Raw genomic sequence first — 72,089 nt, 5'->3', positions numbered from 1 at the left:
TTAGTTTGTTACCACGATTTTGTTGTTTGTCCATGGATTTACGAGTTTTGAACAGCGGTATACTACTGTTGCCTTTATTTGATATCACAATTTGAACCAAATATTAAACGAACTTTCAATTGTTTACAGTGACTAGGTCATTGTCTCTGAAACATTTATCTGTCTTAAAGCATGAACAAATAAATATTATTTATGTTTACAATGTAGTTTGAGAGCAACACCGTTTGTTTTAACTGAAATATTTTTCCAGTGAAGTACATAACTTAAGGTGGTCTATTACGGCACAGTTGTTATGTATTCCCGATTCCAGAACATGTAATGCATATGCATAATTATAACATAAACTTTTATACCTGAACAATTCTTACTGTACATGGAATAAATTGGGTTCAGCATATCGATATAGCCATCAATACTTTGATATAATTTGCATCTTCCTCCAGTTCTATATTCAGTGTAGGAACACGTTGATCTAACCAAGCAGTTATACAGGCATGTGTCTTTGTCAATATTGTTATATTCGATTATTTTAACTCCATCTCCCGCTTGATATGTCTCACCGAACAGCTGCATGGTACAGCCTAAAAAAGTAAGGGTTTGTAGTAAATACTGATTTACAGGCAAGATATGATGGTAACATTGAATGTGTAATTTGTTGTCTAATTGCTGTCCAAATATGCCATATAAATCATGAGTGCTCAACATTTGTTAAGTTTCGGTAAGAACAAATACGTACAGTTTATTTTATGTCAAATCGGTTTTTTTATTGAATGACTTTTCCAGTGAAAACAGCATGATTTGCTAGTTGGATCTTTCAAAAGATCTATATTTTTTGGCATCATTTTCATAACGAAACAACAATTAGCATGATCAGGTTATTTATATTTTTTTATTTTGATTTATTTGGTTGCCTTTTAAATAAATGGTCAGGATTCAAAACTTTATATTTGCAAATACTTCTTTTATCCGATTTATTTATCATATATATTACTACACAAAACGTCCCAATTAGCTTGAATTCAATCGTCATTTTCCGTGATAATATTTAGTTTAAGACGACGATTTCTTACGTCACTATCGAATTTTACAATTGCTGGGCGTGAAATCTGCGTACATTAAAAAAAATGAGTATTTGTTGAGTTTAGTATTTTGTACCGTATGGTACAGAATTCATATAGAATGCTACTTATAATATAATTAAATATAAAAACAAACACATTTTATTAATAAAATTAATTAAAATACTAGTAATAATAAGAAATAAATCATAAAGTATGATTTACAATATTGAGTAGTAAAATAAAAAAAAACATATGTAAACTATATATAAAAAGATGTCAGTACTCACTTGTACAAAAAGATATTTTAGATCCCAGCAGGAACAAAAAGTGATAGCAATATAGTTGCATGGTGACAAAAATCAGTATGCCTGTATTTTACACAAATACAATGTAATTCAAATAATAATTACGTTTCGTGACTTAATTGTTCGATAAAATTTAAAATAAATGAACTTTAATTAGATCATAAATTTTAAAATGCAAATGACAAGCAATGTTGCATTATAGTGAATATTAAAGTGGTTCTAACTAAACATGCGTAAAAGTACTTTCCTTGCATTTTAAACAATTGTCAGTTGGAGGATATGCATTAAAAAAAATCAATTGTCTTTGTTTTCTTGGTGATGTAAACTTATACAAAATGCAATTTAAAAAAATAATTATGAATTATGAATTGGAATCAATTGTCTGTATCAACAATGGTCTTCTTTGTTAAATCTTAATTTACCGCGAATCTTTCCTATTTTAACATATATGTCATGGAGCTGTTATAAGGCACTGGCATTAAAGACTCATGTTCAGATATACATATTTATTATAAACAGATCAAAAAATATAAACTTCAAATAATTTACATTGTTTGATATATAGACACATCCATTCACACTGTGTATCATCGCCACCGGAAATTGGGTACTAACGAAGCGGAGAAAAATAGAAAAAAAAGTAAACAAGTTAAGAATTCATTCAATTTAAAGCTTTTCCACTCATTTGATGAGGGTGCCGCTTAAGAATTGATTTTCTGATATATAATTCTTTAGATTATTAGGCCGATAAGTACAAAATTAATACAAGATTTTGTGTTATACTCCAAAACTTGCCACTTAGTACCGGAAAATTTTGAGGTCGATCGTCCTCTGTCGCCCCATTCTCACGATATTGAACTGTTTTTCATTATTTTTCCAGACACGTTTTTAGATTATTATAGTGTGGCATCATATTTACTGAAATTTGTTGTCAAAAAGATGTTTTTTAAAGAATACGGACAAAAACATTGTTTGTTTATTGTACGGCGAATTGCAAGCCGTTGTACGGCGAATTGCAAAATAACAACTTTTGGCTGTACGGCGTCTTGCAATATATTATAATTTTAAGAGGAAATTAATCACTGTTTAGATAATATCAAGTGACGATATTTTGTTGATATCAAAGCTGTACAGGCTTACAAATATACAAAATGACTTACTTATTGTAAACATTATTAAATATATGCCGTTAATTCCGTTCATAAGTCGTCGTTGCGTCCCGCTATTCGACTTTGTACAAAAAGGTGGTTTTTTTTCAACCATATTATCCTAAATGCATTCATATATCGTTATACTACTAACGACTGTTGTCTTATTTGTTGTTAGGGTGAAATTTTGTAAGTTCAATAAAATAAACCGCCCATTCATCTTTTGTTGGTGCTAGTTTTTTTGTTGTTTTTTTTTTAGATAAAACCAGGCAGTGGAGATGTGGTATTATAGCAAATAAGATAACTATCCATCAGGATCAAATAAAGTGTATGTAAGCAATTATATGCTATCGTACGGCCTTCAACAACGAAAACTCGTACCTTATAGTCGGCTTTAAAAAGCACCGACCGAAAAATTTGGAAGGATTCAACAAGAAAACTAACGGCCTAACTCATAACAAAACAATTTATGAAAAACAACAAATATGATAAAGATGAACCAACGACAACGTGCACCGAACCACAGGATCGAGAATTTGGACAGACACATAAAGTATGTGCTGGGTTAAATACACTGTTTGATTATTTAATTTCTGAAATGATTCATTTGTAAAAGTAAGGAGAAATAAATCGTGAATTGCATTTCGAATTAATTTTCTTGTCAGTTTCTTTTTGAAAATATATAATGTGTATACATCTTAAATGCTGTCAAGCGAATGGTATTTCTATCCAATGCATTTTATCTAATACATAATTATAAGGGGGGGGGCGCAATAGGGGGTCAGTTAACATGTTAACAACACCTCGATTTTGGCAAATACAGTTAACAACAAATTTTAAATACTGATAACAGTTAACAGCAACTTTAATTTACCCTTTTTTCCAAACGAACCTAAAAGCAATGAAAAGGGGAAGTGCACTGGCGGATCCAGAAATTGAGGGCCCACTGACTGCCTAAGAGGGTACCCGCTCCAGTCACGCTTCAGTGATTCCCTATATAAGCAACCAATTTTTTTTCCAAAAAAGGGGGCCCCCCTGCCCCCCCCCCCCCCCCTAAATCCGCCTCTGCATATCTTCAATGTATTCAAAAGTTTGAAAACCACTGTACAAAGTGAAAAGCTTTATAAGGAATCTTTTATAAAGCTGACTAATTTTCAGAATACACACTCAAGTACCATATTTTTTTTTTTGACACATGGGCAGACAATTGAACGGATGGAAAAGCAGACGGGGGTGATTGACTCCAAGAAAAATGACTTTATCATGAATAATCGAAAATGCTTCAAACAGCAAAAGGGAGGCTTCTTCTGGTTATGTATATTGTTGAGTAAATGTTTTATGTCAGTCAGTCGTAGCAAACTTGGTTTATCGTCATGGCGTAGGAAAGTGTAACAAACAGATAGAATGAGTGAATACTATAGGGCGCGAACATTATTTTTTTTATGGCGGGGGCTCTCATAAATTATGGTAACATCTCAGGGTATTCATACGACTCTTTGCTTACATGATTTTATTAAAAGGAATTACGAAGGTTTACTGATTTTTATTTTAAATCATCAAAACCAGTGTATAAATCAGAAAGTAACATGTAAGTCGTCACAAGTTGAAGCACTCTTTCATCTCAAAGTCCCAATTATGAACTCTGAGGTGATATAAAAAAAGCCTTGGTCCATCTTACATTTCCAAAGTCTTCGACTAGCAAATTTGACATCAATTTGAGAACCAAGTCCTCATTTTTCGGCCTCTTCTACCAGGCCACACTGTTCAGTTATTTTACGGATTGCAAATTGAAAAGGTACTTCATTTTTCACCATTCCATTCAGGTACTCTGGGTCAATGTAACTTATCAAACATTCCATATACATCTGAATTATTTTCATCATAGGACTGACCAGGGTTTTAGCTGGGTAAGAAGTGGCCCTTCCTTTTAAAGTTTTGGATACATTACAAATAGAAGCCCGAAATAACTACATTGGTTAGATGTATAAGGGGGTCTTGAGATATCCCAAAACATGTTTAACACTGCCGCATTTGTTGCACCTGTCCCAACTTGAGTCCGTAACCTCTGCTATATAGTCTTGTTTTTATTTAATTTTTAAATTTTTGTTCATTTATATGTTTCAGGAAACAAACATTAAACTTCTACCCCCTTTTTGTAGTTAAATGAATCATTGCTCACTTAGGAGACAGCTTCATGTATACCAAGTATAATATAGCCTTCCTAGTGGGTTTATATGAACATTTAGTTTGTTATAGCATGTTTTATAAGCCATTTTCAGTTTGACTGTCCATATTTTCCTATCCGTACCGCCATAGATTTAGAAATTTTGTATTGTTTTTACCTCTTGATAAATATGTCTATGGTTTCAGGAAAGGTATCATTCTAATTGATTGAAATTTTCCTTTGGACCAAATTTTTTAGACCTTTGTGTGACATTTTCAACCCCCTATTTTGCAATATTTGGTATTAAATAAATGCTGATTGTTGCCATGGTTACACAAAAAAGAGAGATTATATTTCACCATTATAACTATTGGAAATCAAATCTATGGACGATTCTCTTTCCATAAATATACACATGCATAACTCAAATATTAAGCATTATTTGTTAGGAAGGAAGGGAAAGAGGGTGTTTAAAAATTATGAGTGTCAATTTTAAATGTTTTTCCTATCTGTGTATTGCCACCCCACCCTAGTGCACAATTTTCTCTCTGGGTTGGGTTGTTTTCTTCTATTTGGTCGGGCTTCTGATTCTTTAACATTTTCCTCATTTCCACTCTCAATTTTATCAAGGATTTTCTATACTCAAAGACTTTTAAAGACAGTTACATATATGCTGTTTATCTTCTTATTCTTCCTTGCTTAGGACTGGATTCTTAAAAGAATGTTATAAGTCCACTATGTCTTTCCTTAGCGGAAGCAACGTAAAGAAAGAGATGGACAGCAAATTTTAATGTGATTCTTGTACATAACAGTTAAGATCAGTTTACAGAGAAAATGATGTCAAAAACAGTGAACACTTTAGGTATTAAGTAACAGATAACAGGAATCCCAATTTCAAATAAACAGTTAACAACATTGCAAATTTTAACAGAACAGATTACAGACAGTGGGTCGAAAACAGTTAACAGTTTAAATTTATCTCAAATAACAGTTTTAAACAAAACCTTGAAAAGGACATAAACAGTTTAACATAAAAAGGTACATCCCCCACCTTAGATATTTGAACTTAATACTTTATTTTCTTTGAAAGGACGGTAAATGAATATTCTAAAATTAGCAAGTTGCCATACAGTTGAAAACAAGTTGCCATACAGTAAATTTGTCAACACAAGCAAGTTGCCGTACCCTAGTCTTTATTTTTTATGGTCTATATTCTTTAAAATACATCTTTTTGACAACAAATTTCAGTAAATATGATGCCGCACTATAATAATCTAAAAACGTGTCTAGAAAAATAATGAAAAACAATTCAATATCTTGAGAATGGGGCGATAGAGGACGATCGACCTCGAAATTTTCCGGTACTAAGTGGCAAGTTTTGGAGTATTACACAAAATCTTGTATTAATTTTGTACTTATCGGCCTAATAATTTAAAGAATTATATATTCGAAAACCATTTCTTAAGCGGCACCCTCATCAAATGAGTGGAAATGCTTTAAATTGAATGAATTCTTAACTTGTTTACTTTTTTTTCTATTTCTCTCCGCTTCGTTAGTACCCAATTTCCGGTGGCGATGATACACAGTGATTCACTCTCCTCAACTATCCTCAACTCTCCTGCATCTCAACATTTACCAACTTTTTCGTGAAGGCCTTCACTACTTTCATCACTTTCTCACACATAAAATCGTCATTCATCCCCAGACCACACTATAGGAACAGAATATAAACAAACAGAGACATAAATTATACGGCTTCTAATTATAAATGATTACAGTTAAAACACAGCTGCATCATACATTAAATTTAACGGTCAATCAGACAGTCTGCTAAAGTTCACTAAAGCAATAAATTTACAAATACTTAACACTCTTTACTATAGAAAATTAATGTGGGCAATTAAATACTGATCTTAGATCAAATATAAATGTGCAAAGTTTCACCCTATGACATATAAATGAATATGAAGATAGATTATCGCCTGTAAGCGTGTTCTTGAAATTTCCCCACTAATTTTTATTGGACTTTTAAACTTCTGCGTTTAACGTGTTTTCTGTCATAGTCGAACACCAAGAGATGAGTTCCACCTCGCCTATCACCTGGTAGCACCCTCGTCAATAGTGTGGACGGTCGTTGTAAAGCCAAGATATAATTTTTAACATTTTCATATTTTTGAAAAACAAAAGACTTTATATATCTGATAGAGTGTCATATCCAATTAATAACTGTTTTTGTTTGTATCTATGTTAAGTACTGCGTCAACAGGGTAAATAATGGAAAATGAAAAAAAATAAACAACAACAGAAAATGTGTTATGATTTCTTCGCAGTGTTATTCGTATAATTCTTTTTTATATATATATTTAACCTTAAGCTTTAATAAATGTTTGTTAACTTTTAAAATTTCAGTTTTGTTCGGTCTACTAATTTCTTAGATGTATCTCATTAAAATAATAACCTGTTGAAAAATAAAAGTTTACAAATATGACAATTCAAAAAAAGAAATAATAAAATTGAGAATGGAAATGGAGAATGTGTCAAAGAGACAACCACCCGACCATATAACAGATAACAGCAGAAGGTCACCAATAGGTTTCTAATGCATCAAGAAATTCCTGCACCCGGAGACGTCCTTCAGATGGTTTTCAAATAGATATATATACTAGCTCAGTGATAATGAACGCCATACTAAACTCAAAATTATACACAAGAAACTAAAGTTAAAAATGATACAAGACTAACAGAGCCTCCTGACTTGGGACAGGCGCAAAAATGCGGCTGGGTTAAACATGTTTATGAGAACTCAACCCTCCCCCTATATAGATATAGGACGATGTGGTGTGAGTGCCAATATCCAATGTAGAAAAGTAAACGCATACCAACAGCACATTAAAATTCAGTTCAAGATAAGTCCGAGTCTGGTGTCAGAAGATGTAACAAAAGAAACTAAACAAAATGACAATAATTACTACAAGCAGTTAACTGACATGCCAGCTCCAGACTTCAAGTACACTGATTGAAAGATTATGTCTTCATCCTATAAATATCAGGCACAATCCCTCCCGTTTGGGGTTTAGTATCATACCATCATATCATATATGAGACACATATTCAAAATACTTCTTGGGTTTCTATAACTTTAACTGAAGAGAGACATGGTAAGCTAATAATTACAACAACAATATCTGTATACGAGGTCATAGACAGAACAGTTTCTTCTTCCTGGTACGGGAAAGACTTCGGCGCCGGAGTGTTGAATATCCCGGAATTTTGGCGATATGTACCTACAAATAGAGGTCGAAAAATTGTGTTTTAGCAAAACAAAATATTTGCCAAAGTTCAATTACAATTTAAAATATCACTAGTTGTAGCTTAATGTTAAATATATCCACAGTATGTACAATGGCTTGAATACAATAATTAACTAGCCAGACAGGATCCTCCAAATGTTAAGACGGAGATACCACCTTTGAAGGATTCTAAGGAAGGTGACATGCAAATTGCTTCTGGGAGATTGTTAAAGGCAGCAACGGTGCTTAGGAAAAAAGGTGACTTGAAAAGTCTTTACTTGTATAAATATGCCTAAATTTTATGATGTCCTCTAGTACGCCTTTCAGGACGTCATTTATTTTAGTGACTTCGACTAAATCCCGCTAATCTTATAAATCAAAACAAGTTTAGCTTTTGTTCTACGGGATTGCAAGCTTTCCCATTTAAGTTTGTTTACATTACCAGTGACAGCTCCTGATGATTTATCATCATAGTCATTAAACACATATATTGCTGCCTTGCGTTGTATCTGCTCAATTTGGTTGATTTGGTTTTGTTTGAATTGATCCCGAACGGGTGAGGAGTATTAGACGGTCAGACGCACAAGTGATGTGTATGTAAGGTTTTTAACCTTACGTGTACAGTTTTTCATGTTTTTACGTTGAAAGTCTAGTGTTTTATTAGCTTTTGAAGTTATATCATTAATACGGGGTCCCCAGTCAAGATCATTGCTTATTGTAACTCCTAGATACTTACTGTCTTTGACAGAATCAAGTACATGATTATGTAATTCATATTGAAAAAAATTAAATGTGGATGTAACAACAACACACTCAAACGGTACATACATCTAAATAGTAACTAAGATACCAAGTTTATAATTTGGTACGCCAGACTCACGTTTCATTTACATTATCACTGATTATGCTATTAAATCGGTTATGTTCAAATCAGTTGAGAAAGTCCAAATAAAATGCGAAAAAAGAAGTGTTATATACATATATACAATTGTACTTGTACATGTATTTGAAAAACTTGAGTAGCAAATTTTTTTCTTTTCATAACAGTGCTGTTTTATTTACTTTGGTTTGAACAATTTTTTGTAATAATTAATATCCATTTACATCAATCGATCATCATTGTTTTCTTGATATTGAAACATAAAAATGCAATTACTAATTGGCAATTACAAAAAATTATTTGTATTCTGCAATTAGATATCATCGTTTTTTATACAGTTAATATTTGCATCACGCCTTTGATGACGTAAAAGTAGAGAACAAACAAGGTGAAATCGGAAGTACACTTAAAGTGGTCCTTTTTTTAGTCGTCATAATTTTTTTACAAATAAATGTACAATGTTTTTGCCTTTTGCTATCTTTCGAAACAGCTGTGTATTATTTTCAAATACTTTTCGTATGGTGTATGTATGTTCATCGTTGAAAACCACGAGGTGAGTTTAGCTGCAAGTGTATTTTGACTTACAATTAGAAATAAACAATTGTAAACCAAAACTTTACGACATAAGATGACTTCAGCTTCCCAAGTGTGAATTTTCCATTTCTATGTAGCAGCATTCCAGCAGTGCCTGCATACGGAATATGCATCTCCCGATTGATACGATATTCCCGGGCTTATATTTCCTATCATGATTTCCTTGATAGAGGTTAGCTGATTGATCGCCAGGACGCCATTAAACTGAGAGTTTCAAATAGTGATTTTGAAATCATCCCTTCGTAAATTTAACAGACGCCATTACGAGTTGGTTGACTATTACGGTATATCTGTTTTACAGATGATATATTATAAGTCACTTTCCCGTTCGACGAATGTTACCTAACGAATAATACTATTTACCAGGTTTGTAATAACATGATCAACATGACGGATACCACATGCAGAGTAGTATCTGCTTACCCTTCTGTAGCTCTTTTTTGCCCAAGCTCCAAGTATATTGTTTTTTATATGGCGTTGTCAGTTTATTTTTTTTTTATCTATGAGTTTAAATGTTCCTCTGGTATCTTTTGATCCTCTTTTATCACCTTGATGATAATATCGTGGAATGGATTCTGTTCTCGAGTGTCGATGGTCATTGTAAAACAACACAGTTTACATAGCATATAATGTATCCAGGTGCTGAAAATGTCCAATAGCACATTGTTCGAACTTGACCCGGGCTAAAAGTCATAGTCGGAAACCGAAGGCACGCAGCCTTCGGTTCCCGACTATGACTTTTAGTCCCCTTTAGATTTACAGGTCTAACAAGCAACGTCCTAATCCGCTACCAAGCGATGTAACCGGTCCTGTTGATCGATTTGATATGCCAAACCAATTACAAGATGACGGCATTAAACATTACCTAGAAGATGTGTATTTACTTGCATAAAACTTTCAGACACTATATTTAATACACATCATCAAAAGCTTAATTCGTCTATACATGTTTGTCTCTTTCTTTATTTGAGATAATATTTCATGCAACGTTTATTTTACACGAAATGTGTACTTTATTATACATGTTATACTGTTGCACAATGATCATTGAGAAAACAATACACTGGATAATAAAATAAGTGTCCAGATTAAAAGTTAGCCATCCCTCTCACATGGCTGATTTGCAAAGGTATCAATTAAGGATTCATTTAAACCTTCTAATTAGCATTTACTAATCATGTCTGAAATTCATACATATTACAATTTAATTTTGTGCATATTTTTTTAATTTACATTGATTTGTTCATCAATTCAACATTAATGATGATGTGGATCTTAGATATTTTTAAACTAATGCTGTGAGGTTAAACTTCACTTATTGTAGAGCAGAAATGTCGTTTTTTCTTATTATTAAGATTATTTAGATCAAGTCATCACCAGGCAATTGTATTATTTATCAAATCTCCCCACCAAGAATCAAATAATCGTTTGTTTAATATTGATGAAACAATATATAAATTTATTTTATTAAAACGTATACGAAAAACTGTTCTGTCAATGTTGTCCTACGTGCATTATGACGATAAAATGTGGAGACTAGTCTTTGCATATATCAAGATGATTTCATTTTGCAATATATTTCTAACATTTAGAGGCCTTGTTTTCCAACAAACGGTTTTTCTATTAAAACAAAATGTTATCTTCTTCATGTTCTTCTTATCGACTTGTTCCTTGAGACGAACGTAACACAGGATTTCTTCAGAAGAAAGAAATGAAGCTATGTTGAGCAGTATACATTAACTGTATGTTTTACTCTTTAGATGATGTCTTGTAACTATGTTGACCGCATCTTTCTGATCGGATTAGAAATCAAAGATACCACAGATCCAATGAAGTATATCAATATATACATGTACCTTATATGTTAGCTAACGTCTAAATCCAATTTCAAGGGCTAAAGTTGAAGACGTATGGTCGAAAGTGTTATGTGAACCATCCACAAGTTGATTGACCGTAGGGGAATAGCAGTGCAACCGATCAACGCGAATAGCTTCCAATTATTGCAACTAAAATGTCACATCTCTGGCTTTCAAATATTTGGCTTTGGACGTTCCGAATGAAGGTGCATCCAGAAAAGCAATTCAGACGCATGGAATTTAGAATGTGTTGTTTTAATTTTTTATATATCACCGGATCTGTACTTGAAGGGGCAACACCAGGAACCACATGGGCAGCGATAATTTTAATTATTCTGCTGTACCTAAGTTCACACTGGGTTTTTTGTGCGGACTACTCGTTCATGGTTTATGCCTCGACATTAGCAGCTTTACTTCTACTTCAGATAAAATACCCTCTTGGTATATTCCAGCTCCTTTTTGAACAAAGGTAAAATATAATTGGCATATATGTTTAACTGTGAAACGTAGAAAAGGAATATCATTAATCATCGTGTAAAGCATTACTTCATTTTTAAAATCAAATCAGTTTTAGCAATTTGGTGGGTTTTTTTTTTTGTGAGTTTGAACTGTGAACTTTCTTATTTACTTTGTTAGATTGTTAGTATTTCGTGATCAAATTGTGTATGATTTATAATGTATGGGACTTCTGCTTACATAGCAAGTATTCTAAAAATGCCATGTGCAAATAAATTCATCATAGATACCAGGATTGAAATTTTATATTTACGCCAGTCTACAAAAAAACTCATCAGTGACGCTCAAAAAAAATGTTAAAAAGGCCAAATAAAGTATGAAATTGAAGAGCTATGAGGACCATAAATTTCCTAAAAGTTTTGCCAAATACACCTAAAGTAATCAGTTCCTGAGGTAGAAAAGCCCTAGAATTTCAAAAAATCTTAAGTTTTGTTAACAGTAGATTTATAATTATGAACCTATCAATGATAACTTAAGTCAACACAGAAATAATGACTACTTGGCGTGCGTTACCCTCAGGGAATTAAAAATCCGCCAGCAGTGGTTGTAAATAAATTCATCATAGATACCCGGATTGCAATTTTATATTTACACCAGACTTTGCATTTCGTCAAATGATGCTTTAATAATGAACCTCTGATATCTGTAGCCCATGTCATAAACACTATATAGCATAACTGTGCTGATTGCAGTGAACTTTATATCCGAGCTTTAACCTGTTAATTGTATGCACTGATAAGGTAACTTTCTTAAAAATTTTGATAGAGATGTTCATATATTACAGACTCTTTTATTTTGATAGGGATGTTCATATATTACGGACTCTTTTATTTTGATAGAGATGTTCATATATTACGGACTCTTTTATTTTGATAGAGATGTTCATGTACAGACTCTTTTATTTTGATAGAGATGTTCATATATTACGGACTCTTTTATTTTGATATAGATGTTCATATACTACGGACTCTTTTATTTTGATAGAGATGTTCATATATTACGGACTCTTTTATTTTGATAGAGATGTTCATATATTACGGACTCTTTTATTTTGATAGAGATGTTCATATATTACAGACTCTTTTATTTTGATAGAGATGTTCATATATTACAGACTCTTTTATTTTGATAGAGATGTTCATATATTACGGACTCTTTTATTTTGATATAGATGTTCATATATTACTGACTCTTTTATTTTGATAGAGATGTTCATATATTACGGACTCTTTTATTTTGATAGAGAGGTTCATATATTACGGACTCTTTTATTAGCTTTATGTTGATGGCAGATCTTCTTTATCCTTGCAGAAACTCAAAACAATATATATTTTGACATCTTGTAAAGTTCTCTGTCTAATACATAGAAAACTAAAAAGGAATCACCAAATATATTGAGCAGCACAACCAACCATGTTTATAACCAACATAATATTTAATTAAACTTTGCAAAGAATTCAGCTTTAATTGGGTGCTAGGGGAATCTTAATCTTGCCGTGATTTTTTGTCATGGATAGATACCCAGTATCCTTTTCTTTTCTTTTATACGACTCTTCCAAATAAATTTACAGTCTATTGAACTCTATATATTATTTTGCATGCATTTAACATTGTGATTGTTCAACAATGAGCAATAGTTAAAGATAAAATCTTTGAGATTTCCAGAAATGATGCAATTGAAATTCAAATATGAGTTGTAGTTTTTATGAAACGTATCTATGGCAATTTTTTCTAATAATTTAAATATTCGAAAAGTCTCAGTTATTCTGAGATTTACCTGGAGAAAAACTAAGGGATAATGGTAGCTGGGTTCATACTTGTGAATAAATGTCTGCATTTATCTTTATCAGTTGATTACAAAAACATCAGATATGTTCCTTACGTCGTAACTACAATCCCCTTCCCTTTCATGAATGTGACCTACCGAATAAGACTATTTACCGAATTTGTTATCACATAAGCAACACGGCGGGTGCCATATGTGGAGCAGGATCTGCTTACCCTTCCGGAGGACCTGAGATCACCACTAATTTTTTGGTGGGGTTCGCGTTGTTTGTTCTTTGGTTTTTAATGTTGTGTCATGTGTGTTGTTGTTTGTTTGTCTTTTTCATTTTTAGCCATGGCGTTGTCGGTTTGTTTAAGATTTATGAGTTTGACTGTCCCTTTGGTATCTTTCGTCCCTCTTCTATACAAATCCAGCTAGTGTTTACATTCCACTAACAGGAAACAAATTTCAAGTAGACAAATACACATTAAAATTTATTTCATCATATATTTTGTACAGTTTCTATTTGCAGTCAATGGATGTAATACAAATTACTTGTTGCAAAGGCCTTATGTTAATTTTCATAATGATAAATTTAAAACAATCCTGAATGAATATTTCTCAATGTGATATATTTACATTTCAAATATGCTCTGAATTATATGAAAAAAAATAAAATTGATTTATGAACATCACTAAAAACTGCCCATACACATAGGGCCATTTACATGTTGATAAATTAGCAATAAGTCAGATGGATCTTCAACAGAACTGTCTTGTATTCAATAGTCTCACAAATCTTTATAGATCACTTAGTCAGTTGAGTTGGTGGTGAGAACAGACCTCCGCCTTGCTTGCTAGCTGCACGAGAGGGTGATAAACCAAGAATTTTCTGTATATTCTAAAACAAATAATAAAAAAACAATAAACATTATCTGAATTAAAAAGATACTGTGGATTCATTATTATTCCATGGATACCAATTTTTATTGATTTCATGGGTACAGGTGAACCAAGAAATTAAATTTTCGATGGATGACAAATTTACTATAGGCATGTGTGTAGACCTAAGCAAAACAACGATTGGATATTAAACATTTTTAATACGATTCCTTGTTTGTTAATAGTCAATCATAAATAATCAACTAAAAACTTCACAGAATTAGATGTGAATTACCAAATGAATAAGATTAAACGTATTATTGACTTTTGAATAGTTTCAATGAGGTTCAATGAGTGCATTATTTTTTTATTTTTTTTTTTTTTTTTAACAAAAGCGAAAACATGATGCTATACATGTTCCTAGCTCCTTATTTTACTATTCAAATAATATTCATTATATTGCATTGTTTTGGCACTTTTTTTTTATTTTATAAAATGTTCATTAACATTGAAAACCACTATTCAAATGACACCTAGCTTTGATTTATTCAAATATACTGATATCCCCTAGTATATTTATTGTTGATTGTAATCACCATGAATGTCATTTTTCTTAGAAAAGCCCTAAAGAGATGTTATGTTTTGGATATTCATGTTTGGACCCATTTTCTTTCAAAGTTTGGTACCCTTATAGACTCTTTGAGTGAAAGCTGAATACATGTTGCATAATGGCTAATGCTTCAATTAAGAGATAACTGTATTGTATTTGAAGCTTTGCAGACATCCATTGGTAGTTTTACTGTCGCAAATTAAGTTAACCTGGCAACACCTAGCAGAGACAGGTAAACGGGTATTTGTGACAGTAAAACTACCAAAGGACGTCCGCTTCAAATACAATACAGTTATCTCTATTCTAATGTAAAACAATAATAATTTAATTTCAATAATTATTTCAGTGTAAAATTTTCATTAAAGAAAATTCTGCCAAAAGATATCTTTTTTGGTCCCTACACTAGGTGATGTCATAGGTATCCTTCTGGCACCAAACTTAAACACCGGCCTTTTCTGGCTTCTTGGCCACTTAATTATGTAATAAAATTTGATAACAAGGAGATTTTTAGGTGCAACATGTGAGTTTTTTGCTTATTATTGTAAAAGTTACATGTCAATACATTCCACAATTCAAAATGTCAGCTTTCTTGATTACAGACAAGGAGATAGAGAATGCTCACTGTCATCCAATCAGAACCATTGATACAAAATAAATGTATTAGAATCTAAAATGATTCATGTCTTGATTGCTAACCATAAATAGCTTACCTGTCTTATGGACATTGTACACAGTATATAGAGGAAAATAAATGAGCAATGTGTGTAATCATCTCCTCCCAAGTTCCGATGAGAAATACCCTGCAGTAATGAAATTGGTGTAAATGGCAGCTTGGCTACAACTCTTCCATCAAATCTGAAACAAGGATGACCACAGATTATTATTTATAATCAACTACATCGAAATATAATGTATAAATAATAGGATAAGTGGAATGTACATCAGTTAGAGAAAAATCAGCCATCAAACAACTGATTCAATATGCTTGTGAGCACTGCAGGGTAAAGATTGCTTTCATTTTGCAATTTGAACTTAAAATTAAACACTGAATTGTAATAAAATTTAATACAACACTGATTTACAAAAATTTGAAATCAACTTATCTTTCTTTAAGTTAGTTCAAAATAGTACTTAAACTTGAACCTCTTTTGTAAAAAAGATGTGCATACCCAATGCAAAACTTGTCCAACTTTTAATAAAAATGATTTTTCTTGACAAAACACTGTTATCTGATCTTTGGTCTGGCTGCTGTTTCTTTGACATATTCCACATTTCCATTCTCAATGTTATCATACACATCATTTTATAGCTTGAACATTTGAGTATATAGTATTAATCAATTGCTGAATTGAGTTAAGGATATTACCAGAATAATATTTACCTCACTGCACTATTTTAAAGCTTAAAAAAGTAAGAAATAGGCTTAGATGATATTAAGCTATCAAGCCAGTGACATAACCTTAAGGGCAAGATTGGCAAAAGCGGTATTGATTGACCATGCCAGCAGTACCGGGAAATACTGGCAAATATTGGCAAATACTGGTCGATTGAAATTGTGGGTGGACTATAAAAAATACTATCTACCTGGTCAATTACTGTTAGTCATAAAATAATAAAAGTGTTAAAGTAATTTTAAACATTCTCACTTCTATTTTTATTGTAACTTCTTGATAAACAGTGATTTATTAAGACTTAATAGTATAAAAGATAAAAACTGTTTCATCCCTGCTAAAGGAATATATCAGGTGACTTTTGCACTGACTGCAGCATTTTGCACTGGTTTTGGTATTGTTTTCTTATATTGTATAAAAGTTCCAAATATATAGGGTCTTTATGTTTCAGTTTGGAGTTTAAAGTCAAGGTGGTTGTACTATGTGTATTGTGTTAAGTTGAAAATTACAAATACATTGTACATTATGTTTTTTGTCTTACTGTGAGTGAACTGAATAGGCAGGAAATATTTTACTGTTTTAGAGCATCCTTTTTATTACTTTGTCATCATTTATTGGGGGCTGTAGTTGAAATGATTAAATTGTCACACCTAGCAAGGCCAAATGTTTGGTAATTTGACACCTGTATCTTCATTTACCTGAAGTTTTATTTACCTGTAAAAATTATGAATTTTCAATATTTGAAAAAATAATATCTGGATTTATAACTTGAAATAATTAATATGTCAATTCTATATATTTGCAATATCATAATGTGTAAGGACTATATATTTGAAGGTAAATGTGTCATTTAAAAGATCTAGATGATTCATTCATTTAGATCAGCTGAACTGTGCTAAGGATAAAAATTAAACATGTTTTACTTTCTATCAAGTTTTTACTTCAATACATAGTAAACAGTCAAGGGTCTAACTTAAATAAGTTATTAGAGAAAAATAACATCCATGTCGTTATTGTGGGCTAAAATATCCATAAACTGTGATAACATATACATGATATATGCATGTTACATGTTTCAAAGGTACAATATACAACCTTTATTTTGTTAAATTTTAAAAAATTTCTATTGATATTATAATTTTCTTTATGAATACTAAACTTTGCAAAGATATAACAGTTCATAGTTTACCAATCATGCATAGTACACCTATGTTATTACAGAAAATATATTCCTGCAATAACCAAAGGGTGTTATTACAGCTTCTTTCTCTCTCTTTAAAGCCTTTGCTCAGACATAAATCACAATGTATTTCAATTCATTGTAAGAAGTGATGATCAGAGCTTGTAATGAGGCACTGTGCAAGATTCCAAGTAATTCACAAGAGTCTCATTTACTCTCATATAGTAAGTTACGTGCTTGTAATAACTAAGCCTTGTTATTAAAGCTTAGTTTTCCCTTAAAGGCCTTGCCTCATTGATTTACCATAGTTGATCAAAATTGTATTAATGGAATTAGAATATGAGTTATCAAGGTAATATATAAAGTCACTGTGCAAAGTTTCAAGAATTCACAAGTGCCCACTAAAGACAAAATATTTATGATATATTTAACTGATAACAAACACATGTTACTACAGATTAAGGAATTAAGACAACTCATGAAAGTGTCTGTAATAACGCATGCATGTTATTTTTCTCTAATAACTTTTTTAAGTTACACCCTTGACTGGTAAAAACCACCATGAAAATTTCAATTGACCACTTGAAGAGTATTGTCCGGGGCAGTAAATACCAGTAAATACCAGGGGCTATAAATACCGTCCAACCTTGCTAAAGGGTTTAATCTTAACCCCCAAAAACTCAAAGAAAATCCCTTAAATGATCATCAAAAGATATAGAATATTATACATTGACATATAAGGTTTTTTGTGTTTTCTCTTAATTTAGGTTTTTGATGGTCAGACTTTAGTTATCACTGTTTGCTTTTTTGTACTGTTGTGTGTCTGCTGGTCCTTTTTGTACTGTTGTGTGTCTGCTGGTCTTTTTTGTACTGTTGTGTGTCTGCTGGTCTTTTTTGTACTGTTGTGTGTCTGCTGGTCTTTTTTGTACTGTTGTGTGTCTGCTGGTCTTTTTTGTACTGCTGTGTGTCTGCTGGTCTTTTTTTCCTTTTTATTAGCCATGACATTGTCACTTGTTTTTCTACTTATAAACGTCCCTTTGGTATCTTTTGCCTCTCTTTGAGACTGGAAATTTGTTCTTATATGAATTCTATTCATGAAAGAAACTTTACAGTTCAGATACTTTTCAATATGTGCTCTTAACATACTTACATAGAGTTAAACATGCTTAAAAGAGCTGTGAATGCAAAACCTATTGCAAACATAGATTTCATTTTTACCTGAAATATATAAATTAATCATTTGTAGACATTTTTCTTATCATGTTACAACAATCTGCACCAACATTTTTTGTATCTACAATTCTGGAAACTAAATATCAAAACTTGTCACAATAGGACTAAATAAAATTTCCACTAGTACAAATCAAAATTTACTAGCCATAGTCATGGGCATAACACTGAGGCTAGCTGTGCAGACTGTTTCTATATTTTGTAATGGTGGTTGCTTCATTTGAATTTTTAAAAATTCATGATTATAAAAGTGAGAGCTCTTGAACACAATGCAGTCTTGTTTCATGTAGTGTGATGTGCAATATTAAGACTGTCAATCTATGTTTAGTTTGTCTCACTATTTCAAAGTATAAATGTATACACACATACTATACACATAAATCAAATAACTAAAAATGACTTACAGAACTATGGGTGCAGATTTTACATGAGTTAAATAGTGAAAGTATTATCATATCATTTTTTTTTCTAGTCTATTAGTAGTAATTTTTTTAAGTTTTAATTTCTGATTTAGCTAATAAAAAATAGGTTTCAGTTATTTATAATGGAAGCACCAAAGCATTCAATGGAAATTTTATTAAATGTATAATTGATTAGTTTTCATTAGCAAAAATATTATCTCTTAACTTATTTACATATTTCAAGTTCCAGCTAAATTTTTCTATATAATTCCCTATTCTGGAAGCAAAGGTCAGCCCCTGCAGCCTGTCATCTATTGCACTTTGAATTAATTACAACTTATAAAAGACTTTGGTTTAAAACAAAATTTTGAAAATGTTTAATTTGATAGCAACAATAAATCCCCTGTAAATATAATGGCATTATGAGTAAAATTAAAAACTTACAAAAGATAGATCCCTGTTGTTATTCTTCAACTTCTCTTCTTGTCTCTCTGAAAAAAATGTTTAGTTAGATAATCAATTTGTTTGATCTCATTCAATTATCTCCCTTGTCTACATGTAGATGATCAATTCTGATTGTTTGATCTACTTTTCATAGCTCCTTTAATTTATCTCCCTTGTCCAAATGCAAATGTTCAATTGTAATTGTTTGATCACATTCAATAGCTGATTTATCTCCCTTGTCCAAAATTTTCCATATTGCAATATACTGTAAATACAGAAATTATTGCATGCATTTATAATTGTGATTTTGTCATTTTAGACCAAAATGCAATTTTATTTTTTGCAAAATTGAGAAAAACCTTGTTAAATTCATATAAAAGATTTCAAAATGTGAGTTACAATTATTCTGATTATAAACCTGTCTCATATTTTTCGCAAAAATAAAAAAAATTGCAATAATTTCTGAATGTACAATATTTTAATTGTTTGATCTCATTCAATTGTTGATCGATCTCCCTTCACCAATATTTTCCAAATAGTAATATATACACTATTACTACAGGGCTTCCAAAACGGTCATATATTCCAGTCATTTGTATAATGTCCGGTAAAAGTCCGGCTGGTCAAAGCATGAAACGATCATATACTTTTTAGTTTTCAAGGCTTTTTCGGTCATTTTTACATAATTCACGATCTTTTTGACCCAACCTTTTGCCTTTAACATCATCACATTTCCGGTCATAAATGTGACATGATGATTAATTACTATCAAAACAACACCTACTTCAATACTTTCTAATTTTAATCAAGGCTAATTAGTAGTTGGACAGCTGAAATCTACCTGTTCAGGTGACAGGTGATCTATGTTCAGTACCGGACATCGTATAAATTGATCGGTTTATTCACAATTTTTTTCTTACTTTTCAGCGGTTTGTTTCTAATTGATTTAGTCCAAAAGACTAAAATTATTAGAAATTAGTTTATCAACATGATTTGATGAAAAATTTAAAAAGGTTTTAAATGAAAAATCGTCAGAACTACGTCGTATGAACTAGAACACGTGTGCGCATGTGCACAGGTGGGAAATTTAATTATGCATCCTACATTTCTTCAAAAATGCTAAAATTATCATTGATACATGTATCTAACGTTCGTTTCAAGTATTTTGTTGAAGAAATAACGTGGAAAGAGCTTCTTCACTCAGTCGTGCTTTGTAAACGTACACGAATTTTATGTATCCGTTATGGTCCATGTTTTACCATTGTCAAGTCAACATCCGGTTGACCTCTCCAGTTAGAACAATGTGAAACGAAAGTAAAGTTTTTGACAATGTCATTTTGCACAAATAAAAAGTCTAAGGCAGATATGAGCACGCTGATGTGCACACTTTGAATGATGAACTGCCAATTTAACAGTTACATCCGTACATCAAATTCATATCATATCAAAGTAAAGTTTAAAATCGTTTTTTTTAATGTTATGTCAATCATTGGAATGGCCATCTGATTACCATAATTGCCTTTTGTGACTAAGTCTTAAGGGATTAAAATCGGGATCAGATATGAAATGTCCGGCTGGCTCAAATATTTTTTGGAAGCCTTGTATTACTATATAGTGCAAATAATGAAATAATCTTCAAACTAATGATGACATCAGTGACAAAAATAAAAATCTTTTTTTTTATAAGAGATGGAAGACACAAAGCAAGTATTCAAAAGTCCATTAATAATAGCCAATACCATGATAAAAAAAAAACTTTTTGCTACACATAAAAAAAATTGTACTCGCATAAAAATTGGAAATATATACTGTAAATTCAGAAATTATTCAGATGTTAGCCTGTTATATAAAATATATTGGCCTTGCAATAAAAAAGATGAAATTGAAAAATGTTCATTTATACTATATTATTGTAGTTTATCTGACCATCACAACCTACCAATCTTTTTTTTCTGATTTCTGTCTGATGATTCTCCACTTTCTTTCTTCTTTTCCACTAAAATACATAAAATACAAGTCTACTAAAATACATAATATGCTTAGCACACAGATCTATAAGACTGAAAAAAAATGAGCAGTGCCTTTTCCTGTCTTAAAAAAATGCCCTGCCCTCCACTGGCATCTTGTCCCTTTCAATTAATAGCTGGAGCACTGAGATATTTAGATTAGCTTATTGGCAGGAACTGTTTATTGTCTTGAAGGTTTTCAGCCTGCAATCTACCATTTCAATACACATTTTTTACAAGAATTCTAATTTAAATAAAATTATTTTGCAAAGCAAAAAATTACAATTGTATTAGAAAAACAAGGGGAACCCCCCTCTGCCCTTATAAAACTTTTCTACACAACATTTTTTTACAAATCTCAGGAAGAAAATAATTAACTGTTATCATGTTTAGGATAACAACTCTCTCAGACTCTCTCTCTCTCTCTCATTTCTTGTCAATGAGAGCAAAATATTACAACAAAATCTATTTTATTCAGGTTTATTTGTGTGCTTAACACATAAAAGTCCCCCAAGGATACAGAATTTGAAAATAGTAGGCAATGATTTCATTTATCAGTTCAGCAATTCTATCTATCCATCTTTTTCAATTAAAATGAAATGCATGCTAATTTCATTCATACATCCAAACAACTATCACAATGTTTGGAATTGTTAATATTTTCTTACACTTTTTACTCTGTTTTTCTACTTCTGCTTTCAGTTTTTTGTACTTCTCTGTTCTGTATACCAATACCCATGTTAGTCCTAATAAATATAATAATATCAATTAAAGTGGTTTTTTTCCATATATATATACATGTATCTACATAGGATTTAAGGTGGGTAATCTGAATTGGAGTTTATGAAAAATTATTTCTTCACCAATGTTGATATTGACAATCTCCATTTGACTCCAAATACTTGGAAATAATAAAAAATATAATTCATAGATAGATAATCATCCAATCTGCTATACAGTCAGAGCTCAGACATAAATAAGTCTGAATCTGCATTTGACTCATAGAGGTCTAAATTTGTAAGATTTAGGATTTGTCTCCCTTTAATGCAAGACAAAATACGACCTTAATAAGTCAAATATTGTTAAGCAAGAAATAATTGACCAGAATCAAAAAGCTGCAAATGTCGACTCCTACAAGTGGATAAGTTACCAAAATTGGTTAACTTCAAGACCCACGCATATTTATAAAAAGGTCATGCATCTAAATCAAATAATGACTACATTGAACATGTTGAAAGACAATGCTTTGTCTTCTAAAGAAAAATATGAATGAGAGTCTAAAAAATCGGAGATAATGTTAATTAACCTTACAATGCAACCACCTGGAACCTCACTTAATGAGGTAAAACATCTGTGTTTAATAAGGATGTTCAATTAGATAATTAAATATAGATAGCTCAAGTCCTTGTGAACTCTCAGACAGGTTTTTGCTGTCATAGGTGGTGTACTTTGGAACAGAATTTGATGTATTTCTTTTGAAATACTTTTCAAAAATATGAGTCAAGTACAACTGAAACTAGTCATGTCACATAACTTAGGTTTTAGTTTTCTTCAATGCCAGTCTCATCAGACTCTAAAAATGAGGCACCATCTGATACGCCTGTACACTCATTGAATTTGTATCCTGATTTTTTGTTTAAGTTGAAAAAAGTTTATTTAAATGCAATCAATAAAAAGAAGATAAGGTCTGATTGCCAATGAGACAACTCTCTCAAATGACACAGAAATTAACAACTATGGGTCACCATATTGCAAGTATTGGTTTTTTCTACTTTCATGATCAAATATGATTTTGTGAATTTTATGAAATGTTGGGAAATAAAACAAGAGGCTCTCAAGAGCCTGAATCGCTCACCTTAATTCTTTTGGTTAAATCTCTCATCAATGATTATTTTGGCTTTTCAATTTATTTAAATGTTTTTTTGGATTGTCCTATTTTCTTCAAAAGTCAAAAAAAATAATCATTTTCTCCTATGTTCTATTTTAGCCATAGGAGCTATGTTTCTTGACATACAAGGAAATAAAATATAAAATTTATACTAGATACTCTGAAACTCATTTAGCCTAAGTTTGGCTGAAATTGATACAGCAGTTTCAAAGGAGAAGATTTTTTAAAGTAAGTCAACATGATGAACAAATTGTGAAAAAAGTCTTTAAAGGGCAATAACTCCTTAAGGGGTCAATTGACAATTTTGGTCAAATTGACTTAATTGAAGATCTTACTTTGCTGAACATTATTGCTGTTTACAGTTTATTCTATCTATAATTATATTCAACAATGGCGACCATGTTTGTTGATAGATCATAACTTCGGATACAATTTACAAACTAGATACCCTAAGGAACATTCAGTTAAAGTTTGGAAGTATTTGGCCCAGTAGTTTCAGAGGAGAAGATTTTTGTAAAAGATTATTCCTGTTTACAGTTTATCTCTATCTATAATAATATTCAAGATAATAACCAAAAACAGCAAAATTTCTTTAAAATTACCAATTCAGGGGCAGTAACCCAACAACAGGTTGTCTGATTCATCTGAAAATTTCAGGGCAGATAGATCTTGACCTGATAAACAATATTATCCCTGTCAGATTTGCTCTAAATGCTTTGGTTTTTGAGTTATAAGCCAAAAACTGCATTTGACCCCTATGTTCTATTTTTAGCAATGGTGACCATGTTTGTTGATAGATCACAACTTCAGATACAATTTACAAACTAGATACCCTAAGGAACATTCAGTTAAAGTTTGGAAGTATTTGGCCCAGTTGTTTCAGAGGAGAAGATTTTTGTAAAAGATTACTAAGATTTACGAAAAATGGTTAAAAATTGACTATAAAGGGCAATAACTCCTAAAGGGGTCAACTGACCATTTCCGTCATGTTGACTTATTTGTAAATCTTACTTTGCTGAACATTATTGCTGTTTACAGTTTATCTCTATCTATAATAATATTCAAGATAACAACCAAAAATAGCAAAATTTCTTTAAAATTACCAATTCAGGGGCAGTAACCCAACAACAGGTTGTCTGATTAATCAGAAAATGTCAGGGCAGATAGATCTTGACCTGATTAACAATATTATCCCATGTCAGATTTGCTCTAAATGCTTTGGTTTTTGAGTTATAAGCCAAAAACTGCATTTGACCCCTATGTTCTATTTTTAGCAATGGCGACCATGTTTGTTGATAAGACATGATAGATCACAACTTCGGATACAATTTACAAACTAGATACCCTAAGGAACATTCAGTTAAAGTTTGGAAGTATTTGGCCCAGTAGTTTCAGAGGAGAAGATTTTTGTAAAAGATTACTAAGATTTACGAAAAATGGTTAAAAATTGACTATAAAGGGCAATAACTCCTAAAGGGGTCAACTGACCATTTCCGTCATGTTGACTTATTTGTAAATCTTACTTTGCTGAACAGTATTCCTGTTACAGTTTATCTCTATCTATAATAATATTCAAGATAATAAACAAAAACAGCAAAATTTCCTTAAAATTACCAATTCAGGGGCAGCAACCCAACAACAGGTTGTCTGATTCATCTGAAAATTTCAGGGCAGATAGATCTTGACCTGATAAACAATATTACCCCATGTCAGATTTGCTCTAAATGCTTTGGTTTTTGAGTTATAAGCCAAAAACTGCATTTGACCCCTATGTTCTATTTTTAGCAATGGCGACCATGTTTGTTGATAGATCAAAACTTCGGATACAATTTATAAATTAGATACCCTAAGGAACATTCAGTTAAAGTTTGAAAGTATTTGGCATAGTAGTTTCAGAGGAGAAGATTCTTGAAATAGTTTACGACGACAGACGACGGACGACAGACGACAGACGACGACGGACGCCAAGTGATGGCATAAGCTCACCTGTCCTTCGGGACAGGTGAGCTAAAAAAATATTATTGTGAAAAAATACTGGTATGGTATTTATTACATGTATAAAGAACAGAATAGGTAAGAAAATGAGGTAATGATTTGTCTTGGTCCCGAAATGTCTCCTGCCTTGCCAAACTGTCTACCAATCATGTCTACTAAATATGTCTCCTACGGTGCCAAACTGTCTACTAAATAAAACTTTGAGCTAAACCTGTCCAGGTGACAACTGTCCTGTAAAGTTACCTTATCTACAAAGGCAGCAATGATTCGATCAGTAAGACTAGTTTCCGAGAATAGTATACCTTTAGCTTGTTAAAAAGTACCTGACAAAGAACCAGTTAAAAATTATGGATTGCAAGTAAACATGTTCATGATGTTGTAGAAAAAGGTTTTGCAATTGAATAAACGAATACAGAAACATGTCAAATTAATATTTGTTTTTTTGTTTTTTGTTTATAATTATACTTTGTTTATCAAAGTTGGATGAAATTTATTTTCTGCAGAATTATAGTACTTGTCCCGACGGACAAGCTTGACACAGCTTTTACTTGTCCAACCTATTTTCCCTCTGGTACCGGACAATCGGGCAAGCGTTATTGATGAGGCCTGTGGTGACGCCAAGATACATGTATTTTGCATTGTCTCTTGATTTTAATATATGATCATGTACATGTAGTGTGTATAACACTTGGTATTTTACCTTTGGATTATGGCAAAGTTGTTCAGATTTAAAAGTTTAACAAGCTGATTTGCATACCTGATTCATGCAAATGGGCAAGTTAAAATTTTGGCCTTCTTTCACTTTATTGGACTCAACATTCCTAGAGTTTGCTATAGGGGACTGTGGATATTTTTGAAACTTTTTTACATAAAATGTACTTCAAATAATGGATGTATTTACACTTGAAGGCAAATTTGTCCGCCATTACGAATAAATCACACAGGTTCTTGTAGACTTTGACATCACAAATGTCACAATTCAAAACATTTGACTTCACAATAGGGTTCTGTTTAAATGATGTTTTCCCGTATTTTTCACATCATCTTTACCTCCATTATGAAAATCTGCCCCCTATGCAATATGGCTGAATTAACCGTGAAGAGCCCTATTCAAAACATTTGACATCACAATTCAAAACATTTGACGTCATAATTAAAAAGGTATTGTTGCTGGACAGCAAGAAGTTATTCAGCAGAGCTGACGTCATACCAAGAGAAAATTCAGCTAGATATAAATAGTGTAGATACATGTACGTTTATAAGACATAATTTTAGACATCCTACGTCTACGATGAGGCCTAGGTGTCACAACAATGTAAAAATATCCTTGCAAGATATCATAGTTATACCTGTTACCTAATCTGTAAGTTCCACCTCTGATAGGGGCACCGCCATACAGAGTCATATTACATTTTTTTTTTTTATCTCAAATGGTTTCAATCACACCGAATATACATGTTTTATGAAATTATGTACAAACCTGATAAAAAAAATCATCTTACAAAAACAGCTGATAGGAATACAATTTTACATATTGTGAGAAACTTTGATCATAAAGTTGGAGGGGTTTATGTCATAACTGATGGAATAAAACATTTGGGAAGTTACCTTCGCCGAGTAAAGCAGTACAAATTGATATAAACACAATGAGAAGACAATCTGACAACATTTTCGTTGGCCACGGTACTATTTATTTATTAACTTCCGGTATTGATGAGACTAAAAGCATTGTCACGTCCCCGGACTCGGTCCTTAATTAAGGGCATACGATACAGTTATGATCCCGTATTTACAATTTGATATTTTTTATCTGATTAAATCAAATAAGTTATAAGAAAAAGAAATATACCTTCATGTCCTACTTTTTGAGTAAAATGAGGTCGACATTGTGTATAAATTTTTCTCTTTCGAAAGAAAGAAATAACTTTTTTGTTTTAAAAGATAAACTCAAATTGTTTTTTGCTATATAATTTGTAATTTCTGTGTTCAGATATTTTCTTCAACATATGCTAATTTGTTCAGAGGCGGATTTAGGGGGGGGGCACCCCCCTTTTGGGGAAAAAAATTGGTTGCTTATATAGGAAATCACTGAGGCGTGACGAAATCGGCCCCCTCTATGGCAGCCAGTGGGCCCCCCCTTTTTTTTGGCTTTGTACATGTACTGTATAAACAAATTATGCCGTTAGTTTTCTCTTTAGAATTCTTTAAAATTATCATATCGATACGTTTTATAGCTTACTGTGACGTTACGCACGATATTGCGTCTCAAATGGTAACGTAAAATTTTTACATTTTACGGCGATTATAATTAATGATTATTGGGGATATGTTTTTATTTCGATTGCTATTTTTCAACGGTTTTGCACATGAATATGGATACTTCTTAATGTTTGATTGTACTGAATATGCATGAAATATTTCCCACTGAAAGTAACGTAAGCAACAAACGACAAAATATATCGTATTTGCGTAATGCATAAGTCTATATGAAATGAGAAGATATATATACGGTATGATGAGTACCAATGAGACAACACTACTAGATACCAATTGACATAAAACGTAAAAAAATGCAATGTTTCCAAATTAGACCCGGAAAGAAAGAAGATATATATTTTGCTTTAATTAAAAAAGTTTGACGGGAATTACAAGTTAGATGGGTCTTGTCGTAAAATTCACTTTACTTTCTTTAAAAACGGAACGATTAAATTAAGACATGAAAGGATTTTCAGAAAAAAAGGTTAGTTATATTCATCTCATATGTCTATAAGCTTTGAATGATAAGGAGAGGTATATAGCCACGCATCAGGCCCAATTTTATTTTCCCTTTTAAGTTTTCTATACATATGAATCTTGTTGTAGAGTTGAAAAAAAAAATCGTGGTTTTAAGCTTCCCAAATTTGAAAATTTGAAAAAAGATGATTTTTTATCCTATCGATGATACACAACCTTTTCACAACTTAAGAACCTCATCTGAACGAAAAACCCCAGTAATCGGATTTTTTAATACTTTGTGGTCTTATTGATATTATCTGACACTCAAGAAAATTCTATCTGAGGAAATATATGCAGATTATTCACCATATATAAATAGCGTCCCGAATCGACAAAGTTGAAAACGTATGAAAATCGTCCAGTGAACAATCTTGCAAGACATTTCATTTCTTTGAAAACGAAGTCATTTTGACTACGCAAATTATCAAAAATTATGTAGCTGTTATGTAGAGTTAAAGTACAATTCCGGAAAAGCACTATTTAGCATGCTATGATGTATGGGCCTTACTCATTGATGAATCTCATATATATATATATATATATACGTTGCTCTGCTCTAAATATATATAGTTACTAACTTAGCGTCATTCTGTAACATATTGGAGAGTTGTCCCATTCACAACCACACAACATCTTCTTGTATTTATAAAGACTTCATTGTGATCATGAGGTTAACACATGTTACTTTTTGTCTATAACATCCCAATAACCCCTTATTGTACGTGCGTCTTCCCTATGAATTATACTATAACATGCCAATACATGTAACCCCTTTTCGTTCATATGTATTCTCATATAAAAACAAGACTTCCCCGAAGCAGTTTAATTTCAATTATTTGTAAAAAATCGACTGATTCTCCTTTCATTCTTTATCTCTAGTTTATTACATAAAACCGATCAATAATATTGTATACCTGTTATAAAGATCGATAGTCAATATGGTAGGATCACGTTCATTTTTTGTTACTTTTAAATGACTGAATAATCTTCAATCGTATAATACGTCTCAATACACAACCATTCAGTTGCTCAGTCAGTGGAACGGTAGTGAATACAAACTTTAAAACGACCTTTTCATATTTTTGTTTATTTGTTTATTGAATGTATATGTTAAAATATTCTAGTACATTATTGGCATTTTAACAAGTTAGAGATTTAGTGCACCCCTGTGTTAAAGTATTGACGACGCCTACAAAAATTTAGTTAAAAAAAAAATGGAGTTAAATTACAAATATTGTCGGTCGGTGAAATCATAATTGAATGTGTATTGGATATTTATCGATTAATTGTGTGATTTATTTATTTGATGTACATTTATTTATCACATACTAGGCGAAGATCTTCAATACCCAGTGACGAAATTTCTTTCACGAATCTGGACTTTAATTTTTGGATTTAAGTAGATTAATGGGACTTTGTATGGATTAATTTCCATATGGGTGTGTATATTTAATATATTACATCTCAGACATTGAAAAGTATACTTTACGTAAGATTTAATAATTTGAAAATATAAGAATTTTATGAAATAGTTTTAACGTGATGGGGTCAGGTTCTAGCAAAGAGAAATCAAACGATGTTCGGATAACTTCACAAAACACAGACAAGAAATCGGACGCATTGTCTCCGAAATCACAAGTGAATTCAAATAGCGCAGTGAAAAGTGAAAACATCAAGAACTCAAAAAACAAGTTGTCAGACAAACAATTAAACGGGAATACGAACAAGTTAGCTCGAATTGAAAATAATAATAAAACAAATTCACGGATTCCTCAACCTTTCGATGATAGTAGCGACGACGATGCCGATGACTTGTTGAAAGATGAATGGAGAAGTAAGAAAAATTCTAATGGAAATAAAAATACGGACATTAATTCAAATGGCAAAGTGAAAACATGGCAACCTCCCGAGCCTCCAAAAGGGGATTATCCCGAAACGTATGCTCAAAAGTTACAAAGAGAGCAATATACACAACAACAGCTTTTAAGACAAAAGACAATTTACAGAAATCCAGACGAATGGGAAATAGATCAGGTACGAATGTTTACAGATTAATTTCTTCTATTATATTAATTTATTTGCCAAAAACATACTTTTAGCTTCTATGTCATTGGGTCTCTGAGTTGTCCCGTTGCCAATCATACCACAGCTTCTTTCTTACATATTATAAATTCTGGATTCTTTCTTGCATTCTACATGTATTTCAAACTTTCCTCTGTCTATGACTGTTGGTCTAAACTCTTTCTGCACAAGAAACAAAACTTTTCTAATACCAAAATATATAATTTCAAATAAAGTTAACTTGTGCTTGAAACGATATTGACAGCCATGTGACAGATACTATCCCATTAACATTAAACCAACATTTTTAAATTTCCAATAAACACCCCAGGAGAAAGTCGGGTAGACGCCAATGAGAGGACAAACAAAAACAACAAAAGCAACATAACAAAACTACACTCTACAAGAACAGACTATATATACACTATGTCAAGCTCTGAGTTTTCCAGAACCGATTTTTAGTTGTCAATAAATTAAATCCTACATTCTAATATCTGTTATCAACACTAAACTACCCACTTAACAACATGACATTGGAAAACATCTACCGGTGTTCTTACTTGGGACAGACACATGTCAAATTCAACAACAACAAAATGCATAAAGGTATGACATACAGACGTTAGACAAACACAGCTTCTGTATGCTCTTTGATTGGGTTGCTGTCTCTTCGACTCATTCCCCATTTCCATTCTCAATTTTACATGTCTAAACATCAACTATTACAAATCCTCATAAAGATATGATTGACATAAAACAAGGCTTAGCACTAACGAGGTTTCTGACTTGGGACATGCAGGCACATGTCCAAACAAAAAAGAACGATAAAGATATGACATGAACCGATCACTGGTAAAAATACTAATTTGGCCATGGGTAAAATCTGTGTATCAGTATTTATTAGAAAACAGTTCTTTTGTTTCGGTTTTTGTCAAACAGCGAGTAGCGATTCTGTGTCTTGAATTCAAATACCTTTTCCTTCTTTTCCCCCACGTTCTTACTGTTACTTTGACATGTTTGAGAGGGACAACAGAACAATGCTTTTCCTTTATTTTTTGGTTTTGGCTTTGTTTTATTCAATACTAATTGAAAGGGGATGATACGCCTTTGTGATATCGGATATATAAGGATGAACAAAGAAGGAATGACGGATATAGGTTATAACAAAAGGGCGAGATATGAGAAAAAGAAGGTAAAAAAAGAGCGGGATTTGGGAAATGAGCACCCGCGTCTCCCTCTCTTAATATAAAGTAATTGTAAGCACTGAAAGGATACAAAATTTCCTTTCTTTAACAAGATATGTATATATTTCATTTGATCTAAAGTTGTAATCACATTTAAAATGCAGCATAAAACATCTCCGAACGGATCACTATGGAACGTAAGTTTTACAACATCATATCAAAATATTATTCACAATTTCAGGGGTTGCATTGGTTTAAACAAGTCAAGAAAATACACGTATATATGAGGGCCCTCATGGGGTTTTTGATTATGTGATTACTTGGCCGTTTTTTTAATGATTATTTGATTATTAAGCCAAATATTTCATGATTATTTGATTACCTAGGACTGTATTTTTAGTTTATGATTATTTGATTACTAAAGATAAGCAAATATTTAATGATTATGTGATTATATTGGCAAAAAAATGGTGATTATGTGATTACTAGGACCCCCCCCCCCCATGAGGGGCCTCATATATATTGAAGTTTCAACGCCCTTTCTTAATTCATTGGCAGTTTGAACTCATTTTTTATTATTATTTTCTCCTTCTAACACTCTTTCTATTTTGAAGAATTCAATGTTGAAACTTGAATAATAATTGTGTATTTTGTTCTACCTGTATCGTCCGCACTTTCATTATATGTATGGGATAATCGTTTACAACATCGGAGTATAAAATGTATTTGTGTGAGGTTAAAAAGGCGTAGCCAAGTCTTTTTTTATCCTGTCTCGCACACATAAATTATATATCTGGAACATTTTCTGAGGGTTTATTTTATACTACAATACTCAAACTCCTATAGAAATACCCATAATGTACTAATTTTGAAATTCAAAAGGAGGTTTTTTTTTACAACTGACAATTGGCTACACGCCTCAAAAACTACCACAGTCAGTGCAAAACCAATGAAATTGTAGTATAGAATGAGCTTAAAATATTTACCTGGCCTTGGTGGTGTTGTGCATTATTTACGGGAAATAGGTATAGACAAAATAAAACAAACTAGTATATATTATGTTCAAAGTCTGCCTAATATATTAGCCTTGTAACTATAACAACAATCATGTTATGCATTATTTACTAATCTGTGGATAGATATATTTTTTTGCATTTGTATATTTTTCTCGATTCCTGATATCGGTAATTCGGATTGTAAAACAAACCGGACTCTATACAGATTCGTTGAACATTAGCTTTATTTTTTCCGGATTAGAAGTAAGAAGATGCAATGTACCAGAGCTTGCTTTATAATGCGATCGACTTCTGTTGATTTTTTTTAAAATCAAAATTACAAATATAGGAATCGGATTGCGAAAGAAAGACTAACCATTTCTACAAACTAACTAATGCCATAGACACCCTGGTCCTCACCAGTAAGATATATCTTTTTATTAAGAAAGCACGTGCATATGACATTTTACGGAAGCGGATTAGGGACAAAAAATAAAAGTAGCAGTGAACTTTTTTTTCAAAGTCAAAATTTTGACTTTTCAAATCTCGAAATTTTGACATAAACTTGAAATTTTGACTTTCAAAAATCTTGAAATTTGGACTTTTTGAAAAGTCGAAATATTGACTTTTTTAAAAGTCAAAATTTTCACTTTAAACTCGAAATTTCGACTTTTTTAAACTCAAAATTTCGACCTATTTTAAACTCGAAATTTCAAATTATTTTAAATTCAAAATTTCGACTTTTTGTAAACTCAAAATTTCAACTTATCTTAAACTCAAAATTTCGATTTTTTTTTACAATCGAAATTTCGACTTTGATCTCTTTTAAAACTTTGATGTTAGTATTCAAACACAGTTATTACAATTTTAGAAGGAGTAGACATGGACGCAAATTATTTTAAAAGCGTCATCAACACATTTTGGCCATTTATATTTTGAAATAGGTTTTGTTCCATGTTTTAGTTCCCACGACACTGTCATAGAATCGTCATATCTGAGAACATATAGCATCGCAGTTTCAAAGGCCTGTTTGGTTTCCCAATAGCAAGTAACTGACTTTGACTTGTTTAAACAATGGTAAATCAAGTGGCCAAAAATGCCATGCATATTCAGGACGACAAATGAGCTGCTCGGTTTTCTAGTTTTGGAATTTTGAAATAAATAAATGGTTCTTTTTTCTGAAATATTGATTAAACTCTACAAGTTGACATTCTTATGACACAACTATTAACCCTTGTCTTTATATATCAGACTGTTGAATAAAAGTATGTCGTAACATGGGTGTATCGGAATAACGGGGTTGTCTTGATACACATGTATCTGAAGTCCAGACTTGAAATATGTATTTGAACGTGAAACATATCTTATTTATTCTTCGGCAAGAACAAGATTTTCTATCTAAAATAACCTCTTTAAAATGGTTTAGTTTATTAAAATGTGCTTATTAAGTTTATGATGTATATTGCTCTCCGCTTGCTGATATAAATGACTGTGAATGTGGTAATCGCAAACGTATAAATACTCAGGAAAATTCGAAATTTTGAGTTTAAAACAAGTCGAAATTTTGAGTAAAAAAGAAGTCGAAATTTCGAGTTTAGAAAAAACCGAAATTTCCAGTTTTAAAAAAGTCGAAATTTTGAGTTTAAGTCGAAATTTCGAGGTTTTAGAAAGTCAAAATTTTAAGATAAGAAAAGTTAAAATTTCGAGTTGAAGTTGAAATTTTAAGATTTGAAATGTCAAAATTTCGACTTTGAAAAAAAAGTTCACTACTACTTTTATTTTTCTATGTCCCTAATACGCTTCCGTAACATTTAGTTATAGCCACTATTTATGATGTAATCGTGTAATTTTCCCCGGAAGCTTGATTCAATTCTGATTTTAATGAATACAAATTGTATAAAAGGACATAGTGCTAATTTCACTGCATTTGTTTCATACATCGTGTGTCAAAATGTAAAAGATGCCATTTCCTGCTGAAAATAGAATATTAGAGAGTATATATCGTGGTTTTTTTTTAAAAACATTGTTTTCAGAATTTTACATAACTACTTTCATAAAATCTCAGTTTCTGTGGAAGACCTATTTATATGAAATTACAGATTTTACATGATTTTGTAAAACATTATACATCGGAGGACGTCGCTTACCAAAATTAATTTGTATGTATCCCAAAGACAATACAGACTTCCATCAGACTATGGTTTTGGGTAACCATTTCCTTCTTATATATTTTTGGAACATATACTCCAAATTTAACAAAATCTCTCAAAGTTGTAACTTTGGACATTTATAGATTGATAACCTCTTACAAATATACACGCCAAAACATTAAGGATTAGTACGTACCTATAGGTATGATACTATGAATGTAAATAGTGATACATGGCATTGTTGATGTAAATTCAGGACAAATTGGCACAGTCAGGCATTTGTAACAGAAAACAAATCCTATGTACGTTATATTAAGGTATATATGGGAAACACAATTTCCGAGAAAAGTGCCTATGCAAATTGGCCGAAAATTGGCACTATATGGGCGGCCGCACGAGGTTAAAAACAATGATTACATCAACGTTTGTATTAGGTTTTGGATTTTCAAATTTTGGCATCGATCTTCACTGAAGAGATGTGCAGTAAAATTGGTTCCGTTAATGTCATACTTCTTAACACGTTCTTTATGCTGCTGTTGAACATTATTTTATACTTTTTAATAGAATACTGACGCCGAGAGTAGTATTTTAAGGTTATCGCAGACTACAAAGATAAAAAAAAAAAAAAAAGGATGGACAGGAAACATTAATAGATAATAAATTCCCCCAAGGGACACATTGGTACTAAAACTCTAAGCATAGTGAATTGAGAATACAATGATACGGTCTTCGCGACATAGAATAAACATTAATTATTAAAATGAACATGATGAAATTAGACATTTACAATTTCACTGTATCTACAAGAGTCTGAACCGTTATTATGTTAAGCAATGTAATGATTTTTTTGGTAACTCATAATCTGGTTTATCAGGAATTTCTATTTTAGTATTTCAAAATGAATCTAATTGAAATAAAGAAATATGTATATATTGGGAAAGTTCGGAGAGCCACGACGATCTTTATTGTTCCGGATCCGGACGTTGGAACAAAATTTCTAGCTGAAGCCATCATACTAAAATGCCGAGAGTACTATTAGGTTATCGCAAACTACAAAAAAAAATAAAAATGATAAAGGATTAACAAGAAGAATGAATAAATATTTAACAAAAATCAAGGGATACATAAAGGTACTTAAACCCTAAGCATAGTAAAATACATTTTTACAAGTATATACACGAGTCTGAACCGTTTATATGTTTAGAAATGTAATGATTATTTTTGAAATATAATCAGTGTTATCACAGCCAGGATTTTTTTTTTTAGTATTAGAAGAATTTGTTTAAAAAAAATTAATATTTATAATAGGGAAAGTTCCGAGAGCCGCGACGATCTTTATTGTTCTAGACGTTGGTACCAAAGTTTCTAGCGGAAGCCATCATATTAAAACTTAGGACCTCTTTTTTCTAACTTGATTTTTTTTCATTCTGGTAGGTGATGTTTAGGATGTGCAGGAGTTTCTAGCTACATTGAAGACCCATTGGTGGCCTTCGGCTGTTGTCTGCTCTATGGTCGGGTTGTTGTCTCTTTGACACCTTCCCCATTTCCATTCTCAATTATATTTAAAAATGTTGACTATGTTTGATGAAATTTGAATTGCTTACGAAGTTATTTGCACGTGTTTTTCATTAAAAGTTTCCATCTCGTACATTTTTTTTTCAAATAAATACTTAAAATGTGCCAGAATCTGTCAAATTAAAATTAAGCCGAATTTGGTCTCGTGTTTTAAAAAATATACCAAACTGCTGTCAAACTTTTAGAGCTTATTTATTTAATGCTTGTAGAGTAAACCCTTGGTTGGCTTACTTACTTCGTTTGTATAAATGTTTACTCGGGCTTTGTAAATAAGATTGACATCTTCAAACAATATATATTGGGATATTAAAATCTGATGATATATTTTTAAATTTGATTAGACTTTATCACAATTACAATTGTACAATATACCTTCAAAGCAAGCAATCTTACCAAATTGTTGCTCTACATGCATTTTGAAATTAGTTCTAAAGCAGGTTTAATCTATGGTATGTTAATTCGAGAAAAAGAGTGAATGACTTTCAGAAAACAACATTGATGCACAAAACAAATACTTTGTAACTTGCTGTACATGTACCTCATTGCCAAAAATAGAGATCTTTTCACTTGTCTAATTTCGACAAGCCTATAATAACTGAAATCCACCTTATGTCAATGTTATGCATGCCGTCAAGGTAAGCGATACACAAAAAAATGAAAACCTCTTGTTTTAGATATAAACGATACTTCACCTATCATCTATAATTTATGATCAATTCAAAAAATAAAATATTATGACGTACATATTAAGTTTCTGTGGGGTAACGAACCCATCTGTATAGTCTTTAGTTAAACACGACTTTAAGAATTTGTTTATTTGTTCTGCGGTCTAGATTTAAAATGAATGTTTAAAATCTTGTTGAAATTTTAATAGTTTAAGCTAATGACCCCTTACATGTGGTTTTACAAAATAAGACATTTAAATAACCGTGAAACAAACGTGATCTTATTTTTACACCTTTATCAGAACAGTCTTCAAGTACATACTAAGGTTTTGTTTTAAGATATTTAAATTGCTTTCAATTTTATCAATTTCGGAAGAATTCGATACAAATAGACAGCTACAAGATGTAAGATAACGCTTAGTTTGTCATTGAGATCTTGAAGCTTGATATTTGAAACCGCGTAGGTACGACATTTGTATATAAATATACTCCTAATAGTGTTACAACACAATGAAAATTTAAGAGGGAAATATATACTATATAACTAAATATATCAAGAAATATTACGGATAGCAGATATTCCTTCTCAGTATGATCAGGCGCGGATCCAGAGGGGGGGGGGGGGGGGGTTCCGGGGGTTGGAACCCCCCCTTTTTTTTGGCCGATCAATGCATTTGAATGGGAGCATATAGCTGGAACCCCCCTTTACTCTGGGTTGGGACCCCCCCCCCCTTTTTAAAATGGCTGGATCCGCCCCTGATGATGTAAAACCTATGCTTATTTCATACAAATCTTGAACGTAATACAAATTAAAAATCGAAAAACAAGCATATATAAATATATATATATAAACAAGTCTAAATTGAAAACTACGTTCAAACCTATGATTGCGTTGGATACAAACCGCAATTTTTATACGTGTGCATGTAAAACAAATTTCGTTGTAGAAGGGTCTAAATACAGCACAAACAACATTTTCCAAAAGACCAAATATATACAGCTGGTCTAAACATCAACCAACAATGTTAGATCTGTAAATTTGCTTTCGCAAATTTTTTTGTTCTTCCCTCGCCGGGATTCGAATTTGCGAAAGCAAATTTACAGATCTAACATTGTTGGGTTGATGTTTAGACGAGTTGTATATACATAATGTACACAGCCATGTATCACCATTATTGCTGGTGATCCGATGGATAAATCTGTTGTAGAGTTGTCACTGGCTCAGACATACTTATATAGCCCAGGTCGTCGTGTGGTTTAGCGGGACGGCTACAGTGCAGGCGATTTGGTGTCACGATATCTCAGTAGCATGGGTTCGAATCCCGGCGAGGGAAAAAAAGACACAATCTTTTAGACTCATATATATATATAACATCTTCATGCCTTCTATATCATGTACTGTAGTACGCCGCTAGATTAAAACTGACGTGGAAAGGTAACACATGCCCACCGAAAGCTCTTTTTTTAGAGAGCCCAGGTGGTCGTGTGGCTGCAGTGCAGGCGATTTGGTGTCACGATATCACAGTAGCATGGGTTCGAATCCCGGCGAGGGAAGAACCAAAAATTTGCGAAAGCAAATTTACAGATCTAACATTGTTGGGTTGATGTTTAGACGAGTTATATATATATAAAATACAGCTAGTAATTGTAATAGATACACATTTAGAAACGGATATGGTATTCCTAAATACATATATTGTAATGGAGACGTAAGTATTTCGGGTCTATGACGTTATTTAGAGGTCAAATATAATTTCATGTAACAACATTTATTAACACTTTTACAAGAACTAAAATCTTCTCTTTGTAATGTTATAGGGTTGTAAACTAGTTGCTTGAATCAGATATTTCATATGAAGGTAACGGACCCTACTAAGTTTTTGCTCGCATTTAACGTTTATACAAACCTGTAAGATAGTGTGGCTGGAGGTTTACAGAATAGAAATGTATAGAATCATAAAGAAAAATGGAACTAAAAAAATAATAAAGAAAAGAGTCGGAATAATGAGGTGCAAAAATATAAGAATAGAGAAAATGGATTGAAAAATTATTACAGAACCTCATATCAGAATAAATAAAAGAAGCCTTCACGGATTGCTAGAACTTTGAAATTAATACGAGTTCAACCCAGCGTTTCAGGTGTATTCCTATGCACTGTTGTATAGTTATCATGGAGACCACTTGCATTTTTAGATGTATTGTATTTTCAGTATTGAGAAATAATGCTCAATTTTTGAATGCCTTATAATTGGTGTCTGAACATGTTAGCAAGCGCCTGGGACGATGATACAATTGTAAAACACTTTAAGACACACCACTAAGATTTAAGAGTACAAGCAGTCACTTTACTGAAATCTAGTTATCATGCAAAAAACAAGTAAATACAAAAATCATGTATTAAAAAGTTCACTCCAGCTTTTAAAGAGCCTTTTCACATTGACGTAGAGGCTATATGCTGTAGTCATTTGTTTTCTATTTTCGAGATAAGCCGTATTGATATATAATTTTGTGATCTTCAGGTATTTCCAATATTATTCATATTTTCCGATATTTGATCAAAAGCTTTCACATGTAATTAACCTTTAGTTTTATATGTGGTTTTAGAATGCAGTTTAAGTGCTCAGTTTCAACTCTTTACGTATTAAGAACGCTCTCTGTATTAAAAGATGGTCTGGTTGTGGAGTCCTTTATTTCTATGTTCTTCATTTTGTTAGACTTGTTTTTTTATATGTTAATCAAACTGCCCATTATTGTCTTTTCTTTTCTTTTTTATAAAGACACCATATACGATTATCCTCTATTATTTAATTTGTCTGTTCTCTCTATTCATTTAAGTCTTTTATTCTCTATCCTTTTTACTGTCATCGCTACCCTCGTAAAATTGCTATACATATATTATTACACTCAGCTTCTTTTCTATACAAAACAAAGCTTATAATTGGTTATTGGATATATTCTCCTTAAAACTTATCTGAGAATACATGAACTTTGTAATCAATAACAAGATGTCATATATCAATAGCTATTGGATATTCTACATTTAGTTAGTCCATTGACCTTCCATTTGACAAAACCACTGCTTAAAGAAGTTAAATATTATCTCTTATCTCCGTTTATTCATTAATTCCATTCGGGGAAATTCAAATTTGACCAGTTTGGTTGAGAATCTTTTTTTGAGGAATTCACTACAAAAATTAAGAATGTCAAAGTCGATAAGCTTTGAAAGTTACAACCAAAAAGTTGAAAATCGCTCCAACAGAGAGTGACGCTTGTTGCATATGGACAGGATAAGGCGTCTTTTGCTATGTCCGTTAGACTAAGTATACGACTTTATAAAGTGCATGAACAAAACGACTAATTTTTAAGGTTTACTAGAACACACCCGTGATATCGCGGGTCCGTGACTGAATTAAAGTATATAACTATGCGCAAGCCTTATTTTAGTATTAGTATTGTGATCTGATAAAGTCATGCCTTAGATACACTGCTTTCAAATCTTTCTGTTTGAACCCGTCGAACTGGAACTTATCAATTATTGGTAATATTAATTATTTGGAAAACAAAAGGTCCTGGAACGGAGTATTTTTTAATGAACAGCATTGTCCTATATTAGTTATAAATAAAGTTGAATTCTTTGATTCGCTGTTTTATACGTCATGCCCGCTAACAAATTGAAAATTGTACCTATACGCCTTATTTTTAGTCCAGATTTTTAGTATTCGTATTGTTATCTCAGAAAGTCTTACTGATTAAAATACTACAATAGGTAACAATTTGACAATTTAGTAGTGTCAACCCTGTGATTATGACCCGTGTATATAGCATAAAAATCCTGAATACACCGTTTGGTGGTGCGCCTGTCAGATGCGGAAAAGTACAGATAAGGATAGGTAACAGGTGAATATACTATTGGTATCGGTATCGGACACGACCCGGAACTTCTTAATTATTGGCAATATTAATTACGTGGAAAACAAAAGGGCCTGGAGTGGTGTAATTTTTAATCTACACCTTTGTACTATATTAGTTATATATAAAGTTGAATTCTTTGATTTGTCGTTTTTGCGTGATGACGGCTGACAAATTGAACCTCGTCATTTTAGTATTATAGATGTACCCTTCTGTAGCCATTTTTGTACGAACTTTTCAAACTTCAATTGTATCAAAACTACAGATATTATGAATAATAGAGATAGGCCATTGTGTACATATTCCAAGGGGAAACTTGATGCAAAGCATTATTTTTTACTGTTCCATTGCATTTAATAGAAAAAGAGGACTTTGTGGCAAATAAATCAAGATTTTTATAGAAGGGTACATAAACCTTAATGAGCAGATTTGAATCCATTGGATATATATATAACGCAAGATCTAGACAAGACAAGACCATTTTTTTTTGTACTTAAGTCTCGTTATTTTATTTAAGAAATGACTGTAACATGTATTCTGTGTATGACGAAATATCATCAACACTGTGGTGCACAATGACTAACCTGCGTATAGAGTTATCTTAAAGTGTGCACCACATTTGTTATGTTATTTCGAATAGACAGAACAAATATTACTGTCTTTCCTTATAATTTAATTTTAAAAAGGAGTAAATAATGTTAAAAACGTTGATGACGTCGCGGTAACATGATCAAATTGTGCATATGAGCTGATAGACAAAACACTTTCAGCCAATCAGAAGACGTTTTACATTCAAAATTTAATTATTAAAAAAAATATATATAGTTAATAAAATTAAATTATCAAACATACAAGAGCCAATATAAAATAAGGTTATTAGAGACTATCTAAGGAGTATACAGTTATTTACACTAAAATTAGTAATACTATTGCATTTTTCTCTTTATGACTTATGGCCAAGGAATGTTTTGATAATCGAATATCTATTAAAATTAAAAACCAATTGTCCGAGAACAATTGAAGGTCTTTCCACCATTAAAGATTTATTTTGAAATTAAAATATGAAAAATCAGTTTAAAATATTTGTTCTTATGGCTTTATGATGTATTAATATGAATATGAAGGTCAAAATCCAGAACGTCCAATTAGCATATGACCTTGATCTAAATTTCAAGGTCACAAACAAAGGACCTTAAATCAAAAGACCCTAGGTCGTTTATATGTATGGTTAATGAGTTATATCACTTTACGCGTAATTCAAAATAAAGGATTGATGAAAATGCCCATTAATTGCAATTGTCTACGTACCCATTCAACCAAAATATACAAGCAGCGACATGTGGCTACTAACAATTTAGTAAAAAAATAATTTGTCGATATGTTATACAGTGTTTGAAATTAAGCGAAAAAATGCCAAAATCAATATGACCTTGACCTTTGACCGTGACCTAATTTTCATTTTTTTGGACCAAGGAACTCAAATAAAAAAACCTTAAGTCTCTATCACTTATGGTTTATCAGTTAGAAACGCATTTCACTTATTTCAAATACATAAGGGGGAATAACTCTCATATGGAGTCTGGATAGCTTCGGTCAAAATTAAACTCCGAATCCTGAAGATGTAACGAGCAATTTGGTAAAATAAATTTGTCGTTATTTTTATGGTTGCGAAAGAGTAGTGGCCACAAGAAAAACAGTGTTTGGGTAGATAACTCTTACAACGTATAGTATGTGGTTACGCCTTTGTCAATTTTTAAAGCGTATAAACTATACGATATCATATTCCAAATATCTAAGCGACATCTTTCGAAACATCAACAATACGCAAGAAAAAAATAGGCGAAAGAAAAAAAATAAATAATAATAATAATAATAATCAATACAAAATCAAAAGGTCATTCCACGGAAAGGTGGAAAGACCTAATAAGAAGACGCGTGTAAAGATTGCATAAGAGACAACTCTTGATCAAATGACACAGAAATTAACAACTAATGTTTGATATTTAAATAAGAATGTCAGAATTCATCTCTAACTAATCGTGATATAAAAATATGTATATTTTAATAATAAATGATGAACATGTCAACTATCACGTAGTCTTATCTTTATCAATGGGAAAACACCAAGAGAAATTTCGTTTATGTCAAAGAGCAAAATACGGAACGATTGCATCCAAGCAACGCACTGACATTTTTCTATAATATTATGTAATAAATATTATATTAAGATCTTTAATTGCTTTGACAATATAGAATAACTTGTATGCACAAAGTTAATTCACCGAGTCAATAATTAAACTATGGAAATTCCTCAACTTAAGGTTATTATAAGCTATATCGAAGTTATACTGCTATTATTTTCCTTACCATTTTAGATAATTTGGCGCTAAAATATAAAGAATTCTGGGCATGCTTCAAATGCTTTAAGACCAGCAAATAGAAATGAATGTAACTGTCATACAAGTGAGAGGTTAACAAACGTAGCTAGCTATAAAACCAGGTTTAATCTGCTATTTTCTGGATCGTGAAATGCCTGTACCAAGTCAGGAATATGCCAGTTGTTTTTCATTCGTTTAATGTTCTCGAGTTAATACTTTGCCATTTGATAAGGGACATGATCACAATTTGAATTCTCCTGCGAGGTTCGGTATTTTTGTTATTTCACTTTTGAAGATAGTTTATAATATTATAGAATAAGTAATATTATGGAACCCAAAAGTACAAGCTTGCCCAACCCGTCTTTGTAGAAATTAGAAATAAGATATATTATAATAATTAAGTAAAGAAAAAGTATAATTGTCATAAACTACAATGCACGTAAATGAGTGTATTTATATTTTTTATGCACTGGATAAAAAAATATCGATGTCCAATTACGAGCATGAATAGAAAAATCTAAATGCAAACATTCGATGTGGTCTTCCACAGCCCTGAATATTTAGTTTCTTTAAAAAAAAAAATACAACCAAAGTTCTCTTTCAAGAGCAATATTTATTACATTGAAAACAGCAATATATTAAACTTTAGTCCCATTAGCAATTGAGCACTTACAAACACACATCATTCAAAGTTTTATGTTAGCTTCAAAAGGCAATATGTATTTAATTTGTGAACACTCAAAATTTATACAAAAGGATGCACTTTGTCCTTCTGAAGAATTTATACGTCTAAATATGTGACAACTTTACGACAGGCATGTGTACAAACAAGTACGTACTGAATTGCATGTAATGAAAGAAGTTCAGAACCGGATGCCTCGTCCTCTGCTATGCGCATGGCAAATTTACACTCCGCCGAATGTCCCATTTCGTTAAATAACAGACTAAACAGCTATAAAAGTTAAGCTCACATGTTTCATTTATTCATATCAGATGTAGACAATCAAACATCGAGATATAAATTATGCAATGGAAAGTGGCGGTTTGATTAATCAGGGACAATCCGACCTTCGATTTGTCACCATTTCTATTTTCCTCACATGAACATCAAGCCTAATAGTTTCTTTGTAGGTAGAAATAATCGGTATCTGATCGATAGGGACATGCAAACAAATGTATAAACTATACCATTCCCCGGAATGAATAACGATGCAAATAAATCATAGTACACTGACAGACTCATTTGATTACACCTGTATTATTTATATTGTTTTATTGGTCGGAAGTTTAGCTGATGATTTCCGTATTGTTACTAGCAATCCATATACACTGTGTATTGTGTTGTGCATTTGTAGCACCTCACGTATCATCGTTTTTATATACACCCTTGGCTTTCCTTTTTTGGTGAAGGTACATTTAGAAAAAGGCTTACGACGCAATAAAGTTATGACGCGGATTTTTTTTTAACTTCCAAAGTCTCTTTTTTTTCTGACTATTTCACGTATCAACGTTTGTAGCTTTTCCTCTTTTTTTAAAACAATAACCAATGTAAATGTACAGGCCCAATGCCTGCACATAACAGGTGCGTTCGACTGTGATTTTAATTTACTAGTTTTACTTGACGAAGGTCGCTGGTTTTCTCCGGTGACTCCGGCTTCCCTCGTTAAGAAAACTGGCAAGACACGATTTAGTAATTCGAACTGAAAATGGCGTTAACAACCAACAATCAATCTATCCTCCAGGCTGTGATTTCTTGATACTAGTACATTAAATGCAAATTTGACAATCATTTGAGAAATGTATAATTTTGATGTTGAACTTTTCAAACGCAGAATCTAAACATTTATATATTCCCTCCGCATATAAGCTGCAATGATGTTGTCGCAATCATCCAAAGTAGTAAATATTTCAATAACATGTAGTTATTATATAAACTTGAAAATGGGGAATATGTCAAAGCGACAACAACTTGACCAAAGATTAGACAACAGCCAGAGGCCACCAATATGTCTTCAACGCAGAGAGACAATCCCGAACTCGGAGGTGGCCTCATAATAAATAAATAGATTATTTTTCATCTTCTACAAACGTATTAGCTTTAGTGTCGTATACATGTAGAGAGCAGTGACTATATCTCTAAATGCTATTTTGTATTTTCAGGTTTCTCAGCAAAGTTTTGATGTATCTAAGTTCAAAGAGGTTAACAAAACTCTGGTATGTTTATATTTATGTTTACTTATTACTAGCGATAAGATGAAACTTATAAACGTCTAGATTAGATAATTTTGATAATTACAGTTTTGTTAATTTTCCTCCTAGAACTTTTTTTTAAATCTTTTTTAATTCTAATTTTTTGTTTTCTGTATATGTAAGATGATGTGTTTAAAATAAATAACCAAATTGGCCAATATGTATAAGACTCCTTATTTGACCTCTATTAATTTGATCATGCATAGAATTTACTTAAGTGCATGTGAAATAATTTAACACTTTACTATTTATTAGTCATTACAATTGTCACGACGGGGACTAAAATACATTATTATCAAAGAATAACACAACTTTATTTGTTTTTATAAAAGATTTATTTTAAAAAGGCGTTTTGTAGTTTTTTTATATTGATTATTGTTTTTGTTTGTTTCAGCCAAAAACGGATATTTTTGGACCTGTATCAAATAATGGTAAGTAAAGTAATAGGCATAGGTACATTATGTACAAAGCAATATGTAGAATCAGATCAGTTGGCAGCTCTTGGGGTACTCACATGATATAACATGAGGATTGGATGTAATTACCCGAGGGTACTATCATCAGCTCAGTAGTCAATCCTTCGGTTCTCGCATGATATATCATGATGGTTGAATGTAACTCCCTGAAGGTACCATTAGCTCAGTAGTCAATGCTTCAGTAATCGCATGATTTGTAACATGATGGTTGGGTGTGAATATCTGAGGAAATTATCAGTTCAGTACTTAACTACTCGACGCAGGATTTATACCATGATGGTTGGATGTAAGTCATAAGGGTATCATCAGCTCAGAGGTCAGTTCTTAGGTTCTCGCATGTTATATAAATTGGTGGTTGGATGTTAGTCTTCGAGGGTATCATCAGTTCAGTACTTCATTACTCGCATGATTTGTAACATGGTGGTTGGATGTTAGTCTTCGAGGATAGCAATACCTCAGTAGCCAATGCTTCATTACTCGCATGATTTGTAACATGGTGGCTGGATTTATGTCTTCGAGAGTATCATCAGTTCAGTACTTCATTACTCACATGATTTATAACATGGTGGCTGGATGTTAGTCTTCGAGAGTGACATCAGTTCAGTAGTCAATGCTTCAGTACTTGCTTGATTTGTAACATATTGGAGGATATTAGCCCTCGAGATTATCATCAGCTCAGTAGTCAGCCCTTCCGTACTTATATGATTTATAACATGATAGTTGGATGTAAATAACCGCGAGGGTATTGTCAGTTCAGAAGTCACTACTTAGGTACTTATATGATTTATAACATGATGGTTGGATGTAACTACTCGTGGGTATCATCAGGTCAGAAGTCACTACTTACATACTCGTATATATGATTTATAACATGATGGTTGGATTGAAGTCCCCGAGGGTATCATCAGTTAAGTAGTCAGTGCCTCGGTACTCGTATGATTTATAACATGATGGTTGGGTGTAACTAACCGCGGGTATCATCAGGTCAGAAGTCACTACTTAGGTACTCATATGATTTATAACATGATAGTTGGATGTAACTACTCGAGGGTATCATCAGTTCAGAAGACACTACTTAGGTACTCATATGATTTATAACATGATGGTTGGGTGTAACTACTCGTGGGTATCATCAGGTCAGAAGTCACTACTTACGTACTCGTATATATGATTTATAACATGATGGTTGGATTGAAGTCCCCGAGGGTATCATCAGTTAAGTAGTCAGTGCCTCGGTACTCGTATGATTTATAACATGATGGTTGGGTGTAACTACCCGAGGGTATCATCAGTTCAGGAGTCACTTCTTAGGTACTTACATGATTTATACGTGATGGTTTGATGTTACTCCCCAAGGGTATCATTAGGTCTGGAGTCACTACTTAGGTACTCGTATGACTTATAACATGATGGTTGGGTGTAACTACTCGAGGGAATCATCAGCTCAGTAGTCAGTGCTTCGGTTCTCGTATGATTTATAACGTGATGGTTGGATGGAAGTTCTCAAGGGTATCATAAGCTCAGTAGTCAGTGCTTCGGTTCTCGTATGATTCATAACACGATGGTTGGATGGAAGTTCTGAAGGATATCATCAGCTCAGTAATCAGTGCTTCGGTTCACGTATGATTTATAACATGATGGTTGAATGGAAGTTCTCAAGGTTACCATCAGCTCATTAGCCAGTGCTTCGGTTCTCGTATGATTTATAACATGATGGTTGGATGGAAGTTCTCAAGGGTATCGTCAGCTCATCATGCTCATTAGTCAGTGCTTCGGTTCTCGTATGATTTATAACATGATGGTTGGATGGAAGTTCTCAAGGGTATCATCAGCTTAGTAGTCAGTGCTTCGGTTCTCGTATGATTTATAACATGATGGTTGGATGGAAGTTCTCAAGGGTATCATCAGCTTAGTAGTCAGTGCTTCGGTTCTCGTATGATTTATAACATGATGGTTGGATTGAAGTTCTCAAGGGTATCATCAGCTCAGTAATCAGTGCATCGGTACTAAGATTATTCATAACATGATTGGGTATATTAGTTCCCGAGGGTATCATCAGCTCAGTATTTTGTGCTTCAAAACTCGCATACTCTAGTAGCATGATATAGACTGTAAATTCACACAGGTCTCATTAGATCAGTAGTCAGTGCTTCGGTACTCGCATGATTTATAATATGATGTTAGATTGTTAGGCCCCGAGTGTATCATCGACTAAGTAGTCAGTGCTACGGTATAGACATGCATGCTTTTTCACATACTTTTATGACCTTCTCCGATTTAAATTTTATAAATTGTTTTGAAACAAAGTATCGAACTCCACATTAAATTGATTTAATAAGTTGTTTTCTTTCAGTTTGTTTTTGTCATATGGTGTTTAGGTTCTGTCATCCCTGGTTTCCTCTCTCGTTTTTTCCTTTACTTGTTAAAAACAGTGAACAGTATTTATAAGACCAGTAACCAACCTTCTCACTACTGTTAAACAATAGTAAGGAGGCATACATACACAATATATATTCAAGGCATATAATTTTTAAAAGTTGTTACCCCTATAAGATCTTCTTTAACCAGTGACATAACGTAATTTAGCTTCTCATTAGGTTCACCCGTGAACTGTAATGCATGACTTGTTAAAAACAGTGAACAGTAATTATAAGACCAGTAACCAACCTTCTCACTACTGTTACGTCTAACCGACATCCGTTCAGTTGCACTTTATTAACTTCCCTGTTGTTATTTTATAATTGCGTGATTGTCTTCCAGTTACGACTGATGTAACATTAATAAGAACATGTTCTTTACAATTGTAAAACTCATACTAAAAATAAAGGTACTCATTAGTTATACAGTTGGGATTGTAAAGCATAACAAAAAATACATCAATTCGCTGTCATTTCTTAATGTTTTATTTTCTTAAACAATAGTATAGAGGCATACATACACAATATATATTCAAGGCATATAATTTAAGTTGTTACCCCTCTTTAACCAGTGACATAACGTAATTTAGCTTCTCATTAAGTTCACCCGTGAACTGTAATGCATGACCAAGATATTTGTATGAACGATATTGGCTAATTAAAAAAATAATGATCATTTTCAACTGCAAATTACATCAATAGCTGCACCCAATTGTAAGGATGACAGCACATAATCTTAAGGTCCAAAAATGATAACGATCTTTTCGAAATTTTGTTTCATTCACGTATTTCGATCATGCTATATACATGATATATATCTGTTTGGGTTGTAAAATTTTCCGATGAACGATACATCTACAAATGCAAGTCGAACATCTGAATTATCTGTGTAATTTTTAATCATAAAGGCAAACATGAAGTTGTTGAATTTTAATTAAAATTATTACAATTTCAAAGAAACACGTAAGTATTTTCAATACCAGTTTTAATGAAACAAATTAATAATAATCATAGAAATATCTAATGTACTGTATCTGGCGAATACGGTCAGATAATTTTTCCTTTAAAATTAAGATTTTCAAGAGTTTAATTATTTGCAATGGTTGATTTGCGTGTCTTAATATTCATCTCATGATGAAAGGGTACTGGACATCAGTATGCTGATAATTAATGAAATATATAAGAATAAAATTGAGAATGGAAATGGGAAATGTGTCAAAAAGACAACAACTCGACCACAGAAAAAACAACAGCAGAAGGTCACCAACAGGTGACTATGTTTCTTATATCAAAGTTATTGATTATTCATTTGATTACAATTAAGTTGCCTGATTGTATACATTTGTGCCATTGGTGACCACTGGAATATCTCTGTCGGTGATAACAACTGGACTGTCTCTTGTTAAAGATGCCACTAGAATATTTGTGTCAAGCGTAAACACTGATATGTTCAATTTTTCAAAATGTCAGTTACAGTTGGCAGTCGTCTTTAATGGAATATATCCGTAGTTTAAAGTTTGATGTACTTTACGATCTATATAGATGATGCAGTTATCAATTCGTTTGATGTGTTTGAGCTTTTGAATTGGCAATTTAATTAGAGACACCGTTTTGAATTTCCCCCAGCGTTCGGTATTTTTGTGATTACACTTTTTTCGTAGACAATGTTGATTCATCAGAATTCTAAGTGTTTATCTCCTATTTGGCTGAATGTTTGTGTTGCCAATCTGTATATCCAGTGTTTTAATTTGGGTGTCATTCACAATGTTATGTTGACTTGTATTATCATTGATATGGTTAAATTGACAAATTAACTGTCTCTGAATTGTTCGAAAAACTAAGGAATGTAGTTGGCAATATCTTTCAAAATTATGGAGTTTTAAATTCTTTTCAACTTTGTAAAAAAACATTTCTTATTTTGCCTTTCAACGTTTTTTATTATAATTATTTTGTAGACGAAAAATTCGTTTCTATGTATGTTCACTTGGCGTTTGTTATTGTTGCACTTCAATGATGTGTTTCCCTCAGTTTTAGTTTGAAAACCGGATTTGTTTTCTCTAGATCGATTTTTTTTTTTACTTTTGAACACCGGTTTACTACTGCTGCTTTTATTTTGCATACAAAATTATGATACATGATGACGTTTCATATACTATATGCCCTTATTTTTATATAAGTGTAGAAAATGTTAAGACTTTCGCAACATCCACCTTCCCTTTTGATTTAATTATCTTTGTAGCTTTGTATTCCTTGGATCAGTATTTGTTTGGTCATTGCAATTTTCTCTATTTTCTGTTGGATATACATTTTGTAGTTTTTTTTTCGATTCCTCGCAAGATTTCAAAATTCCTATTGTAAATCTTCATAAACTGAACTAATTCTCCTTACCGCCAAAATATATAGTTTGAATGTGAAAATACCTCCCTGTACTGAGCAGGTTTTGGACAAAATCCTTAAATCAAGTACACACTGTGATATTTATAACACTTTAATTTGTTTGAAAGGAGATCTTTTCATAATTCTTTAGTGTTCAAACTGCTAAAATAAAATTAGCATTACAGCATTTTATCTCGTTATTGATATCCATCGGATTGCTTTTTGTTTACTGTACGTTTAAATGGTATTTTAAACGGAAAACGGTCCACAAGTTATCACACAAACTTATTTTAAATGGCAATGAATTGATTTTGAGTAAATATTGAGACAGTGTTAAGGTTACGTGGAAATTAATGTGACACTCTTCTTTTTTTTTATTTGGCCAATTGATATATATGTATTGTCATTGTCATTTGGATTTGTTTTGTTTTCTGTTGAGTTCTTTTCGAAAAAGAGCAGATCAATGCCGCTACAAGGCAGCACCCTTGTGATGGCAAAGTTGAAAGGAATTAATATAAGTAACATTAACTTGTTTCAGAATCAACTAAAAATAAATATATTATTTTTTAAAAAGGTTCAATTTAAACAATATTTATGAACTCATTTTTTTTAATCTTCAACAACCCACTTTATAATTAACTGCCAGAATTCTTCAATTATTCTTCTTTTATTAGTTTTTTGTTCTCAATAATACCGTTATTAAAGAACTAAGTATTTTTCAAATAATGTTGTTTATTGCTCAATATTTAAAGTATCTTTTCTGTTTTTATGATAAAAATTAGAAAAGCGAAATAATTAAGATCTAATAGGAATAATATAACACCACAAAATTTGGCAGTGCATGTGAATATACAGAAGTTTAGTCGATCGACGTCTGTTTTTATATCTTAATTTGATTTTTTGGAATGTTTGAATTGGGTGGTTGACATCTATTAAATCTATGATGAGTTAATTTACAACGTCTGGGTCGATGCCACTCGAGTTTTTATTTCCCGAGGGTACACACAATGAATCACCAGCCCAGTTATCAGCACTTCTGTGTTGACATTATCATTGTTAAATTCATAATTATAGATTAACCAATTACAAAACTTGGAATGTTTGAAATACTTAGGATTTTCTACCTCTAGAATAGATTACCTTAGCTGTGTGTGGCAAACCTTTAGGAATTTCTGCCCTCAATGCTCTTCAACAGCATACGTTTTTTTAGCCTTTTTAAACCGTTTTTCATTCAAACGTCACTAATGAGTATTGTTTAAACGAAAAGCGCGTGTGACATTAATACAAAATTTTAATCCTGGTTCCTATGAAGAGTCATTTCATAACACTTTCTGATATTGGAAGATTGAGAGACTTGAGCTTCATTTCTATAAGGCATTCGACATTGTAACTTATATCAAAATGGAAACAGTGATGACGGGCTTAATAGCCCACTAGAATTGTTTTCTCTCGACTTCAATTACTTATATGTTTATATTGTGTTCTCATGGTTTTATTTAACAAACTGTGTTATTAGCAGTAGGCGGTCAAACCCTAACAAATAACAAATGACTTTTACGTAGTGACAAAATTAATAAAGTCTTCGATTTCATATACAAACAGACCATTTATTGCCACACTGTTTTTTATTATTAGTTCGGTGTTATAAACATTAAGCATTACGTATTCTAATAAAGGTAAACGCACTTAAGTTGGTTATAAAGAAAAGGTAAAAGTATGAAAGAACAATTTGAGATGTTTACTGATAATTAAGTTATATTGCGTATTGATTTGTTGAAGAGATCTCGAAATTATATAATTACATAACTTCTTTTCTATAAAATTTATCCTTGACAAATAAATATAAAAGGTTCTTGGTGGGTTCACCGAATAGACAATTATTGATCCAAAAATTGAGATGAGGAAAAAACGTAGAATAATGATTAGAAGAATGGTCAAAGTCTGAAAGAATACAGAAACGAAGCCTCAGCTATTCAAATCCTAAATTAAGCAAATCGTTTTAGATGCTTTTAAATCGTATGACAAATGTATTGCATCTTTAATTCACCTGCAAGTATAGATATTTGTGTTTTCTAATTAACAATTTACCCACAATTCCGAATGCATGCTATGTGTATTGTATATTGTAATTCGTTAAGTCCCGTATATGTTCAAATTGTACATGTAGGGATTTTGTAAACATAAAAATGTTGCATTTGCAAAATTAAGAAATCTGCAGATATTTTTGATGGAAAATGCTGTTCCTTGTGGTCTAGATAAAAAATCTTCAATACATAAACTGTTTATTTGCTAATTAACGCACCAATAAACATCAGTAGCAAAGTATTTGAGCACATCTTAATTTCGCACTTGCGTCACCAAAAAACAACTGTAATACATTGAGAAGAGAAAACATAAAGTGTTATTGCAATCAACTTGTGCTGTCCTTTAAATGCATTTATTTGTACTTTTCTTCTACAGATTACTCGTTTGGTAATGTGGACGACGATAATTACTACAGAACAACGAATAACAACAGAAAAAAGTAAGAAACCATATCTTTATTTGAATTTCAATGAGGATAAAACAGGCAAAAATCACACAACAAATATTTTTCTATCAAGTCTATAGTCAATTAGAAAAACAGAAAAGAAAGGTAGACGATTTGGAATTTTCGATCCCCAATGCTTTTCAATTTTGTGCTTGTTTGGCTTTATAACTATTTTAATATGAGCGTCACCGATGAGTCTTATGTAGACAAAACGCGCATCTTGTGTACTGAATTATAATCCTGGAACCTTTGATAACTAATTGCAGCTTACATTAAAAAGAGTGGCGAAAGATTCTAAATGGATAAGTCGAAGATAGACTGACACCAATCGCCATGGTAGTAACAAAAACGTCCAAACGACAAACATCAGTTGAAAAAACAAAACTTATAAAAATACTAAGCGAGACGAACTATACAAACAATAAAAAAAACAAAGCCGAAAATCAGCTGTGACGTATTAGTTTGATTATAATCCTACAAAAATCGTCCGCGAACTAGTCCAGATTCCTACACAAACAAATTTCTTTAACTTAATATACGAAATCCATGCACCAAATTCCTTATCGTACTAGACAAAATCCTTACACATACAACAGAAAGTTCCTGCACACGATACACAAAATCCATACACGTACTAACAAAATCTCTTAGCGTACTAGACAACATCCACACAAATTCCGTACACATAATATAAAACATCATAAGAATTTTATTCATACAAGATTTAATTCATGCAAATCACTTGGTGTACTAGACAACATCTATGACATACTAGACATCATCCATGCGGAATTCCAATTGGGGACTTACAGTGAGCCACTAATTGCAGACATGTTTCTTTATTGTTACGAGTAACAATTTATGACTAAAATCAACAAAGAAACTACATCTGATACAAATATTTAATAATACTTTTTAATATTTGGATGATATGTTGGCTCTTAATAATGACGACTTCATTGTATAAACACAAGAAATTTATCTTGTTGAACTCATTTTTAAATAAAGCTAATACTAACAATGAACACTGCCCTTTCCTTAATCATGATATCAATATTATTAACGGGAAGCTTAATGCCAAAATATATGACAAAAGAGATGATTTGTCATTTCCTAAGGTTAATTAGAAGTTTTTAGGTGGTGACGTTCCCTTGTTACCATCTCATGGTTGTTATATATCTCAACTTGTACGATTCGCTCGTGTATGTAACAACGTATTAGATTTTAGCGAAAGAAATCTATTAATTACTGATAAAAATATTACACCAGGTTGGTCGATATCACAAACTAGTCAAAATATATCTTTAATTTTTATCATCGTAAATATGAATCCACATGCATACATCTTATATGTTCAGGCATTTCACATACAATCTTTTATGGTAATATACTTTACAAAGCACACACATGTCGACATTAACCTTAAAAGCTAACATAAAATTTAAGCAGATTTTAAGTTATTTTAAGAAGAGATATAGTTACGATACTATTGTCATGTCATTAACGATGGCATATTTTGGCTTTAATATTGATTAACTTTTAGGGTTTTTGCATCCGAAATACACACATTTATTCTAAAACCAGTTGTTGGCATGATACGGGTTATGTTCTTCTCATATTTTATGATGGTAGGATACATTTGTACTAAACCCCTGACGGGAGGGATTGTGCTTGATATGCATATGATGACGACATAATCTTTCAACCAGTTTAATTGTGGTCTGGAGCTTAGTTTAAGCATATTTATTTATAGTGGATTGGGAAACAAGTTTTGCAACTTATATTAATCCCTTTCCACTTTGCGGGTGCGAGTGCTGCCTTGTAGCGGCATTAGTCTGCTCTTTTTCGAAATCTACAAGGGTGTCTTTAACGTGCAAGAAATATGTCTCTCTCTTAACACGGGTCACCCATTTATCGTCCCCTTCCGACGGACTATCATCGTTTCCTCGAGACCATACTCGCAAATGGTGTCAAGGGAGAGCCGAAAATTCAGTTCCTGAAATTTTCATCTCAGACGGGAATCGAACCAGGAACCTTTGTGTAAGTAGTCCGATGCACTAACCACTACACCACGGCTCTGGGTCTGGAGCTGACATATCAGTAACTGCTAGTACAAATAGTCCTTTGTTAAGTTATGTATCATTTTAATTTTGTTCAGTTAATTTTGTTACCTAATATTCTGATATCGGACTCGGATTCTTTTTAACTGAATTTTACTCTGCGTATTGCTGTGTGTGTTTTTTTTCGACATTGGCTAGAGGTTAAGGGGAGGGTTAAGATATGAAAAATAAAACATATATAACCGCGCTGCATTTTTGCGCCTGTTCTAAGCCAGGAGCCTCTGGCATTTGTTAGTCTTGTATGTTTTTTAAATTATAATTTGCTTTAAGTTATTACATGTATTAAGAAGAGATATAGTAAGGATTTTCTTATCCCAGGCATAGATTACCTTAGCCGTATTTCTCACAACTTTTTGGAATTTTAGATCTTCAATGCTTTGGATTTATTAATATTTTGATATGAGCGTCACTGGTGAGTCTTATGAAGACGAAACGCGCGTCTGGCGTACTAAATTATAGTCCTAGTTCCTTTGATAACTATTTATACCACTGGGTCGATGCCACTGCTGGTGGACGTTTTGTCCCCGAGAGTATCACCAGCCCAGTAGTCAACACTTCGGTATTGACATGAATATCAATAATGTGGTCATTTTTATAGATTTCCTGTTTACAAAACTTTCGAAAAACTACGGATTTTCTTGTCCCAGGCATAGATTACCTTAGCCGTATTTGGCACAACTTTTTGGAATTTTGAATCCTCAATGCTCTTCAACTTTGTACTCGTTTGGCTTTATCAATATTTTGATATGAACGTCACTGGTGAGTCTCATGTAGACGACACGCGTGTCTGGCGTACTAAATTATAATCCTGGCACCTTTGATAACTTATTATACATTTCGGAGTTTAGTATGACCTCCATTATCACTGACCTAGTACATATTTTTGTTTAGGGGCAAACTGAAGCACGACATCGGGCGCGGAATTTTCTCGCTGCATTGAAGACCCATTGGTGGACTTTGACTCTTTTCTGCTCTTTGGTCGGGTTGTTTTCTTTGTGACACATTCCCCATTTCCATTCTCAATTTTACGTACAGAACAAAATTCTTAAAGACACAAGACAAAATCTATACACATACTACACAAAACCGTTACACATACAACACAAAATCTAGACACATACTACACAAAACCTATACACATACTACACAAAATATATGTACTAGACAACATTCCAGCACATACAAATGCGCTTAACATATGTACAAAACTCTTATACGTACTTAAACGTTTAAACCCGCTACATTTGAGTGCACCTATTCTAAGTCAGGAACCTGATGTTCAGTGGTTGTCGTTTATTGATGTGTCTTATAGTGTTTCTCGTTTTTTTATAAGATAAGACCGTTGTTTTTTTCCCATTTGAATAGTTTTACACTGGTCATTTGGGGTGACCTTTACAACATTCTGTTTGTTGTGAGCCAATGCTCTGTGTTGTAAACCGTACTTCGACCTATAATGGTTTACTGTTTCAAACTGTGACTTCGATAAATAGTTGTCTCATTTGAACTCCTAACACATCTTCTTATGATCTATAGACAACATTACTACAAGTGCTAGAAAAAATCCCTGAATGTACTAGACAAATTCCGTACGCTTGCTAGACAAAATTTCGACATTACTAGACAAATATTTGTTCAAATTTTTTTTCTGTATTTTGTGTTGCAGATTATTCATTTCCATCCTGTCTTTGACTTATTTTATCCCTAGCGCGGTAAATTTCAATTAATGTATGTATCCTACAAATGTATACACAATGTATACTAGTATATGTATATATATATAGATATATATATATAATGAAGAGCAATGTCATTTTGTTTTCCAGATCCATACCACGATATGATGTAAGCGAGGAAGACCTAATGAACGACATTGAAAGTCACTATTACTAAACCAACAGGAAATGACTTCATTTTTATATAACAGAAAATGACTCCATGTCTACATAACAGGAAATGACTCCATGTTTACGTTTTTATGATATATTCCCCATAAGTATAGTAGATCACAATATTTATTTTTGTATTATCATATACAAATAATATAGTTTTGAACGACTGCAATATCAGCACGATGTTAAATTATTACAATTGTTAGGTGTAGTTATAAGGAATATATCATAAACAACGGAGGCCTAGTAGTTCAAGAAATAATGTAAGCTATGGTATGACTGTACAGAAACAAGAGAAACAACCTGTTAGTAAATGTTATGCCTATGTAAAACATTTCGCAATGCTTCCATTATGCAATTATAAAATCTTATCTGAAAATATTAAATAGTAATCAAATGTATCAAACTTCTGACTTTGACACTTTATACCGAATTTGGAATGAGAGCATTTGGTCATGACAGCTGTGTAAAAGTTACTTTTTCAATATTAACTGTCTCCTCCTCCTCTTTTAATTTTTTATTGCATTTTCATCAAAGAAATATCTATGGTGAAAAATATCTATCGACATATTTGTTGGTAAAATCGGAAAAAGAGAAAAAGATAGCAGCACATAGATGAGAAAAAATAGTTGTAAATGAATCTATTCGACTTGAGAACTTTTTAATGAACTACTGTAATGATTATTTTATGATGGTGGGCTTTTCTTAAAACATATTCCTGATATTATAGATATAGAAAGGTAAGCAATTGACATAGTGACGACATTCGTCTAAACTCGGTCGATTCCGTTCCTCCAATCAACGGAGAGTAACAGATTCACACGAGGATTGCCGATTGGTAGTGACGATGGAATTAATCTGTGATAATTTATACTTGCCAAAGGAGGTTGATATTAGAGGAAAACATATTATGTTATTTATTATACGTCGGATATATTTGTTAATAAAGTATTATATTTGATTTCAGTTTTAATTTATATATAAATATAGCAAAAGAAGAATTATTCATAAACATTCTCAACCCAGGATTTAATGATAAATATTCTTATTTTAACCCTCTTGCAGCCAAAGGGACATTTATGGCTTCTACACACAAATCTTGTTGATTGTGTAGAACGTCAAAGGTCCATTGTAACGTCACAATACTCAGGGGCACTGACAACGTCAAAATACGGCGTCAAAAGGGCGATTTTGGCGGGAATGAAGCAAACTGAATAAAATGCTTTAAAAGTATACTTTAAACTGGTGTCAAGAAATGATGAAGGATCATAAGCTTGTTAGTACTATAATACAAACTTATTTAACATGTTTACTAATTATCTAGTTCGTCATTTTCATGTAAAATGTTGCATTCTTTCGAGAAATTTGTTTTACGGTTTTTTTTTTTTCGTACATCTATCAATCAGAATATCTCATATAAATCAAAATCTTATCCCTGATAAATAATCATAGAAAAGGTAACGGTTATACTTGATTACGTTAAATATTAATATTCATTGACAATACACCATAAAGACTTGAAATGACATTATTAGTCTCCCTTGTATTTGTTAACGTCATGCTATAGTTTTATATACAAGTCACATTACTGTGAAAGCAGTGAAAGTACTAGTAAAAGTGATGAATTGAAACCGTTATTATCTTTTAATTTTCTTATTTATACATATATGCACATATATTTGCTTGATTGACATCCAACAAGTTTTGATTCGTACACGATGATGTTCACTAGAAATGTTAACGAATCTTTATCCCAAAGTTTCCTTATTAGCATACACCAGCTGTGAAATTGGACACACTTTCAATGTTGTTCAAATTGCTGTAACCACAATCCCGTCATATTTTCCCGAATTTTACCGACTAAATAAAATATCAAATATCAATACAATCACCGGATATGTATCTACATGAGCTACACGACGAGTACAACATGAGGAGCAGGTCTGCTTTACCTTCCGTTCCGACCTCCTGAGATCACTGGTTGACTTTAGCGGGATTAGAGTGGCTAATTCTTTAGTTTTCTATGTTGTGTTTTGTATACTGCGGATCTCTGAAGTTTCATATCTCTAAAAAAAAAATATAGACCAAAAATGTGTTTTCTGTTTTGTGTCAATCTGTGTATATAGAGATTATTTCTGTTTTTAACATGTAGGTTAAAAAATGGTTGTATCATGTGACATTTTCATGTCCAATTTTAACAAAATTAATAAAATAAACATGTGTATAGTTGTATCAGACTGGCATCCTAAGCATATGCCTATAGTTTGACCACACTAGCAAAATAAGCTAATCTTTCCAGTTTTACCACACTGACACAATATGCATCTTTTCAGTTTTACCACACTGACAAAAAAAAAACAACATCTATTTATAGTTTGACCACACTAAACAACATTAGCATTCAATTTTGTCTAGTTTTACCACACTGACAAAAGAAGTATCTTTCTATTTTTACGACATTGACAAAATAAGTATCTTTCTATTTTACGACACGGACAAAATAAGCATTCAGTCTACTTTTACCACGCTGACAAAATAAGCGACTTTTATTTATTTTGACCTCAACATCCATGTGGAAACTGATAAAATGTGACATTACCGATATTTTCTTGCAGATGATGGTGTAGGTTTTTCTCATTGTTGAAGGATGCATATATTGCTTGCGTATACTTTATTTGAAATATGGTGTACATTTATCATATCACGTCTCCTTTAAGATAAACTGGACGTAGAGAACCTGTTAACACAGATATATTTATAGCCTGGAGTATAAGAACAGAAAAGACAATCTGATGGACAGTAACATTTCTACAAAAAATAAGATGTGGTATGATTGCCAATGAGACAACTCTCCACAAGAGACCAACATAACACAGAAATTAACAACTATAGGTCATTGCTATAAAAAAAGAAGATGTGGTATGATTGCCAATGAGACAACTCTCCACAAGAGACCAACATAACACAGAAATTAACAACTATAGGTCATTGCTATAAAAAAAGAAGATGTGGTATGATTGCCAATGAGACAACTCTCCACAAGAGACCAACATAACACAGAAATTAACAACTATAGGTCATTGCTATAAAAAAAAGAAGATGTGGTATGATTGCCAATGAGACAACTCTCCACAAAAGACCAACATAACACAGAAATTAACAAGTATAGGTCATTGCTATAAAAAAAAAAGAAGATGTGGTATGATTGCCAATGAGACAACTCTCCACAAGAGACCAACATAACACAGAAATTAACAACTATAGGTCATTGCTATAAAAAAAGAAGATGTGGTATGATTGCCAATGAGACAACTCTCCACAAGAGACCAACATAACACAGAAATTAACAACTATAGGTCATTGCTATAAAAAAAAGAAGATGTGGTATGATTGCCAATGAGACAACTCTCCACAAAAGACCAACATAACACAGAAATTAACAAGTATAGGTCATTGCTATAAAAAAAAAGAAGATGTGGTATGATTGCCAATGAGACAACTCTCCACAAGAGACCAACATAACACAGAAATTAACAACTATAGGTCATTGCTATAAAAAAAAGAAGATGTGGTATGATTGCCAATGAGACAACTCCCCACAAGAGACCAACATAACACAGAAATTAACAACTATAGGTCATTGCTATAAAAAAAAAGAAGATGTGGTATGATTGCCAATGAGACAAATCTCCTCAAGAGACCAAAGTAACACAAAAATTAACATTTATAGGTCACTGTACGGCCTTAAACAATGAGCAAAGTCCATACTATAAAATTAATTCAATATTGCTGAACAATGACATAGAGGGCTACGCGACAAAATGACCGACACATTTAGATATACTGACACATTAAGTAATGCTACTCCAAAGAAAATATATTTTTCTATCATAATTAGTTCCTACCAAATTTATATAAGCAAAAAATTTACAATATAAATTGCTAATTTTACAAAATCGCTGAACCATAACCTAGGGTAGAGAGCCTATAGACGTAGTTGTCAGACTGATATGTACTGATAGTTATGCAATATTTTAGATAATACCATTGATATATTATATTACAAGTGGATCTTATCAAACTGACTTGAACAGATATCTCAAAAATTGTTGCCGCCACCCGCGGAAAAGCACACAGTCCTACAAATGTATATATTGCCTTTCACAACTTTCGGTGTAAGCAAAACAAAAGAAGATAAAGATCACTTGTTCTTATAGATCTATATTACTGTTGTCTGGAATAACCATTGTTCGTCAAACATATAAAACATACCCTTGTAATATATCTGACTTAGCTTTGGGGGACTAAAGACAAGTATAATGTAAAAGAACCGACCGTGCAAGGGCTGTATAGCCAGTCAAGGTCATTAAAAACTTCCATTTGTATAATGTAAATAAAACTAAGAGCTTTCAATTTATGATCCTTTTACTTTGGATTCAACGCCAAAAGAGGCTGATACATGTAATAATCACAACAATCATGGTTAAGACAATACAGTTCCGGAAAATACGGATTCAACAACATACAGATATATATAACACCCCCGCCCAAAAATGAAAAAAAATCAAATTTTCATTTATATATGACAATACAATGAACAATTCTTAGATACAACTGTGCAACCGGCAGTATATTGAGACAATAGTAAAGTGCTATGAAATCATGTTATCATTATTTACAATTTGCTTGAATTTAAATTCCATTCCACACAAACTAAACCTGTTCCATAAAATTGTGTTGTTCTAAAACCCAATTCAGTCATCACATTGTCCAAATTTTCCCAATTTGTATCTGGTTTTGATATACAGCGGAATAATATGTAATCGCTTTTTAAACAGGGGAACAATTTCTGAACATGTAAGATTACATGAGATTTAATATTTTCGGACAAACTGCCATATATATTCATATTTACAATCATTCCAATAGGAGCCTTGAAAAAATTACTAATTGATAAAATGGCTTCTTTTGGATTGTTAGCATGAGTTACTACCACTTTTGTGCGCTCTGTAAATATCAGTGGAGCATTTGATCGCATAATTTTGTATGGTACGTCGTCAACAACAGCACGGCCTTCTGGGAAAAAATATTGGCTAAGGTCACGTGATTCTAGTATTTGACCAAACTCATATTTTTCGATAAATCGTGCATGATTTACAACCTGGTTTGATTTCCTTTGCTTCTTAAATTTCTCTTCCAGATTCAATTTCCGAATGTCATAATAACGAAAGTCCTGCAAAATAGACATTGAATAATAAATAAAATATGAAATGTAAAAATATTTGTATTTTAAGGTTTTGGTTTGCTCTTGTTAAACTGATATAAAAAAAAAAAAAAGTACACTACCGTGTGATGATGTGCTTTCGTGCAATATGCTGTTTTGATAGTTTTTTTTGTTAATGATTAGTATCCCATATAGAAAAAAACATGGACTTATTTATCTAAACAATTATAACAAAACATGCAGCCATTATTGGGTCCAAACTCCTTGTATCAAAATGTGGAATATCAAAGTATCTTACCCCTCAAAACAATTGCATCGAATACGACTGTTCTATCATATACATTATTGGTGCGTAGAAAATCAACAAATGTATTTCACAGATAAAGGCAGACGTGGTTTGAGTGCCAATGAGACAACTCTCCATCCGAGTCACAATTTATAAAAGTAAACCATTATAGGTCAAGGTACTGTTATCCATACGGATAAAATTGAGAATGGAAATGGGGAATGTGCCAAAGAGACAACAACCCGGCCATAGAAAAAAACAACGGCAGAAGGTCACCAACAGGTCTTCAATGTAGCGAGAAATTCCCGCACCCGGAGGCGTCTTTCAGCTGGCCCCTAAACAAATATATACTATTTCAGTGATAATGAACGCCATACTAATTTCCAAATTGTACACAAGAAACTAAAATTAAAATAATACAAGACTAACAAAGGCCAGAGGCTCCTGACTTGGGACAGGCGCAAAAATGCCGCGGGATTAAACATGTTTGTGAGATCTCAACTCTCCCCTATACCTCTAGCCAATGTAGAAAAGTAAACGCATAACAATACGCACGTTAAAATTCAATTCAAGAGAAGTCCGAGTCTGATGTCAGAAAAAAATAAACAAAATGACAATAATACATAAATAACAACAGACTACTAGCAGTTAACTGACATGCCAGCTCCAGACTTCAATTAAACTGACTGAAAGATTATGATTTCATCATACGAACATCAGGCACAATCCTTCCCGTTAGGGGTTTAGTATCATACCATCATAACAAATATGAGAAGAACATAACCCGTGTCATGCCAACAACTGGTTTTTGAATAAATGTGTTTAGTTCCGATGCAAAGACCCTATAAGTGAATTCATATTAACGCCAAAATATGCAATCTTTAATGACCTGACAACAGTATCGTAACTATATCCTTTCTTAATAAGTCTATTCAAAGGTTTTTTTTAGTTTTTGAGGTGAATACTGACACCTTTGTACTTTATAAAAAATATTTCCATAAAAAATTGGATGTGAAAACCTGATCATTTAAGAAGTCTGCATGTTGAGCTATATTTACGAATGATGTCCTTATACCGATGATAAAATTTAGTAAATGTTTTGACTAGTTTGTGATATCGAAAACCTTGGTGTAATAATTTTTCAGTAATACATAAATTTCTCTCGTTAAAATCTAAAACATTGTTACATACACGAGCGAATCGTACAAGTTGAGATATATAAACACCGTAAGATGTTGACAAGGGAACGTCACCATCTAAAAATGGATAATTAACGATAGGAAATGAAAAATCATCTCTTTTATCATAAATTTTAGTATTCAGCTTTCCGTTAGTGATATAGCCTATAATTATATACTAGCTTGGCTCACACCAAACAGCAAGCTATAAAGGGCCCAAAATAATTACTAGTGTAAAACCATTTAAACGGGAAAATCAACGGTCTATTATAACAAACGAGAAACACTTATGAACCACACCATCAAACGACAACTTCTGAACATCAGTTTCCTGACTGTTTAGTTCTAAACCTGTCCAGGATTGTATTTATATATAAACACATTTTTCAGTTAGCACATTAAACGTACAAAATTCTTGATTTCAAACCGTTAAAATGTGTTTTAGAATTAAAGTGTTTCTAATAAAATAATTTCCAAGTTAATTGAACACGATCCTAAACATAATGTTAAACATATTGTTAAACTAGACAGTTCTAAACAACTGAGACTTATTTAGATCAAAATGTGTAAAAAAAAAGGTTGCTTTTAGAAATTGTGTTTAAGATTTATAAACACCATTTTTTACAGTGGAAGGATCATTATTTAAACGTGACATATTTACATGTTAAATTGGATTATTGAACCTTTAAGATCAGCTGACTTATATCATGTGACAAACGATTTCATGCATGAAAAAAGGTATATTTCGTGATGGAACCAGAACAAAACAACACCTAACTGGTGGATTCTATGGAAACGGCGGTTTTTAAATTTCAAATAGAAAATTGGTAAGTAAACCTGTTGAAGAATTTCTTTGCATAGTCCTTTTCGAGCGTGTTCAAGTAATGGAGTATTTTCTTTATTTCCTATAGCAGCTCTGTTCAATAATCCCTGCCTGTAAAGTGGTCCTCCTTCATCCAACCATTTTGACATTGTCCCAACAAGTCCTTTACCAGAATATTCTTTTGAAATTCTCCCGCCTCTTGCTACTATGGTCTTACCATCATCCACAATGCTCATAAAACTGAATCCAACCTAGGAAATCAAATTAATCGGATGAATCTTATGATATTATTATTATTATTATTATTAATATTTTGCTCGTGACCTTCGCGTGGTGAATATCACCATTGATAATTCTATTGAAAATGATGTTTTATTCAAAATTAAATTCATACAGATACACCTAGTAAAATAATACTAATATAGAAACATCTATGATATGGCTTCAAACTGACCTCACTGAAACACGTTAATCAAGCTTTGTTGTACAGTAACAGGGTTGTTGTTAGATTATTGTGTATTAAATAATTGTTCCTATAATATTGATCTTGCATGTCATAATTTGCTCATTTTAAAAGTAGCTCGGCTTCTTAAATCACAGTACATCTCATGTCCATGATAGTATTGAATTTAGAAAACCTTACAAACGGCTCTTGCGCTACCAAGCAGCGTCTATGAATATATATTTTATCATAGATGTTTTCTTTCTCAACATAAACTTCTTTATTTATTTAGTTTTATACAATAATAATACTTACTTTGACGGTTAACTGTAAGCACGTTGGCCAGTTTTATTCGTATTTGTTTTCGATTGGACAAGTTTTTTTTCGAGTGTGATAAGAGTTTTTGTGAATATTATTTAAAATGTTTACAGACAAAGTTCAGTTAAACAAGACCGAAGCTTGAAATATATGTATACATTTTAGAAGGCACGTTATTTTTTTCTCAGAAAGTATTTTATTTTTAATTGAATTAATGGAAGATTGGGTACATGTACAACTGTCTATGACACAACGCTCAATTAGAGTCCAGCTGACGTAGAAATTAATAACGACCTTCACGCATGAGCAAATCCATATATTGAGCTTTAAATGGCCAAGAAATGACAAATGTAAAACATCAACTAGTTTGAATTTGAAAAGTCATTTACAACACTATTGTGCCACTTCGTGGTAGTCAGTTTTTTTACGAAGCCGGGGTGGCCGGAGAGAGCGTTGCACCGACCTTTCTTCTGAATTAAGATAGCCGAGTACACCTGCCTCGTGTTGGATCTGATCCTACAGCCTCAGTGTTGCAATTCGAACGAGACAAGTATTGGCTTGATGTATGTACAAAACAATGAACGACAAATGATATACAGCAGCAAAGGGTAACCAATATGAAATACAAACTCCTGACTTGGGACGTACAGAATGTGCGGGGTTCAAAATGTTTGCTGGAACAATTAGCCATACATGTTGGGTTATAACGGTACAATATAAATTAGACATGTTTTGTGTGTTCCAATATTACAAGTCTCGTGTATTGGTAACCAACGTAATAGTGATCATAAATAGTTAATCCAAATAGTTATTTATGTTTGTCAGAGGTACTGCTGTGTTTTGCGGGGATTTTCCCCCCCTCATCGTTCCCATCTTAAAGTATCATATATCTTTCCTAAATATTTTGTATAAACAAACTATTGATTCTACTTTGGCTAGAAGTATAGGGGGAGGGTTGGGATCTCCAAAAATCGGTTGATCGGAAAACAACGTAATGGTGGTATTTTGTGAGAGATCCATCGGTGTTTTTCGGGTATTTTTTTCCCCTGATTGTTTTCAATATACGTATTATATGTCTTTCCTAAATATTTTTCTTAAACAACTACCAATACTTTCGCTGGGAAATCTTACAAATTTTTCTCCGTCGACAGCAGCATACATCTCAGTGTTTGGCATGTCAAGCAACATGTGGAAATAATCTGGAAGGTAATCACCACCATGATATATCTCCGCGGGGGGTAATATCGCCATTACACGGTCATAATCTTCTGTTGTTACCCTCTTGATTCCATATTCTTGGCGGTCCATTGTCTGGCTAATTAAAATATAAACTACAGTTAGATGTTTTAATGGAATTATTTAACTTTACGTAGCGTGCCTTCGCTCCCTTTTTTATTCGAAAAAAAAATTAAATATAACAATTGTTTGGTATCACCTCCATGATAGATCTCCTTCAGGGGGTAATATCGCCTTTACTCGTTCATAATCATCTGTTGTTACCCTCTTGATTCCACATTCTTGGCGGTCCATTTTCTGGCTAATTAAAATGTAAACTACGGTTATATGTTTTAATGGAATTCTTTAACTTTGAGATTATAATGGTTTAAATATATATATAGAACGTTTCAGGTAGAGACGTAGCGTAAAATGTGTAATGCAATTTTGATATCATTTATCAGTTAATAACCAATTTTGAAATAGATTTGCATATTGATATGGATTAGATCAATATTTTTTTATGAAACAAATATAGGGGCGCCCTCTACAATTTCAATAACACACATGGAAGAACGATTTTCTCATATTTCTCACTTATCGTCTTATTTTTCTTACCTGACCAGCTGGCAGTATTTGATTTTAGTAGATTTAAAAATCTTCTTCCTTAAAAACAGTTGCCTCGTTCGGCTCGCCAATATTTTCACCATTCAGGACAAAATCAACTCTGTTCTCTTCGGATCCTGGGTCAACCCCTGTATAGGTTGAATTAGCCTTGTTTTTTTTTCTTTAAAAAGATAGAAAATGATAAGCTTTTGTAAACTTTAACTAACAAATAACTGTTACAATAAAATGCGAACCTGAATTAACTGTTTAATTTATAAATGAGTTTCGTCGAACGCGCTTTCTCACACAATCTGGATTTGACATATCCTCATCAAAAACGCCCACACCAAAATTGTGAAAAAACCTCGCTTTTTTAAAGATTGAACATTGATCTCGTGTTATATGAATACAATTCGCTCTATCTTGTATAAATATCGCACTATAGAGCATGTGCGATATTTTATTTAAATACGACCATTGCTAAAATTCTGGAGACAGCGAACTGATGGAGACTGCGAGCGGATGGAGACAATGTGTTGTAGTGTACGTGAATAAAAAGAGTGTAAATTGCAGGACTCGTCATTATCTCATGCATGTTCACTTTGATAATTGAATATTAAGTATCATAAATATAGTTATGAAAGGAACATAGATTGTAATTTAGTACGCCAAACGCGCGTTTCGTCTACATAAGACTCACCAGTGACGCTCATATCAAAATATTTATAAAGCCAAACAAGTACAAAGTTGAAGAGCATTGAGGATCCAAAATTTTGTTATACAAAGAAATATAGGAACAAGTTATCTGATAATCTAAATATTACGTACTTTGATTAATGATATACATGAGTTTCAAAATTAATGATACATTTTACATATACCAAACTAATTGATGATGTTAGATTGAATGCTTAATGTTACGTGGCATATATTTCATGCATACTCATCTCATAGGATAATATACCTAAAGATCATACCACATTTTCTTGTTATTATATAAATATAGTAAAGACATCGTCTATACATTTGGTTGATAGCCGAATCTTCCAAATGGCATTCAATAAAGTAACTAATAAACAAAACTGTCATCATATAATATGACGCAGGAAATTAAAATTATAGGAACTAAGCTTTAAGCCAACGGCTCATATCATCTCACTAAATTCATTTCTTAATGTGGCGTATAAATATTTGCATGTTTTTTCGACAAAATTCACTGATCAGATCGACACATATATTTGCATCCACGATATGTTATTCAATAGATCGATGAATTATCTCTTGTAGATTATCTTGTAGATTTAAAAATCATGATTTACATAACTGTCATAATTTATTATTAAACTGAGTGGTGAAGTTTCTCATTCCTCACCGGTTTTTGTTTTATTTACGCCTTATTTAGACAGGCTTTATTAATGTTCGTATTAAAACAAAGCAAAGGTGACATAACTGAATAAATGTACACACCATAGCTAACACCCCCCTTTTTCGTAGGACGCATAACAAGGCGAAATTTCCAGGCGAGCGTGTTTATGTGTTTATCCCCTTAAATCAACTGATTATAATTACTTTAGTTTTTTTGTACAGTAAAATAAGTCCGATAGTAAGTGATGATTAACACCAAAAAGAAATATAACCAATTTTACATGTCTTACCTTTATCTGACCGTTGGTCCCTCTAGGTTATAGGTCATTTGAGTGTAATACACAAATAAACATACACGTGTAATACATTTAAATGTCCGGTCAGTTTAAGGCGATATTAATATTAGTTTATCAATACAGGATTATATTTTTCACTTTTATGAATTAAAAAGCACAGTAAGGCAACACATGAAAGGAATGTTTAAATCACAAAACAAACGCATCAACCCAATCTAATAATTTCTTTAGTGCGAAAATGTATTCCAGAAAAGACTTTTTAAAATGTGATTGAAATGAATCAAATTTGACCCAATAATTCTGGAGTCTTAGACATCAAAAACTATTTTCAGTTCTGCTATAGACAATATAGATCTCATTAACATAAAACATATTTGGCCAAAATCGTAAAAACTGAAGTCGCATGCATTTCTGTGACCTGAAAACAACAAAAATGACTTTCTTTTCAATTTTCTTCTATTTGTTTTTACCAATAAGAAATCATCTTGAAGTTTCGACTCTTTAAATTTCTTTATCAAATACAAAATGAGAGTCCGGATGGGGGTTCTTCATCTTTTTTTTATTCTCTAACTATTTTTTATTTCTTTTTTTTTATTTATGGTGACCTATAATATTCTCTTTTCTATATATTTGAGCACCCATTATTCATCAATTTCTATTCTTTTGGCCCGTTTTTATCTATTTCTGGCTATTTCTACGAAAGTGTATAAGCGCCACACATTTAAAAAAAAATCTAGCTATCTTTGCGCTATAACGCAAACCTTTGTGAAATGACGCAAACCTAGGCGAAATAACGCAAACCTCTGTATAACCTAAACCTTCGCGAAATAGCGCAAACCATTTCGTTATTAAGCAAACTTTGCGAAATTGATTTCATTTATTCATTAACTTTGTGTATGTATGTCCGGCTGTAATTCATTTCGTTTGTAATTTAGACAAGAAAAGAACCATTATAGATACATGGCTAAATCATTATAATAAATATGCATAGGAATAAGATAATACTTGAAGTGCAATTATACACAAATTAAGAAGGATGCGTGCATCAGAAAAGTTAATAATTTAACAACAAAATAGATATGGCATATTTAAATTGAAAGTGCAAAAATAATGTCATACAATTGTGAAACTTTTAAGTCAAATAGACAAAATGATCTTTCTGCTTTAAAATGAATTATTAGTAAAGAAACTTTTTTCTTTATTTTTAATGTAAGCGATCAGGTTCTTTTAATTCTCAGAGTATACAAAAATGTGTGGTGCTAATACGCTACCGTATATTTCCACTGAATGGTGATTTATTACCGTGGTGATACGGTCTGATTAGTCAGAGGCTAAACGTCAGGTTCGGGTAAATCTGTTAACGGTATTTCTGTTATTTCATTGGTTATAAATACTATCTAATGGCTGCTTCGTGGCTGTTTCCGGAATAATTCTGGGGGAAATGAAGGTCATTTTAACGTCTGATTGGCTATAAATGAGTGGCATGCATTATATGTTCTACGCGTCCGTAAGTGGGGTCGGATTGAAATCATGATACTAGGTTATAGGTACATATTATGATAAAGTGTTCATTTGCTATAGTGATTAGTTATGATGATAACTCACGTCAAACTGTCAATTTGGTGCAGATTATATAATCATGTGACAATGCGATGATTTAATCTTGAAATTATGTTGCTATTTTGGTAAGAAACTGTACATTTATGTATTATTGCTATTCTCTAAAAATAGGACAGTAATGTGTATAATTCACACTTTAAACTGCGTATTAAAACGGTTAAATGATTGAGATACTTTTGTGTTAGATTTCTTCGTCAGCTTAGAAAACACAAAACGTACGTGGTATGCTCTATGTATAAAAATAATAACCATTTATTTTTCATTGCTTGGACATGTTGATTAGAAAATATTAAAATCACGGAATTTACCGAAGATGTAATTTCGTTTCCAGCACTTTCATCGCTTCATTGATTTCTAGTGTAAATACAAACCCGACGCTACTGATTAGAAGAATACAAAAATTACAAGGTGAGCAATATGGTTTCTTTATATGTGCAAAGAAGCCTACACCAATCATCACGGTATTGTTATTGGCAAGGGTTTCAGTGCATTATAGGATACTATAGTGTCAGCTGTTGGAAATTATATAATCTAGCTTTATATTTGACCAGGAACATATATTAGATATACTGTTCCCAGATTTGACAATGACCCCCAACAGCCCAAGGCAATCATTTATACGATTCTTCAAACCAAAAAAACTTGCAACACAGTGAACTCCGAAAAAGATGTTTGCATGTGGGGTAGACAGTTTGATGATCTTTGATGTACTCGTACATGATGTTTTATTCTTTGGAGTTGTCAGGAGTCTGATTTAGAAGGGGCCAGGGGGCATGCCATCCTTTTCTGGGAAATTTGGTGGGCCTGAACTTATGAAAAATTCTGGATCCGCCACTGGTTGTTGGACCATAATAGTCCCAGTATGGACACAGTGGTGATCAGCAGTCATTATAAAAAAGAAGATGTGGTATGATTCAGATTGCCAATGAGACAACTGTCTACAAGTGACCAAAATGACACAGACATTTTAAAACAACTATAGGTCACCGTACGGCCTTCAACAATGATCAAAGCCTATACAACATAGTCAGCTATAAAAGGCCCTGATATGACATGTAAAACAATTCAAACCAGAAAACCAACGGCCTTATTTATATAAAAAAATGAACGAAAAACAAATATGTAACACATAAACAAACGACAACCACTGAATTACAGGCTCCTGACTTGGGACTGACACATACATAAATAATGTGGCGGGGTAAAACATTGTAGCGGGATTCCGATCCTCCCCCTAACCAGTTGGACAGTGGTACATGTATAACAGTACAACATAAGAACGAACTATAAAAATCAATCAAAAAAGACTTAACTCATCAGATTGCCCATTGATATATCAAAAGCACTGAAAACTCTATTT

At 32.3% G+C, this 72,089-nt stretch overlaps 3 protein-coding genes across 4 annotated transcripts; 1 reads left to right on the top strand and 2 right to left on the bottom strand.

Moving 5' to 3' along the window:
- Positions 1–14,060: 14,060 nt before the first annotated feature.
- LOC139497117 (calcium load-activated calcium channel-like) lies at positions 14,061–27,326 on the bottom strand. Its single transcript, XM_071285202.1, has 7 exons — positions 27,215–27,326; positions 22,392–22,469; positions 21,657–21,713; positions 19,718–19,764; positions 18,793–18,860; positions 15,782–15,926; positions 14,061–14,480 (listed from the first exon to the last, which is right to left on the bottom strand). The coding sequence occupies exons 1-7, from the start codon at positions 27,273–27,275 to the stop codon at positions 14,388–14,390; spliced, it is 549 nt and encodes a 182-aa protein (XP_071141303.1). The 5' UTR covers positions 27,276–27,326; the 3' UTR covers positions 14,061–14,387.
- A 2,078-nt stretch (positions 27,327–29,404) lies between these two features.
- Positions 29,405–58,317, top strand: LOC139497116 (myb-like protein X). Of its 2 annotated transcripts, XM_071285200.1 has the most exons (6): positions 29,456–30,415; positions 31,791–31,823; positions 45,459–45,512; positions 45,943–45,979; positions 53,278–53,341; positions 57,291–58,317. In XM_071285200.1, the coding sequence occupies exons 1-6, from the start codon at positions 29,924–29,926 to the stop codon at positions 57,355–57,357; spliced, it is 747 nt and encodes a 248-aa protein (XP_071141301.1). In that variant the 5' UTR covers positions 29,456–29,923; the 3' UTR covers positions 57,358–58,317. The 2 variants fall into 2 exon arrangements, with proteins under 2 accessions (XP_071141302.1, XP_071141301.1); XM_071285201.1 differs by lacking the exon at positions 31,791–31,823 and having other exon boundaries at positions 29,405–30,415.
- Positions 58,318–62,031: 3,714 nt separating this feature from the next.
- On the bottom strand, positions 62,032–67,626 carry LOC139499035 (histidine N-acetyltransferase-like). Its single transcript, XM_071287698.1, has 4 exons — positions 67,461–67,626; positions 66,759–66,942; positions 64,882–65,118; positions 62,032–62,589 (listed from the first exon to the last, which is right to left on the bottom strand). The coding sequence occupies exons 1-4, from the start codon at positions 67,550–67,552 to the stop codon at positions 62,032–62,034; spliced, it is 1,071 nt and encodes a 356-aa protein (XP_071143799.1). The 5' UTR covers positions 67,553–67,626.
- Between the last annotated feature and the right edge of the window lie 4,463 nt (positions 67,627–72,089).

The sequence above is a fragment of the Mytilus edulis genome, chromosome 12 (assembly GCF_963676685.1).
Source record: "Mytilus edulis chromosome 12, xbMytEdul2.2, whole genome shotgun sequence".
Classification (NCBI taxonomy): domain Eukaryota; kingdom Metazoa; phylum Mollusca; class Bivalvia; order Mytilida; family Mytilidae; genus Mytilus; species Mytilus edulis.
This window is presented reverse-complemented; position numbering and strand designations above follow the sequence as displayed.

What these genes read in the sequence shown, in the direction of transcription:
- LOC139497116 (XM_071285200.1), top strand. Translation starts at nt 29,924, where the DNA reads ATGGGGTCAGGTTCTAGCAAAGAGAAATCAAACGATGTTCGGATAACT. An exon ending in CGAACGGATCACTATGGAAC is followed by an intron (nt 31,824 to 45,458) that starts GTAAGTTTTACA and finishes TTGTATTTTCAG; the next exon opens with GTTTCTCAGCAAAGTTTTGA. An exon ending in ACGAATAACAACAGAAAAAA is followed by an intron (nt 53,342 to 57,290) that starts GTAAGAAACCAT and finishes TTTGTTTTCCAG; the next exon opens with ATCCATACCACGATATGATG.
- LOC139499035 (XM_071287698.1), bottom strand. Translation starts at nt 67,552, where the DNA reads ATGGTGAAAATATTGGCGAGCCGAACGAGGCAACTGTTTTTAAGGAAG. An exon ending in AAATACTGCCAGCTGGTCAG is followed by an intron (nt 66,943 to 67,460) that starts GTAAGAAAAATA and finishes TATTTTAATTAG; the next exon opens with CCAGACAATGGACCGCCAAG. An exon ending in CTGTCGACGGAGAAAAATTT is followed by an intron (nt 65,119 to 66,758) that starts GTAAGATTTCCC and finishes TTGATTTCCTAG; the next exon opens with GTTGGATTCAGTTTTATGAG.
- LOC139497117 (XM_071285202.1), bottom strand. Translation starts at nt 27,275, where the DNA reads ATGTTGTCAGATTGTCTTCTCATTGTGTTTATATCAATTTGTACTGCT. An exon ending in TACTGCTTTACTCGGCGAAG is followed by an intron (nt 22,470 to 27,214) that starts GTAACTTCCCAA and finishes TATATTTATTAG; the next exon opens with GACTAACATGGGTATTGGTA. An exon ending in AGAAAAACAGAGTAAAAAGT is followed by an intron (nt 21,714 to 22,391) that starts GTAAGAAAATAT and finishes TATGTATTTTAG; the next exon opens with TGGAAAAGAAGAAAGAAAGT.